Below are 72089 nucleotides of genomic sequence, written 5' to 3'. Positions count from 1 at the left end.
TTTTCTTTCCAGTTTTATATTTCCAGTCTTACATTTCCTGTACTTTAAATTCCTGCACTGCACTTCGTTCATAGGAGTAGTTTGAAGTAGATTGTTGCTGTAAACCTCTACGAGGCTAAGTTTGGATCATTGTAAGTTTTTCATCTTTAATGAAATACTTCAACTGTTCTTCATTTAATTATTGTTTTGCTTAATTCTCCTAAATCAAGCCACCAGTAAAAGTCCTCTTCATTGAGGCTGAAAGAACTAAAACACAATCGTCTGATAATTGGTTGGCAATTAATTTTCTGTAAGGACTGATTGATCCTTGCTGGCACGCTCGCAATTACAATAATAACCTTCAAAAGCCAAAAAAGCCAACATATATATATATATTTGTTATCTAAATTTTGTTAAATTGTAATGCAATAAAAATAATTTTTTATCTTTTTTGTTTTATCCAAACAACTTTTTTTTTTTTTTTTGTATAATGATATATGACGGGCCCAATTTAAAAAATTCGCCTTAGGCCCCTAATAAGTCAGGGCCGGCCGTGGGCATCATTACCGTTTCATTTGAATGTAGCTTAAAACTTAATTTATTTTCTAAAATGTTTATTTTTCTAAAAAAAATCTTTTCTCATCTAGAAAATTTATTCCTTGCCAAAAAGCCAATGTTAGCAATTCTAAGAGGTCATTAAAAAACTGGGAAAAAAAATAGAACTATGTCAAACAAATTAGGCATAGCTGGTTATTTGCTGCTGAGTTGCGCTTGAGAGATATAGTTATTGAGTTTGATGCAAAGCTCCTTATTGAAGCATTTTTTTTTTTGGTTCTTTGCCCATGAGTTGATTTCAGTTTTAAATTGGAGTTTTTGAATTATGTTATTTGCTGACGTGTATTGTCACAACAAAATCATGACAAAGGGTTGTGCTCAACATAGCAAACTTTACCAGCAAAATGGCTAAATTAAGAAAGTGTTTGGTGTTTGTTGTTACATGCAAGACCAGGAAAATCCATTCACATGGATTATAGAAATCCAACGAAGAGATGAGCTTTGCCCTTTGTAGATCTGCAAAGATGAACATTGTCGGCGCCACCCAATCGGGGTTGCCGGCTAGAGACACTCCGATGATAAGTTAGCCACTAGAATCAGAGAAAGAAGATGAAGAAAATGAAGAGTGTTTGTGTGTTGTCTAGCAGAGAGATAAGACATACCTTCATTCCATGGGATGCCCTCCTTTTATAGATGGGGTGTGATATTTACTTAATTGCCTCCCTTATGTGGGTTGGGCCCATTGTTAATAAGGTAGTATCTTTTGGGCCACCTTTATTTGTCTGCGGTAGAAGGAATGAGATTTTTTATTGTTGAGTTACGTTGTTCAAATAGATATTAGATTACGTGATAAAGAACATTTTCTAAATGAAAAAAAATGAATGAATGAACGACTGTATGAATGTATGTATGCTCGAATGTATGTGTAAAAATATGTTTGTCGAGGGTCGTAGGCCGCAGTATTATAACCCCCGAGCGAGGGCCGTAGGCCGCGATATTATAACCCCCGGGAGAGGGCTACACTAAGGATGCTGCAATTACTATATGTATGTGTGCTCCGAATTTGGAGACCTTTACTAATGGCACTCCGTGCTGAGTGCGAAGATTATGCCGTATTCAAAGACTTTTGTTGATTTTAAGTGGCGACCAGTTGCCAATATTGCAAGGATTGTGAATAATGCATCCCGTGTTATTGATTGCCTGTACCAAATGAGGTAGACTTATTAATCACAAATAAGTGGAAAGTGGAAAAAAGTACACCAATGGTAGAGCATTAAAAGAAAAATAGCATTACTCCGCTATAAGGAATTGTCGAGTAGTTTTTGGAAGCAGATTGAAGCAGATTGCCGATTTAGTTTAAGTTGCTTTTTTGTCCAACTTGACCAATTTCTTTCGAATGACAGTTGTACGCAGTGAACAAAAGTTTCCATAGAGTTTGTATGCAAACACATACGTTATAGCGATTCCGATTTTGACCTGACTTTTGTTGTATTCCGGACTCTGGTCTCATGGTTTAATATTGTCATTCATGTCTTTTTTCTCCTTTCACCCCTTTGAGTTTGAGTATTGGGATGTCTTGGACGTGTTTGGAACAAGTTGGTTGCTAGTTAGTTCAAATTCTTGTTGTCCAGATTTTGGCTTCTTCACTTGGGCGAAGCTTTCTACGCTTGAGCGAGCTTCGTGATTTCCTAGTACTTTCACAAGCCTGCAGAGATATTGGGAGGGTGTTGTTGTTCGCTTGAGCGAGGACTCTTGTGCTCGTGTGACGGTCTTCTGTCTGTAAAACTTCTGGAAGTTTGTATTCTACGCTCAAGCGACTCTTCTTGTGCTCGAGCGAGGAGACTTATTGTGTGTGGTCGCTCGAGCGACAACTCTTGCGCTCGAGCAAGCCTCGCGTATATCAGTTCGCAGCAGCACCTTTTTACATCACTTTTTGATCTTTTTTCAATCAAAAACCCTAGACCAGCTCCCTCTCTCTCTCTCTCTCTCTAAAATCTGACTCACCTAGATCTAAGGATCCCTTTACCCTACTCTCTTTGATAAAACGATAGAGTATTCTGTGGGCTCCCATTTGATTTGAATAAAGTCGAGTTTGGACATCTTTGAGGTTTCTCTACTTCTCCTTTGGGCTTTTACACTTGAGGTAGGGACTCTCTACACCTTAATATGGGTTTTAACTTGATTATAGGTTTTGTGTGAAAGTGGTGAGATTTGGAGGTGTTTTGAGCAAACCTAAGGTTTGGGTTCAAGTTTGAAAAGAGGGGATTTTATGTGAGTGTTATATAAATGATTATGGGATTTGGATATGAGGTTATCTTGTGTTAAAATAGTTGATTTTGGCCTTTGGGTTAATACTTGGAAAATTAGAAGCTTTGCCCTAAAATGTCTTGAATGATTATTTTGTATAAATAATGAAATTAGTATGGAAAATGTGAAATTAGGAGAATATATATAGATGAATGGTGTTGTTGGATTTGTTTAATCACTCACTTATGGAAATTTGATGATTTATCTGTTATAGAGATTGTATATCTGTTTGGAAATATCTATTTTGGGCTATCGGTAGAGCATAGCTATGATTGTTATAGACATTGCATGTGGATTAGGTGAATTGAATCTAATCCCTTAACCATTATCATTGAATATGATTATGAATGATATACATTGTATATGTATGATATTTGGAAGGAGAAAATGGATGTACTTCATGTTTTGAGGAGGAGAAATGGAATGGACTCCGTGGAACTAAGTTGGCATGTGTGTCTAGGGTGAAAGTCCCGAAAACCATTTGTATACATGGGTGTCAATTCTCGCGGATGAAATTTTCATAAAATAGCAAATAAAAGTGAATATATTTGTACGATGATTTTATCTGTTAGAAACTTGTGAGGTGTAACCTCTGTTGATGGGTTAAATACAGTGGATGTATCTATTGAACCAAAATGAATGAATTGAAATGCGAGTTCAGCATGACATGGTTTTGGAAAGAGTTATAAAGATTTCGTCGTAGGACAATGAACATTTGTATCATACTTATATCTTGTTAATTTCCATATATTGTGTTAATATGTTTCTACTGGACTTTAGCTCACCCTACTTGGGAACCATTATCAGGTGTTGGGGGCATGTCACCACCAAGGCAGTAGCGTGGAGGGACTTTTGAGGAGCAAGAGCTTCTTTATTGTGTTTTATTCTTGTTAGGTTTTTATTCTTGGTAATTCCGTTTGACAAAACTTCTTTCAGTTGTACTTGTTTTCGCACTTTTATTTCAGTGAGGCTATGAGTTTGTTAGATGTGAATCCAACCCGAATTGTGCTTTGCAGAGAAGTTTGTGATGTTAATACTTTCAAGATTGCCACTTCGCTGATTATGACGGGGATCGAGCTGATTGGAATTGATAAGAATATCCATTACATGTTAATATATGTGCGCTTTTTGTGGTCACTCATTTTGGAGTGTGTGTTTTTTGATTAGTATATCTCATTCTGTACACACTCTTGGATTAGCAAATATCGGAGTCTTCCGCCTTAGTGATTATTTTTTTCTATAGACTTTTGGCATTGTATCTTTTGCTTTTCTAGAGGAATTGACCTATACTAGTATATCATGGGTGATGTTGAATCTCTTAACCATCTTCCATCTTTTTGCATTTCCATGGCTTTCCTCTCTGTTCTTTGTATTCCAGGCATAAGGAAAAGGCTACCTCAGAGTCACCAACCAGGCTATTCTTATTATATCCATGCTTCTCTGGTTTGGTTTCCATATTCTTGAGCATGTCAGCTGCCAATGAGTGTGCAAAAGAATAAGAAAAAGAAAAAGGAAAAATTGTGCAAAAGAAAGAAAAAGAAAAAAAATGTACAAAAGAAAAAAAAAAGATTCATTGATTGGGGGGGGAGCCTCCGTTTTTACTCACCAAATACCCTTGATTCCTAGTGGTTTGACTTTCCTTTGTTATGCTTAGATTCTCTTGCTGGAGGTCCAGTTATCAAATCACTACTAGGATTTGAATCTTGTGTTTGTCGAACTCCAAGAGTCACACACACACTTTTATCATGGGATCTATGCTTTTCACATATTGCATCACTTTTTTTTTATGAGGAATCTTCTAGAGGCTGTGCACATTGTGTTTTCAAGTAATTATGCTTCTTAGATAATCTTGTGTGTTCTAAGGTACAAATCTGAGATTTCTTGCTTGCTCCACCATATTATTTTTGTCATTTTCTTCTTATTCACTATTTTCAGTGTTTGTGGTTGCTTTTAGTGAGGGGGAGTTCGGTTAATCGTTATCATGTCATTGCTTGTGTGGTTTATGATCCTGCTTTTGTTGTTTGAGCTTCTTTTGTCAATTCATAACAAAAAGGGAGAGAAAGTTATTTTTTCATTGTGTCTTAGGATTTCATGTATTCATGTCATGTGTCGGATGCATATGTCTTAGTTTTCAGGTTTTCATACTACATGCTCTTAAAATCTCCAAGTCGTATCTATTCATGTTTTCCATCTCATACTTCAAGATAATCTTGTCATATGTGTATTGCTTTTTCATATACTCTTGTGGGACTAATAGTTGTTTTGGAGATTGTGGCACTAATAACTGTTTTGCATATCATGACCTTGAGAAAGAAGTTGGCTTTTGTTGGTTGTAATGGATTGGGGTGTTTAGGATTTTATTTGTTAGGTGGGTTTTGTCACGGCGTTGCCAAAGGGGGAGATTGTTTGGTTTTTATTCTTGGCAATTCCGTTTGACAAAACTCCTTTCAGTTGTACTTGTTTTCGCACTTTTATTTCAGTGAGGCTATGAGTTTGTTAGATGCGAATCCAACCCGAATTGTGCTTTGCAGAGAAGTTTGTGATGTTAATACTTTCAAGATTGCCACTTCGCTGATTATGACGGGAATCGAGCTGTCTGGTCAGCTCGCGGGGGTCCAGGGGGCAGTGCCCTTTGGTGGGTCCGGGGCAGCACTACGGCGGGGTTGAGGGGCAGCGCCCCCGAAGCAAAATGAAAAATTACATTCGAAGTTGCATGTCCGCCCTTGCTCGCTCGAGCGAAAGAGTGCTCGCTCGAGCAAAGGCTGCGTTTGTGTAAAAACCTGAAAGAGATGAATGTACGCTCGAGCGAAGGGTGCGTGGCTCGAGCGAAGCCACTTATGGAAAACACGCGTTTTTGATTCCTCGCTCGAGTGAGAGAGTCTTCGCTCGAGCGAACTTCGAAGTCCCAGATTTCTATAAGTATTTGTTTCAGTCCAAAACTAGGATTGCTGCTCCAGATCTTCTTTTTGGATATTAAGGTTTATATCTGGAGATATTTTGCTAGTTTTCTTTGATGTTTAATTGAGTATTCAACTCATGGGTTAAGAAGAATACATCAAAGGTTTGTTTGTTCATTCTATACAAAAGAGAGAGTTGTTCTTCGGTGGATTCTGAAGAATTTGAGACTGAAGTTTTGGTGGATTCTGGATTGGCTCATCGTCAAGACAATTCCGAGGTGAAGACGGGGTTGGAAGAGGCACATAGGGGTTAGTTCAATTCAGGCGTGGATTCGCTAAGTAATTGAGAGTATACCTGTGTAATTCCTTTATGTTTTTTTAGTAGATTGTTTTGTGGCTTTTGCCCGTGGTTTTTTTATCACAATTGGAGATGTCCAATTGTGATTTTTCTACGTAAAATCGTTGTGTGGATTTGTCTTGATTGTTTGATTGGGATTGTTGTTTACTGCTTAAAATTGATACATAATCACAAATCAACATCTAGGGGATTTCTAGATTTTTCACTTTTGTATAGCCACGAGCTTAAATTGTATTGAGCTAGGCTCATATTTCTGTAACCAAGCCACAACTTGGAAAGATGTAAGCCGATAGGGCATATGATTATATGTTTAGTTTCAATCCTCTCAACATTGTAATACATGCTATAGATTCACGATGAACATTTGTGAATGTATATATCGCATGCGTTAACTTTTGTAATTGAACTGCAATGAATGAATGCACCTCATTTCTATTATTTTTCCGCTTATGAATTGGATTTATTGTATTATTTTGGGGGTGTTACATATGTGTATACAATTCAAGAACCCATTTAATCAGAGAAAAAATAGATCACGATCACAATCACAGTGTTATTGAATTTTTACTTATAGTACCATGTTTACTATTTCCTTCGTTGACCTTTTTCAGACGATTTCCACAGACAAGGCCAATTGTGTGACTAGGAAAATCCACTCACATGGATTATAGAGATCCAATGAAGAGATGAGCTTTGCCCCTTGTAAATCGGCAAAGATGAACATAGTCGGTGCCACCCAACCAGGGTTGTCGGCCGGAGACACTCCGATGATAAAGTTAGCCACTGGAATTAGAGAAGGAAGATGAAGAAAATAAAGTGTGTTTGTGTGCTGTCTGGCAGAGAGATGAGACATACATTCATTCCATGGGATGCCCTCTTTTTATAGATGGGGGTGTGATATTTACTTGATGGACTCCCTTGTTTGGGTTGGGCCCATTGTTAATAAGGTAGTATTTTTTGGCCCACCACATTACACATCTTCATTTGTCCAACTAGAAACTCTACAACAAAAAAAGTCTTTGGCAATAAACTCATTTTGTCTCCAAACATCAAATTTTTGTCACCAAAGTGATCTACGGCGAAATAATTTTGTCACCACGTTTGTCGCCTATACGTTGTCGCTAAAAGTACTTAGAGACAAAAAATCGTTTCATCGCCTATTTTTCATTTTTGGCGACGAAATTTTTCATCTCTAAATGTTGCATTTTTCTTCTGTAATATGGTGCCCAAATTCTCCACAAAAAATTCCAAGGGCGGGAATTTGTTTTGCGATGAAAAATAAAATTTAGAGATGAAAAAAAATTTCGTCACCTATTATTTTATTTATTTTAAGCATTTGGTGACGAAATTTTGTTTTCGTCTCTAAAAATAGTACAATTGGAGACAAAATCTTATTTTCATCACTAAAATATATATATTTGGAGACGAAATATTTTTGTTATCATGCGTTTTCGTCACCATAGACCTTTTTTTAAACTGTCGATTTCATAGATTGATCTTGCGAAAATTATAAGTTTGCTAAGTAATTTGCATTACCGCACAGGGTTGGACCATAGTGTAGACTATAGGGGGCTGTGGCCCCTTTGTCTTTGAGACTATCTTGTTACTTGCAATGGTTTAGAATAGAGCACTGATTTTTTTTTTTTTTTTTTGCATGGCCCCTTTCCATTTCGTGTCTTCAAGAGTAAATGTTTAACCAATATGACACGAGTTTGAAGGAAATTGAAATTGAATATAATATATTTAGAGCAATACTATAAATATAATTTACTTTAACAATTGAATCTATTTTGTGCAATATTTGAAGTGTGTTGTTTGATTCTTATTAACTAGTTAAAGGCATCCACAATGGATGTGTTAAAATTGTGTGTTAAAGTGTGTTATATGATAAAAAGTGTTAAAAGTGGGATCCAAAAATATGTGTTAAGAGTTTGTTAATTTAGTGAGGGAATAGTGAATGAATGGTAGTACAATGGATGTGTTAAGGGGTGTGTTAAGGTGTGTGTTAAATATATATATATATATATGTGTATATAATAAATAAAATAAATAAATAATTTAGTTTAATAAAAAATTTCAGGCCCAAAATTAAATTTCATGTCAAAAAAAAATCCCAGCAAGTAAAAATTTTTTTTACCGTTGATCGGTCAACCGGTAAGCCCAAAAAATGCTCCCATTCGCTAGCTAAAACGCTAGTTGCAGATAGCAAACATATTAACACACACCACTAACACACACACACTAACAACCCCATTGCAGCTCCAAACAATACCCTTTGGTAACCAAAACTTGGCACCTGACACTAACACACACGTTAGTGTGTCCATTGTGGATAAGGGACATGGTTTTATGAATAATTTATTTTTTGTTATTGTTGTTTATAACTTTCTTTTTTAGATTGTGAAACTACGAATGAGTTTTTTTGGTTTATAAACAAATTATAATCAACCCAAAAAATAGATTCTAGTTTTCTACAAAAAAAAAAAGTTAAAAAAAAGTAAGTTCAATTGCACAACTCAATCTTTTGTAATTAACACATGCTTAACATAAGCTAAATTTATTGAATTTGAATAGCACTTGACCTAAATACCTTAGGTTGGCAAGTCGAGTTTGGACAAGCATGGGCAATTTCAAGCATTACTGGAGTTGGATCGGGACAAGTTTTGAACCCAATCCAACCCACTTGGCTTGCACCCTACCTATAGCCCCTCTGGTATTAGAATCCTAGTTTCGTCCCTGTTACCGCATGAATCTGCATTATAGCATAGAAAATAAATTGTATTATGAAACATAGAAATAACTGTTGGAAAAAATGATTTTTGGGGACTTTAATTTAATATTAAAGTGTGGTGACTTTAATTAAATATTAAAGTGGGTCCTAACCATTTTTTGTGTTGGGTCCAAGTGAGCCAAAAACCATTGGGCTTTGAATAAGAAATTGCCAAAAAATTGCTTCATGATGTTAGATTCATGAATAGGATTTTAAAGAGTATTTAAATCTTTTTTCTTGGCTAAAGGGTGTGAATCCTTTGGGCATCCATACTTTTCATTTTGTGGAAAGGGGCTATGGATGCTTGGTGTTTTAATGGCTAGCCTTAAAGGCTAGAGGCTTTTCCTCTCTCCCCTATACATGTATAAATTGAGACCCTCCTGTCAAGTTTCAATATAGAAATTTTTGCTTCCATTTTACAAGTCAGTTTGCTTGATAGTTCCTATTGTGAGAGAGTGCTGCCATTGTTTTGTTCGTTAAGCTAGACAGATAGTGCTTCTGCCGTAGCTGGTTTTGACCGTCGTATCCTGGGAGACAGACGCCGGGTTTCCTCAAGCACTCGACCCGTGAGGCGGCGAAATCTGTTTTAAGGAAACTGCTTCCGTGCAGGCTTCGGTTTTGTCTCTTTACCCTTTATTGTTTTTTGTGTATTTCTGTTGAAATTTAGTTGTAATTATCAGCATATGTTCTTGGTATATAATTTGTTTTCTTCATAAATCTATTTATTTAATTTCACAATTTTGAACAACAAGCTTAAAACAGATATTATATATCTTTTCTATGAAATTGATCGAATAGATTTATATAGACTATTAGGTTAGCTTTGTATAATGTTACTAGGAATTGTTGCGGAATTGCTCACTATTTCAATAATTGTAAATTATGCAATGGTAGTCTCTAATTGCTTAGTTTAATTAGAATGTTCTATTATAATTTGCATACTTAATTGTATTAGTATGATCTTGTTTTATGCGTATGGTTCATCATTTCCCTACCATATTTGCATGAATTTTAAGGTTATAAAATATAATTTATGGATGTTGCAATTTTGACATGCTAATTCTATTCTAGTCTCAATTTGTTACATGCTTATTATTTTCTAGGCTAGATTACATAATTTAATGTATTTGGAGTTATAGAGTTTTATGAATTGTGTACATGATTAATCTAAATTATCTAATTGTGTGCATTAATATGAATTATTTAATTGGGTGCATTAATCTAAATTATCTAATTGGGTGCATTAATATGAATTATTTAATTGGGTGCATTAATCTAAATTATCTAATTGGGTGCATTAATCTAAATTATTTAATTAGGTGCATTAATCTGAATTATTTATTTGGGTGCATTAATCTGAATTATTTAATTAGGTGCATTAATCTGAATTATTTAATTAGGTGCATTAATTTGAATTATTTAATTGGGTGCATTAACTTTGAATTTGACTTATCTATTTGGAGTTATTAGTTTAAATGTTTATTATGAATTAATTTCATTCATGACTCATGAGTATTGAACTTTATTTTAAAGTTGTAATTTAATTTGGAAGTTACAAATTATATTTTGTTTTGGTACCTTATATTAGTTGGTTACTTATATAATTAATAGTTGGCTAGATGGTTTCAATTATTTATTATAAATTTTTTTTTTTAGATTATTTGTTTGTATTCTGTTGTGGTTTGCTACTAACTTTCTTTGTAGGGATACCAATGCGAAAAACAAATATAAAACCAAATGAATAGAATTTGGGATGTAAAAACAAAAATGTTTGAAGCATGTTTGTTTGAGATGTAATTGATTTGTTTACCAATTTGTAGTAGCAAGTTTTATTTGCTTATATTGTTGTAGCAATGGTGTTACATTGCTTGTAAAAGTTTTGGACCCTGGTTTGCTTTAACCTAGTTCATCCCTAAGAAAATTTAATTCTTAATTTGTTTATCACGGACTAGGAGTCAACATGCTCTTAAAAGTTTTGTCAAAAAGGTTAACTGGGTTTTAAGTGGGACCGATGTGACCCCTCCAGTCTTCCTGGGAACTTTCTTGACCATGTTCGATTCTAGGTTTTGTGGTGAGACTAATTTTTGAATTAATTTTTCTTCTAAGGGATTTTCTAAGGGTTAAGTTTAATTTCTGGAAACACAGAAGTGATATTCTGGTGTAATTTTCAGAAATGGAAACTATTACTGATGCTGCTGCTACTGCTAATGTTAGTGGGGATTTGAACCCTGGGGCAACTAGATTGCCAACCCCTACTGCTGTGACCTCTGTGGTCAACCCTGGTGTTACACCGGTTGTTCCAGGAGGACCGCTTTGTCACCATGAGCGCCCAGAAAAATTTGCTGGGGAAAATTTTAAGAGATGGCAGCAAAAGATGCTGTTTTACTTGACTACGCTAAACCTTGCCAAGGTTCTGAGTGAGGATCCTCCAGCCGTGGCAGAGAATGAGCCTGACAGGCAGAAAGTCATGGCGCTTGGCACATGGAAGCAAACAGACTATCTTTGCCGGAACTATGTGTTCAATAGCTTGGCAGACTCACTCTATAGTGTGTTTTGTTCCAAGAGCTCAGCAAAAGAATTATGGGAATCTCTGGACAAAAAGTACAGGACTAAGGATGCCGGGGCAAAGAAATTTGTGGTTGGCCGTTTCCTTGATTTTAAAATGGTAGATTCTAAAACTGTGATAAGCTAAGTCCAGGAGTTCCAAGTGATCTTGCATGAAATTCATGCTGAGGGGATGCCTTTGAACGAGTCATTCCAAGTTACTGTGATCATTGAGAAACTTCCCAATGGTTGGAAGAATTTCAAGAATTACTTGAAGCACAAGCGCAAGGAAATGTCTGTTGAAGAGCTGGTTGTCTGACTCCGGATTGAAGAGGATAATAGAAAGAAAGGAGGGAGTACCTCCTCAGTAAAGGCCAATGTCATTGAGCATGGCAAATCTTCTGGGATAAGGAAGAAGCCCCCTGTGAACAAGAGCTCTAAGCTGGGGCCAAGGGGTGGTGTTGCAAAGAAGTCGGCTTACAAGCCACAGGAACCTGGTTATCGGTTCTTTGGGAAGTGTTATAACTGTGGTAACGAGGGGCATCGGGCTAATGACTGCCGCAAGTAGAAGAAGCCATACAAGACCAAACCTCGTGCTCATATGGCAGACTTACAAGAGCACTCCCATGAGGAGGATGATATGCACTTGTCTGCTGTTGTCTCTAGGTGAATCTGGTGGGTTCAAACCCAAGAGAATGGTGGATTGATACTGGGGCTACACGCCACATCTGCTCCGAGCAGAAACTGTTTACAACTTTCGAATCGGTCACAAACGGTGAGAAGTTGTTTATGGGAAACTCTGCTACCTCGATTGTTGAGGGGAAAGGAAAGGTGGTCCTGAAGTTGACGTCAGGAAAGGAGCTGACCTTGAACGAAGTCCTGTATGTTCCTGACATTCGTAAAACTCTTGTCTCAGGGTCTCTTCTTAGTGAACATGGTTTTCACATGGTTTTTGAGTCCGACAAGGTCGTTCTTACCAAAAGCGGAATGTATGTGGGTAAGGGTTATATGTTGGGGGGTATGTTTAAACTCAATGTTATGACTGTTATCCCAAAGATGAATAAAGGTGCATCTTCTTCTGTTTACATGCTTGAGTCTTCCAATTTGTGGCATGGTAGACTAGGACATGCGAACTTTGAATCTTTACGTAGATTAATCAAGTTAGATCACATACCATCTTTTAAGATTAATCCGAAACACAAGTGTGAAACTTGTGTTGAAGCGAAGTTGACAAGATCTTCGTTTCATTCTATTGAAAGAAGTTCAGAACTGTTGGATTTAGTGCATAGTGATGTGTGTGACTTAAAATTTATACAATCACGTAGTGGCAATAAGTACTTCATCACTTTTGTTGATGATTGCACTAAGTATTGTTATGTCTATTTGCTCAAAAGCAAAGATGAGGCGATTGACAAGTTTGTTCTTTATAAGAATGAAGTTGAGAATCAAGTAGGCCGCAAGATTAAGGCTCTAAGAAGTGATCGTGGTGGTGAGTATGAACCTCCGTTTATTGAGACTTGTGCTCAATCTGGGATTATCCACCAAACCACGGCGCCTTATTCTCCTCAGTCTAATGGGATTGCTGAGCGGAAGAATAGGACGCTAAAGGAAATGATGAATGCAATGTTGATAAGTTCTGGATTGCCATAGAACTTATGGGGGGAAGCAATTCTCTCTGCAAATTACATTTTGAATAAAGTACCCCAGAAGAAGGTGGACAAGACGCCGTATGAGTTATGGAAAGGCGTTAAGCCTTCATATAAATTCTTACGAATGTGGGGGTGTCTTGCAAAAGTGGCGATTCCTACACCCAAACGGGTTAGGATAGGCCCGAAATCTGTGGATTGTATATTCATTGGTTATGCACATAATAGTAGTGCATATCGGTTTCTTGTTCATAAGTCTGAAATTCCAAACATACACAGGAATACCATCATGGAGTCAAGGAATGCATGTTTCTTTGAAGACATTTTTCCTTGTCGAACCCATGCAGGGGTTCCAAGGTCTTTGGAGCAATTTGATGAGCTTGCTAGTGAGGATGATCATGTTGATGATCCAGGTGATGATCAAATTGAGGTTTTAGATGAGCCCAGACGGAGTAAAAGGGCTAGGACATCCAAATCTTTTGGTCTAGACTTCTTGACTTATATGATTGAGAATGAACCTCAAACTTTTCACGAAGCTGTGACTTCTCCTGAGAGTCCTTTATAGAAAGAAGCGATTAAAAGTGAGATTGACTCCATCTTACAGAACCACACCTGGGAGTTGGTAGATTTACCTCCAGGTTGTAAGCCTTTAGGCTACAAATGGATTTTTAAACGAAAGATGAAGGTCGATGGGTTTATTGACAAGTATAAGGCGAGGCTCGTTATCAAAGGGTACAGGCAACGAGAAGGCCTGGATTACTTTGATACGTACTCACCTGTAACTAGGATAACATCCATTCGCATAGTGATTGCGATAGCAGCTTTGCGCAATCTTTAGATACACCAGATGGATGTAAAGACAGCTTTCTTAAATGGGGATTTGAATGAAGAAATCTACATGGAGCAACTTGAAGGGTTTTCAGCTCCAGGACAAAGCAAGAAAGTCTGTAAACTTGTCAAATCTTTGTATGGTTTGAAGCAAGCGCCTAAACAATGGCATGAGAAGTTTGACAATGTAATGTTGTCAAATGGGTTTCGAATCAACGAATGTGACAAGTGTATTTATGTCAAAGACACTGACAGAGGTTATGTCATTTTGTGTCTATATGTTGATGATATGCTCATTATAGGTAGTAACGATGTAATGATCAAAACTACTAAGAAGTTGTTAAACTCTAAATTTGACATGACGGATATGGGCATTGCAGATGTTATTCTGGGAATTAAGATTATCAAAATCTCTGGCGGAATTGTACTTTCTCAGTCTCATTATGCTGATAAGATACTTGAGAAGTTTAGTAGATCAGATACGAGTGTGTCATCGACACCTGTAGACTTAAGTCTACACTTTACCAAGAATAATAAAGAGAGTGTCTCTCAGTTAAAATATTCTCGGGTAATTGGAAGTTTAATGTATCTGATGAGTTGTACTAGGCCAGATATAGCTTACTCAGTTAGCAGGCTTAGTAGATACATAAGTAATCCTGATGCTTCTCATTGGAAGGGCATTGTGCGGGTGTTAAGGTATTTACGCTACACTCGGGATTATGGGCTGCATTATACTCGATATCCAGCGTTTTTTGAAGGATATAGTGACGCAAATTGGATATTAGATATAAAGGACTCAAAGTCCACTAGTGGATATGTGTTCACTCTTGGTGGGGGCAGCCGTGTCTTGGAAATCTTCCAAGCAAACGTGTATATCTAGATCAACGATGGAATCAGAGTTTATTGCTTTGGATAAAGCAACGGAAGAAGCAGAATGGCTTCGCCATTTCATTGAAGATATTCCACGTTGGTCTAAACCTGTGCCAGCTATTTGTATTCATTATGATTGTCAATCTGCAATTGGTAGGGCACAGAGTAATATGGAAAGTCTAGACATATCCGTCGTAAACATAATTCCATACGACAACTACTCTCGAATGGAGTTGTCTCTTTAGACTATGTAAAGTCTAAGGACAACATTGCGGATCCGCTAACCAAAGGGTTAAGTCGAGTGTTAGTCGAAACGTCGTCAAAAGGAATGAGGTTAAGGCCTTTGGAAGTTACCAGAATGGAAACCCAACCTAGTTGACTGGAGATCCCAAGATATAGGTTTAATGAGACAACCAAATTGCGTGTAACGGTGGTATGTCACTGAGGAGGTTAAACCTCCAGCCATTCCTTCTATTAGTGATACCTGCAAGTGTAGAGGATAAACTGAGCTTTTAATGTGTCACGACCCAAACCCGGCCCTATGGGTTTAGCACCGTAACCGGCCAGTAATCTGAGATTACCGAAGGCCTGCAGAACAGTAATACAGTAAAACAGAGTACAGGGCCTGGCGGAAGCCAATACAGTAATTAAACAATGTCCAATGAGCTGTGACAGTCTGTATGCCAAAAAGATTTTTCATACATTTATACATAAACAATACAGAACAGTATGCAATATTTACAATCATTCAGATTAGGGACTCAATCCCTAAATAGCGGTACAGTGAACAGTCAGTCTATACAAAACAGTACAGTCTATACAAAACAGTGAAGCAGTACGGAAGGGGGAATTCTTAAAACACCCCTAAGCCTTAACAGATAGGCTCGGAACCTCGCAGTGAGGCACGTAGGCTGGCTTGACAAAACTGGAACACTCCGACGCTTCTAGCTGCGGTCTGGTGCCTGAACACCTACATATATATATGAGCAGTGAGCTAAAGCCCAGTGAATAACATAATGCGTAAAGAGGTTGAGAATGAATGTCCTTACAGTAGGAAAACAGTTCATTAAATCTGTATTCAGTCAATCAGTCAGTACAGTCATATGTGGTACACCCGTTAGCGTAACAGTACACTAAACAGTAGGTCTAAAAAGACCGAGCAGTAATGATGGCCATCAGTCAGTAAACAGTAGTGGTTCCACGAGGGAACCGACAGAGAATTCTGTCACAGTAACAGTAAACAGTAGGTGCTAAGGATGCCACAATACAGTTCAGAATATAGGACATACATTCATTCAGTTAACAGTAAATCAGTTCAGAAAACAGTACAGTTCAGTTGTTCAGAAGATATTCATTTGTGAACATATCTTTACACAATCGTTACTCACAGAGTTTGGGCTACAGTATGCTAGAGCGTGTCTCTCCAGTCGCCAACCCTACACAGTCAACAGATTGAACACACTAAGCTACACAGTTGGGAAAGATAATAACTTAATCCCTAATGCCTCGGTGTGTTCTACCTCTACATCTATATCCTCAACAAGATGTCTTAAACTAGGCCTAAGAATGCCTAGAATGGGATGAGGATGCAAAGATGTACAATTAAAAACATTTTCAGAAAAACAGAGTCCCGCTCGAGCGTAGGTCTCCCCGCTCGAGCGGTCATGCAACAAAGGTACACGCTCGAGCGTAAACTTTCCCGCTCGAGCGTACTGTAAAAGTACTGGATGGGTGAAATCTCCGCTCGACTCCCGCTCGAGCGTGAGACATGATTTCGCTCGAGCGCCCAATCCTCCGCTCGAGCGTACTGTAAAACAGTGCAGAGATACTGGATGCTCGGATTCTCCGCTCGAGCGCCAAGTTCCCCGCTCGAGCGGGAGTGCGAAATCTGGGAATTCCAGATTGCACCTCCAAGCTCAAACTCAAGCTAAAATGCATCAAAACCGATCCTCTTGGGCTCATTTTCTGGAAAACATTTATAAACACATAGTACAACATGTTTTAAAGCTCAATTTGAGAAATCAAAGCCCAAGGGTGTTTAATTCAAACTCAATTTCAAAACATTTTCAAGAACATGAAGAACATGCAAACATGCATGAATTCAAATCAATTCAAAGCTCCAATTTGATGCTCTAAGGAGCCAATTCTTTTCAAAACATGGTGAAATCATGGATTTAACATAAACATGAACATGCATGCACCAATTACCATGAATTCAACTCAAACTTCTATATTACAACATGCATGCATGAATTATGCTCTATATCATCATGTATAAGCTAAAACATGGCTTAATTCTACAAATGAAGCATGAATCATGCAAGAACTAGCTCAAACACATCAATAAAGGTTGAGTTCTCTTACCTAGAGCCTCAATTACAAGTGTAGGACCACAAAGCAACAATCAACCTTCAATTCTCTACGTTGTTTAAGCCAAATCTCAAGAACTACACAAACTCTCACTCTCTCTTCCTCAAGGTCGGCTAGAACAAGAGATATGGCTGAGAAAATGTGTTTTGATTCAAGTATAAGGCTCAAGTGTGTGTGAGTGGCCCACTTAGTGGCAAGTTGGTAATTATGGCAAACTCTGCAATTAACTCATTTTAATCTAATTTAATCATATCTAATCAATTTTCAGATAATTATACCATAAAATCACATTAATTCTGACGATCATAGAACACTAATCGGTTTCGGATTCGGCCGCCGATAAGGCCTTCAATTAGCAGTTTAAACATATGAACATGAACAGATAATCATACTGACAACAGATAAAATGCAATTCACTAACATGTACTCAGTCAATTCGATTTTCAATTTCGGTCAGTCAGTTCAGTATTTCATTCAGTTCGATTATCAGTCATAATCAGTTCAGTTATCGGTAATCAATGTTTAACGGTAATCAGTGGTGAGGGTCATTACATAATGACTCTTATGTGTTAAGCTGTTGAGCTAAGTATTGCAGGATACTTTAGTAGAGTCACCTATGTGAGTTTGAAGTGGGGCCGCTTCTAGAAGAATTGGGCAGGCCAAGATTCTTTGAAACCACTCGCTGAACCAGGCTAGTGTCCAGGGCCACACAGGGCACACCAGTGAGATCATAATGGTGGTAGGAGTAATTCCCGTGTGAGATCTATTGTCTCAGTTTACATAAACGGTAGAGCAGTTCAAGATGTCTTATTCACTAATCTGCCAGTAAACTCGATAGGTTTTCACTGGGAGAGGTTCAAAGCCAAAAGCTAATTTCTCTGATGTCGGGGTTAGTCCGTTGTACTCTCTCTCAGAGTCTTTATTGTTGAACGATGTCCGTTTGTTGAGTCATTCGGTCAATTTTTATTCATGTGGGGGATTGTTGAAAAAAATGATTTTTGGGGACTTTAATTAAATATTAAAGTAGGTCCTAACCATTTTTTGTGTTGGGTCCAAGTGAGCCAAAAACCATTGGGTTTTGAATAAGAAATTGCCAAAAAATTGCTTCATGATGTTAGATTCATGAATAGGATTTTAAAGAGTATTTAAATTTTTTTTCTTGGCTAAAGGGTGTGAATCCTTTGGGCATCCATACTTTTCATTTTGTGGAAAGGGCTATGGATGCTTGGTGTTTTAATGACTAGCTTTAAAGGCTGGAGGCTTTTCCTCTCTCCCCTATACATGTATAAATTGAGACCCTCCTGTCAAGTTTCAATATAGAAATTTTTGCTTCCATTTTACAAGTCAGTTTGCTTGATAGTTCCTATTGTGAGAGAGTGCTGCCATTGTTTTGTTCGCTAAGCTAGACAGATAGTGTTTCCACCGTAGCTGGTTTTGACCATCGTATCCTGGGAGACAGACGCCGGGTTTCCTCAAGCACTCGACCCGTGAGGCGGCGAAATCTGTTTTAAGGAAAATGCTTCCGTGCAGGCTTCGGTTTTGTCTCTTTACCCTTTATTGTTTTTTGTGTATTTCTGTTGAAATTTAGTTGTAATTATCAACATATGTTCTTGGTATATAATTTGTTTTCTTCATAAATCTATTTATTTAATTTCACAATTTTGAACAATAATAACCGCATAAGACTTGACAACAAATGGTAAAAGCTTACAATTGTAATTGTAGAAACAACAATGAGCGATTAAGGCTTGTGTTTAATATTATGTCATTACGAATTTCTTAGATGTGTTTGTCTTTCAAGAAACAATGGTCAACAATTACACAAACGAAACGCTTTAATCATTGTTCTTGGAGAACTAAAAATCAATGTTCGAAGTTTCTTTCTATACTGATTCTATGAACGTTGCAAAACTGAAGAACATGAATGACGAATGAGGGGACGTTATTATATGAACGATTTCATGATTGATCGATTGCAACCTTTCATGATAAACCGACATGAGACGCAGTAGGACGAAGAGCTAGTTCTAAAAAATGATGAAATAACGATAACCAAACAAGTCTTTTCAAAAAATATTATTTAAACAAAAATTATATAAATTGTCTAAAAATTATATATATAGGCTAGCCAACTTTGCGTTGGTCCTCCTCCATTCACAAAATTTAAGTCCTTGTTGGATCCAAACCCTAAGTTCAAGAAAGAACCCCATAAAATTACCAATATGGAAAATTTGTTGCATTTGGATTCAAGTTTAAATTGGAGCATTTGAATTATGTCTTTCATGACGTGTCTTACTGTTATAAAATTCACAATAAAAATATGACAAAGGATACATGCTTTGCTCATTTCATAGGATCCAAAATCCGACGTTCTCAACAAAGCAACATCGTTAGGCAAAAATGTCTGAATTAACAAAGTGTTTGGCATTTGTGATTTGTTGTTATACGTAGTCCAACTACAAAATGTCATACTTTAAATATTGATGTTGGCCCCCCAAAAAATAAAAATAAAAATTTGACCCTAATTTGGATGTCACTCATCTTCCAAATTTATTAAGTGTATATGTAAATTTTATATAAAAATTTAAAGTTTTTGACGAATTAAACCCATTGAGCTTAGAAGTAAAATACTAATGTTTGAAATTTTACAAATTGACGTTAGTGGAGTTAAAAACCAAAATCAAATTTTATACAAAATTTTCAATCTTCGGGAACTAAACCTAAGAATTGTTTGTGTTAGAGATTAATCCCATGTTATTTTTTAAATTACTCATGTTTGGTTCATATGATCCAGAGTCTATTTCACCTAAACCCAATTAGTTTTGGGTTGGATATTTTTAATTATTCTAGCTTTATGTTAGACTAGCTCAAAGAGTTTCTAGGTTGAAGTCTCATAATTATCTTTGTTGTTGTGCTTTGATCTCTCTTGAGTCTTGACGATTTGGTTTTTCAACGATCACTATTACGTTTGTTCTTATAAAGAGCAAATATTTGCTTTTTTTTTTTTATTAAAATATTAATTTCTTAACATGTAATTTTTTTTTTTATTTCTGTTAATATGAATCAATTTTATCAATGTAATTGATGCAAGAAAGCATATCGAAAAGATGAGCAAATAACAATATCAAATTATGAACAAATCCGAACTAGAGTTACTTTCTTTAAAAATGAACAATATTAAGAAAATTCTTGATTTTTATTAATCAAATATAAACTGAATAGTCCTAAAACTTACAACTTTATTTATTCTAAACTAATACATGTAGAGCTAGCTAGGTAATTACTAAATAAACAAATTCTTTCAATTAAGAAAACAGATAAATGAAATTGAAATTATTGTAGTGCGGGTGTTCATTTCCAACTGCACAACTAAGGAGGGAACTCAGCTGGAGAGCACCGACAGAATAGATTAAGCCCAACAACCTGTAACAAGAAAATGAGAATTCCCGCAATGGTTCGTACACTCGGGACGGTCTGACGGTCAAGTCAGTAAATCTTATATATCTCTCACAGATATCAAAATAGTACTTAATACACAAGTCAAAGCATCATAAATAATGATCAGTGTCCAACTTCTCTTAGAAATTTTACTTTATGGGACTCTATCCTTTACAATGATAACATCTGTCACAACTCACACTATTCAAATTCAGATGAACTCCCTCAAGAGTCTCATGTCTATCCAAATAGGTAGTTTGATGTCATCTAGGACTCTAGTCCTCTATTCAAATATCTCGAATTCTAATATCGCCGCGGAATACCTCGACAATGTCCTAAACATCTCGACAAACATGATCTACCCACGTGGCACCTTGGCTGACACCCCACCGTCACCTTAGCCATATGGTGTTATCTCAAAATACTTCCCCACATGTACAAAACAAAAAAACACAAAATAGGAAATACAATTTGAGAAATCTAAGAAAGAATATACTAAATAAAATCTTCTTAATTAATTAATAATTTTAAAATAATAAATTTTGATATATTCAAATCTCGTCTGGATTAGTAATTAGAAATGTACATAATTTACATGATATTATATGAATGTTAATATTAATATGTTATAAAGAACTAAAAATATAAAATAATAATATTGATAACTTATTGAATGATTCCGTGGATTGAAATTCCTGACTACATTGCTGTTACCGACTCTATTTTAAGGGTTGACTTAAAGACTCCAAAAGATGGTCCCAAATACATATAGATGGAAGTCACCTTAATTTTGGCTTTACATAAACGGAGGTTTGGCCACAAATCCCTCACATCTTTCATTTTTTGTCAAAAAGATAAAAAAAAAATTCATACTTGCAGAATTTCTTCACAGTTCCCCTTTTTTTTTGTTAAAAGCACGAAATTTTACTTTGATTAATAGTTAAATTTTACTTTAAATCAATATAAAATTTTATTTTAAATCAGAGTAAAATTTATGATTTTGCTTGTGAACAAAAATAAAAAAAAAGAAATGAACAAAAAATAGGGATTTACAAGAAAATGAATGAACGAAAGAGAGAAATATATATATATATATATATAGAGTGAGAGAGAGAGAGAGATCGAAGAAGAGACAGAAACAAAGTAAAAAAAAAGAGAGAGAATGAACGATCGATTCTCAAATTTAAGGTAACAAAACTTAGATCTGAGGTCATCAATGTCATATGATATAGTGAAGACAAATAGTGACCAAGAAAATGATAAGAAGGATGTCTTAAAATACTAAGGGCGTTTGGAAGTACTCGTGGGTGATTTATGGCCAAATTTCCCTATAAAAAAAAAGAGGATCCTCTCCAATTTGAAGGGTGCTGTTTCGGCTTGTGGGGCCCATCACGGGCCTCATTTCGATAAGGATAATGCAAGGAATATCAAATTTTCTACCAAATAAATGATCAAATGTCTCACATGGATATGGGGTCAGCAATTTTGTAGATCCCACACCCATGTGAGACATTTGATTATTTGTTTGGTAGAAGATTTAGGACCTATAACATTTTCCTTTTGATAATCTAAATCGTTTATTTTATTGGATACTTGGTATATTTCATCTAAAAAAAAATTAAGTCGGTCCGATAACTATAACTAATTCAATTTACAACATTTTTCACAATAAAAAAAAATGGACGATAAAAAAACTAAACCATACATTTTTTTTATGACAACTGTAATAAATTGAACTAATTACAAATATCGAGTCAATTTAAATTTTTTTTAGATGAATTATAAAAAATATCTAACAAAATGAACAGCTTGAATTATTAAAAGGAGACTTGCAATAAATTCATGGATTGAAACAACATATTCCGATTTAGATTTCGAACAGGAGTAATCTTTCTCCCAAAAAAAAAAAATACACAAATTTTCTCACATTTTTAGTGACCAACAATGATACATTCTTTTAATTTTAGAACTTTAATTAAGTTCTAATGATATGAAAATTTAAAAAAAATTAAAATTAAAATCAAAACTTCACATTAATAAATAGAATCCGCACCTTAAAACTCCTTTAAAATTCATATTTTAAACCTTTCAAACATTTTTCTTCTAGTGACATGTTAATTAATGACCGTACGGTATGTGCAACAGATCCCGATGACTTCATCAATTTCTTCACCGAATCTCTCTTTTCTCCAATCTCAAAAGAAAAAAAATAAAATAAAAAACCTCTCCGCTCTGTCCAAATTTGGGCAATGCTGTTTGGTTTCCTTTGCCGCACTTCTAAGTAGAAAATTATGAGTTTTTTGTGGCAATGATTTTTCAAAGTGTAAATTTTAAAAGGCAAAAAAAAAATAAAAATAAAAAATAAAAAATAAAAAACAAAAATATCGATTATTGAATCAGTCACAATTTTTTCATATGAGATGGATTTACAAAGTTAAAATACTTTCTAAGCGGTATTTTGAGAAATTAATAAAAAGCTGATTTTATTGAGTTTTTATTAAAAAATTTGACTTTTTTGCAACCTTTTTTTGTGCCTTTTTGGTATAAAAAAACTAAAAAGTCAAAAAGTTGACTTTTTACCAAGTTTTTAAATTGTCCCTAAGGCCAAGTTTGGAAAGTTCAAAATAATTCATCTTTTTATCTTTTTATCTTTTTTTCATTACATCACCTCTCTATTTTTTTGCACATCTTTTCGTAAAAAGATAAAAAGTGCACTTATTTAGGTCATCCCAAACGACCCCTAAGTTTCATATGTGAATTCTTGATATTGAGGGATTGTTTGGGATGTCTTAAATAAGTGCACTTTTTGAATTTTTGGACTAAAAAGTTGAGAAAAAAAAGATAGTTATTTAGATTAACTTTTTGACTTTTTATAAAAAAAATGTGTATTAAAAAATTGTATAAATTAGGATATAGGAGAAGTTAGGAAGAGTAGACAGTACGACTGTACCGTCTGTGTAGAGTGATTTGATATAAGAAATGGTTGCCTACTTTTCGGACATTGCATTGGACGATGCTGTTTGGCCTGTGGGCAGGGACGGATGTAGGATTCTAATGTCGAGGGGGCGAGTGTATATGCAATCAAAAAATTTGTAATGAGCCTGTGATATACAATATCAAATTTTACTCAAATATAACAAAAATATATAATTAGATGTTTCCATTTATTTTATATAATTGTAAAATATTATCAAAATATAATTTGATATGTTCTAGTAAATTCATATTAATTTTTCAAAAAAACAATTATTTGCTCTACATATCTACTTAGGCATCTAAAGTTGTGCTCGATAGTTGACAATAGAAATGTAATACAAAAGTATGAATGGTTGATTGAGAATTACACAAATGGTTCCATTACCAGTATTACCAAGTTCACAGTCCAATCTTTTTCCCCGAAATAATAAACCCTAACTCTGAGAGATAGAGAGAGGGAGAGAGAGAGAGAGTACCAGAGTGCTGTCGGAGGAATCATGATCTTGAACACCGGAAGACGCACGACACACAAGAGAGAGATTGTGTTTTGGGTCACTAGTTTTGATGATTTGGGTTCACTAGTTGTGAAATAAGAGAAAGAAGAGAAACTTCTTTGTTTTGAATATATGATGACTGATCTAGGTAGGCTACTACTGCTCTTGAGTAATCATTTTTTTTTAAATTTAGTTATAAGCGAACAACTAAAAAATTTGGGCCCTAATCAGACAAAAAAGATTTTAACATATTAACAAATAAATTCTTAATTATTTTAGGAAAATGTTTGGTAACTCAAAATTTTGTGGCTCAAATGGCTCAAATCTGTCAAAACGACGTCGTTTTACACTCATTTACACTCAAAACGACGTCGTTTTGAGTGATTTGAGCCATTTGAGCTAAATTTTTTTTTGCTACATAGCATTGTTGATTATTTTAACATTACTAAATTTAAAATAAAAAAATAATCATACTTAAAAAATAAATTATTATTATTATTTTTAGTGTTTATCAAAAAAAAAATTAAATTTTAAAGTGCAAAATTTAGGGGGTGGCGGTTCTTAAATTTTGTGCAAAAATTTTGGTGTGGTGAACCTATATAATTTTAAAATATTTGTAATTTTATTACTATATCTAGGGGTTTTTTCAAAACTTGGGGGGGGGCGGTCGCCCCTGCCAACGCCCCTCAGTCCATCCCTGCTCGTGGGGGCCATCACGGGTTCCGTTTTGATAATCTGAACCTTCAATGTGTAGAACTCGTCGAGTACTATATGCTTGTAAAATATCATGTTGATCGGATATTGATAGCTATCTGATCGAATTAGTTTTTTTTTTTAACCGTTAACTATAACACCATTCATTTTTTTATACAAAACTGTTTTGATTATGTAGTTAGCTATATCCGATCAATGTGATTTTTTATAAACATATAGTATTCAACGAGTTCTACATATTGAAATGTTCAGATTATCAAAACGGGACCCGTGATGAGCCCCCATGGGCTGAACAACATCGTGTTGTTTGTGCACCCTGCCTGTGCATTTTTTCCAAAAAACTCAGCAAAAGTCTATGGGATGTCAGACTGAGTTGTAATAATTTGTGTGTAAAATTATTTTTTTTGGTGAATAGTGATAACTTTTTAATTTTTTAGTAATTTTTTGACTTTTTAGATTATTTGGAGTATGTCAAACCAGGCCTAAATTTAAAGAGAAAATTACTTTTAAAAAATGGAAAAACTATGCGCATGTGAGAGAAGGAAAAAAAAAATACTAACATATGAGGAGTGTAGGCCGGCCTTGGGCGTGGGCCAATCAAGCCATGGCCTAAGGCCTCCCAAAATAGATCCAAAAAAAAGCCTTTCTTGTTATGGTTTAGTATAATATATTAGTATGTTTTAAGTTCAAAAAAAATTAAAGAAGACCCTAACTAACTTAAAATAAATTAACCTATTGAAAACATTAACATTGTTATCCATTGAAAATAGACCGAAAAAAATGGTTCCTTTCTATTATAGTTTATTGTAATATATTAGATATGTTTTAAATCCAAAAAAATTAAGGAAAACCCAAACTAATTTAAAATAAATTGACCCATTAAAAAATTAAAAGACCCATTTAAAATAATTAGCATTGTTATCAATTGAAAATGATTTTGCAAAAAAATTAGATTATGCAAGTATGATTGATTTATTTACTTCTAAAAATGCAAGAAGAACGAGGATCAAGCGACACTTATTAGTTGTTGTAATGTAATACTAAGTATTTTTTGTGATTTTGACACAAATCTTTTGCCTTTTACTTTCATTTTTTTTTCATTTTTTTTCATGCAATGAAAAAAAAAATGTAAAGGGCCTTAAAAATTTATTAGTTGATTATCGACTTTGAGCCCCGAAAATCTCAAGGCCAGGCCTAGAGAAGTGCAAGTGTAACTGTGGTGGGGTGCAAATAAAAGACTATGAGGGTGCACGTGTTGCAACCCTTATGTGTTGGTAATTTTTTTTCCCTTCTCCCACTTGCGTGTAATTTTTCTTAAAAAATCAAGGTTTGATTCTAATAACAAAATAAAATTTTAATTTTATCAATTTAAATATTAATTTTTTATTTATTTATTTTCAATATAAAGCACCAACATATTTTCATTAAGTAAAACATGCGGAAAATGATATTTTAGTTATTAAACTCAACGAAAAATAATATTTTAGACATTTTATATACACTTTCATTGAGTTTAGCCTCCGTTTGGGAAGTGAGTTGGTTTTTTGGCTATTTTAGCCTGGGGCTAAAAAGCCTGGTTTGGGAAGGGTTTTTTGACTTTTTGACTTTTTTGACTTTTTTTGTGAGAGGGGAGTGTAATGATTATGGGTTGGATTTGATGTTTTGTTTTTTGTGACTAAAATAGCCTATTTTGTTTTTTTTTGTGGCTAAAATAGCCTATTTTGTTTTTTGTGACTAATGACTTACATATAATTTTTTTTCATCAGTTCTAGTTAACAAAAATAGGTTGATAGTTTAAATTGAAAATAAATAAAAAATTTAAGATTTAAATTACAAAATTTAAAACTTTAGATTTATTTTGTTACAATTCTTATTTCTTTTCCTTTTTTTGTATTTTTTTAAAAAATTCAATTATTTTAATGATACAACTTTAAACTTCATTTTAACTCTAACAGTTGTGATCTATCTGCTAGCCTGTTAACGCTCTTTCAAATCTTTTTTATTGGAATTTGGTTTGGTCAAATAAAATTGGGTCAAAATTTTGACATTTCGATTAAGAAAATTGTATTTAATTTTAAAATTGATTTAAAATAACTGTTTCTTAAAGTGCCATGATAGAATAGCTTGGAAGATATTTCAGGTAATAATAATAATAGTAATTGATAGTATTGAAAATAATTATAAAATATGTAGTGGAGATATTATTGTGGATCTTTAAGGCAAGTGTTAGTTCAATGGTTTGAATCCAAAGCAATTGACTGGAGCCTTTTAAATTGTGATCATTTTGAGTAAAATATGGACCCGACCCCTCCAGTGACTACACTTTGAAGAAATCCAAAATTGCACTTTACCCCTAGTAAAAGCAACAACCCACACACAAAAAAAAAAAAAATAAAAAAAAAAATTAATAACCATATATAAATAGATACAAAAAGATATGGTCATTTATCCTCCTTTCATAATTTTTAATTAAGATGCCCTCCATTACAATTTACACATATCATTTTCAATATAAACAGAAAATATATACAAAAAGAAATATATACTAAATGATATGTTAAATCGTGAATTTTGTTATTTAAAACCTTACAACCCCATCAAGATGCACTTTATGTACAAAAATACCAATATCATGTTATTCTAGTGAGTAAATTTGTAATTTAAAAATAGTATCCTGAAAGAATAGTACATTTGAAAAAAATAAATGATATGATATGCTATGCTATGCTAATAATATTGTTGCTTGACCGCTATGCTACTGATATTGTTGCCGGATCAAATCAGGGATTATTGGGGTGCTTGGAGTAGTTTGCTCCATTTTATTTTTGTTTTTTCGGGTGTTGGGAGTTATTTGGTTGGTCTCTCACCGACTCTTGATGTCGTGCTTGCATATAACTAGGCTTGCGCATTGGTATCAACTTAATTGAGATCGCTCCGCATTGCCATGATACAATTTTGCATTTACTTTTGTTTTTTTTTATTGTTGTAAGATACAATTTTGCACTTACTTTTGCTTTTCTTTATTGTTGTAATATTTGACGGTTTACATCAATAGATTTTTTTTTAGCTAATAACAAAAAATCATTATGTATTTACTTCCAAAAGAGATATTAAGTAGAATGAAAATGACTCTACTTAAAATTATGTCTTAAATTATGAGCCTATCATTTTCAATTTTAAAATACATCAAGATTCATTTTAATTAAAAAAATGTCACCGTCAAATCATTTAAGTGACAAATTCTGTATAATAATTTTTTACAAAAAGCATTTCCCTTTAAAGAAAAAAAATATATTAACCGATCGACAATAACTAAATTATCAATTACATACATCCAAAAAAGATATTTCCTAAGTACAATGGAATGGAAAATGAATCTAATCAATTTCACAAATGCATACAGCAAGCAATACAGAGAATTCTTATCCATCTTTCCATTGTCCCTACAACTATATAAACCACACACAGTCTCCCTACAAAAACTTGAGAAAGAAGAGAGAGAAAGAGAAAAGAGGAGAGAGAAACATAGAGTAGTGTGTGGCTGTCTTGATAATATCTCCAATGATGTATCTTCATATTCTTCTTCTGACTTTCATCCTAGCTGCAGTTGCTTCAGCTCGACTCGACCCCGGTCAACTCAGTCCCAAAGCCTTATCAGAACAAGAGGCCGACCGAGTCACCAAACTTCCTGGCCAGCCTCCGGTGACTTTCCGGCAATATGCAGGCTATGTTACAGTCAATGAAACCCATGGAAGAGCACTGTTTTATTGGTTTTTTGAAGCCACGAAAAAACCCGAAAACAAGCCTCTCCTTCTATGGCTCAATGGAGGTAATTAAATTATATTAAATTTAATTTAATTTCTTTCCATTTATTCTGATTTATTAGTTTTCTTTATGTTTTTGTTTTTTCTGTTTCTGAATTATTGGTTTTGTTTTGTCTTCTGGTCTTCATGGGTTGTTCAGAGTATAAGAGACTTATTTGTTATTGGTTCCTTCCCACATGCCCATAAATGTTTGATGTGTCCTATACCAACCATTCTGCTGCGGTTTGGCAAATTGGTTTGGAGTGGGTTAGTACTAAAAAAACGTAAAAAAGAAAAATTAACTTAAAGATGTTAATAAAATAAAATAAAATAAAATGTTATATTTAAATTATAATAATTATTTTATTTCTTACAAAAAATAAAAATGTCAAAAAATTATTTCTAAATGGAGTTAATTGCCAAAAAATCAAATCAAAAAAGTTCTTTCCAAACAAACCTTCAATTCTACATAATAAATTTAGGCCAATGATGTTCTGGCTTCAAATATTTTTAGGATAAACTACTAATAGGTCATAATAGTTAGACTTAATTCCCATTAAGTTCTATTGAAATAAGTCTTGGTAAAATTATCGTTAAAAATAATTTTTTTTGTGATAATTTTTTATATATGTCTCTAAAAATTGACAATTAGTGACTTTTTTTGTCATGATTTTTATAAATTGTCGTTAAAACTTACAATTAGTGACTTTTTTATGACAATTTTTTCATAGGACCTATTAGATAATAAGTCAACTTATTAGGATCTACACGTAAATACCTCAAATTTTTATTCTTCTGTTTCAAAAACACTTACAGTTAATTATCTGAAAATTTTAATATATAATTCATTTGTTATAAGTATTTTAAGATATGAAGATAATAAAATTTAAAGGTCCAGGATTCTGTGTTCTAAAATTTTAATATGATTGGTAGATATTAGCAATGATTATGTTTTAAATTTGGGTAAAAAATTGCATATTGTCAAATCTTTTTGATCCTTCATTTCAAAATATTTATAATTATTGTATTATGTGAGAATCTTAATACACCATATTAATTAGACATGATGTAATGATTGCAAACATTTTGATAGAGAGAATAAAAATATTTAAGAACAGAAAATTACGTGTCCTAATATTCCCTAATGAATAATGATGACTATTAAGATACATATAAGTATATATATTGGGATAAAGGTTGGAGTTAAAATAGTCATATAAGACAAAATAAGTTATGTTAGTTAAATAAGATAAAATATCACATCTAATTCATAATCATTTCATTTTTTTCTTTCGTAAAAGTCAAAAAATTAAAAAGTCTGTCCTAAACGAGATTTTTTAGACTAAACTAAAAAATCCAAAAAATTAAAAAATTAAAAAATCAACTCACATTCCAAATGAATCCTTATTAGTTTACTAAATAAATAATTAGATTATTGGGAGAATTAGGTGAAATTCCTTTTTCTTCTACCATCCACCATTACTGTAACCACCAACGCATATGAGTAGAATAGTCATCATATGTTGTTGTCAATGTGATTAATCATTGAACCATTGTTTTTGAGTTCAGGGTAGTTTTTTTATTTTGTTTTGTTTAAAAAATTTATTATATAAGATTTGGATCACCCAACAAAACATTCAAATTGGGGTGATTTAATGTATGGTTTTAGTGAAATGATTAAGATTTTTTGACGACTTTTATAATCCAACAAATTATAAAGATTTTAATTTCACATATTTTAAAAATGTGTGAACAAAATTGGTTTAAAATAGTAGGCGCACTGTTAAAAAAAAAAATCACTATAACATATTATAATTTTAAGGATCAAACTTTTTTTATTTCCAAAAGTGAATTATGTTGCAAAAAAATATTTGGAGATTAGTTCCTGTCGTCACAAGGGTTGCCATAAAAGGTCATTCTGAAAGGTAAAAAATATTTGTTGAAGTATATATTGTCCTTACCCAAAATTGTGACCCCATTTTTTTAATGCGACATGATTCATTCACACAAATTTTCTGCCTGAATCTGCCCAAATTTATTTCTTACTAGCAAGAGTAGTCTCATTCAGGGGATTTGGACGAAAAATTGGTGTAGATAAATCATTAATGTTTTTAATGTTATCATACCTAAATTTGTATGACCATGAGCCAGCGTTTTGACCAACTATTAATATGGGAGTTATTGTGAAATGAATGTCAAAAATTGAATCTTGTGGCTTTAACTTTTTGACTAATTAAATTTTATGAACCTTCTATAAAAAATCACAACACCAAATTTGAATTCATAAAGTGCATTAGTAAATTAAATTGTATTGTTAATAGGATTTTATTAACTAGTGCACTAAAGAGAGTTGAAAAGAAGCTTAGAATTGTTATTATACATTTCTAATAAAAAATGCATATTAATATTTTTAGAACACTTGTTAACTATATTATTGAATTGAAACCACATTCTAAATTTACTTCTCATACGTTAATTTGTGGGAAAAGAAAAAGAAAAAAAAAAGGACGAATATGAAGTGTAATAAAATCTCTGGAGTGTGAATATGAATTCTCAAATAATTTTATGACTTACTCACCAAAAAAAAAAAATTCTCAAATAATCAGTCCTGCTATATCCTCTAATTGAGGTCCCCCAATTCCACTCCCAATGGCATGGCTAAAATCCAAGTGAAGCAGTTTTTACTCTCTCTCTCTAGGCCCCTAATTCCACATCATTGAAAGTGGAATTAGAGGAACTAAATTATGGTATAAATCATTTTTCATATACATATACTCAAATAAGGGTAAATTGTAATGAAAAGGAAATATATTCAATTAGATTTAATTCACACATCCATTTTCTGGTTACTTTCTGGGTCGCTGTTCGGAATTGTAGGCTTTTGGCTTCTTAATTACATGTTTTGATCAAAAAGGTTAATGCTTGATTTTGGATTTCTTTTAAATACATAATAATGATCACAAATTAATTAAGCCTTGTTTATGATAACCTTCAAATTTAGAAAATTTTTAATATTGGGCCCCAGGTCAATAGTATTTCTAAGTCAACTTTGGCTTATTTTGGCAACACGGTAAGGGATTGTTTGGAAAGTGATTTTTTTAACTTTTTAACTAAAATATGTGATAAACAAAATCAATATATGTTTGGGAATGACATTTGGATTTTTTACAAAAAGATGTGCAAAAAGTAGAGTGAATAGAAGGAAATCTTTGATTTGTTTGAGTTGAAAACTTTTTGACTTTTTAACTTTTTTTAGTAATTTTTTAAATTTTAAGTTAAAATATCAACATGTCAAACAAGGCCTAAAAATAACTAAAATAAAAAACTCGCTACCTAAAAATAAATAAATAAATAATTGGGGAAATATCACATCGTCCATGTTTGGTAGGGCTTATTTCCAGCTTATTTCAGCTTTTAGCTTAATTTAAGCTATTTTGATGTGTTTGGTTCAGCTTAACAATACAGCTTATAGCTTTTTGTAAGTCAAAAATCAACTTATTCTTTAAGTAAAGGAGGAGAAGTTTAATTTATAAGTCAAAAATCAGCTTCTGTTCACAGTCATAAGCTATAAGCTGTCAAACTATAACCTATAATCATTTTCCCACAACTCTACCAAACGGGACCATCAGTGGATTTTTGAAAAAATAATTACAAATCAATGAGAAATTTTATAAATATTAATAATTAAATTTATAAATTTTTCCATGAATTTGTATTTTTTTTTTTTTTGCCACCACTGGCATGTAATAACCCAAAAAAAAAAAAAATCTCTATTTTTTTTTCACCCTTTTAGTAAAATGACACAACTAATTAAAATAAACAATTCTCAAAATAACCCTGATTAATTTATTTGATTAAAAAAAAACCTTAACTAATGGTGTTTGATTATAATTTTATATTATAATTTATTTAACATTTTTAATTTATTTAGTCCAAAAAAGTGAGACTTTCTTAATTTACAATTTGAAACTTTTTTAACTTAATTTACAGCATAAGAAAGGTGTATGAAAACCCCCGGGGGTGGTGGCCCCGGGGGTGAGTCAGGTTCGCATTTGGGGGTACACTCTCTTTACGGAAACTCTGTGGTGTCTGTGTTGTATTTATGTTGAAGCTTGGCCTCTTTTATGACGCGTGATGAGGTTAGGCGTCTCGGTGGTGTGTCCTTTTTTATTAGGTTGGGTTAGAGTATTCGCATCAGACTTTTCAAATTTTTAGTCAAATTTAATCCAAAATTCACTTTTTTTATTTTAATAAGTTACTTTTTTAGTATTTACTGCATCAAACTTTCTATTCTAACTCATTTTTATTAAAATATTAATTTCTTATTGTATTTGTTATTTTTTATTTTTTTATTAAATTGATGAGGTGCTACCCAAACAATTCTTAAAAAATACAAAAAAAAAAAATTTGCCTTTGACCGGTGGACCGACCGGTGGACCGGCCGGTCGATCGACTGGTCAACCGGTTAGGCTAATTTTGGACATTTTTCTTCTTCTACTACAAGCACTCATGGGACATCCGATAAGATATCCGGTAGTACATCCGGGTGGACGACCGGTTTAAAGATTCTCTCCCAATTTTACTCCAAAAAATATAATAAAACATAATGTAACTAATGAACAGTGCCTCTTTATTTTTGTTGAGGTACTGTAGCAAATTTAACAAAAAAATTAATTTACAAAAAATTTGGAGAGGCTGATGGAGGAAGGATTTAATGCTGATGCTCTCTACAATAGCTTCAAAACTATTGTAGAGAGTCTGATGCGGATGCTCTTAAATCTGGTTGGCAACCGATTACCCAGAGGTCAAGGCCCACAGATGTTATAATACCCCCATGGAGCGTCTTTTTGTTTTTGTTAAAAAAACAAAAAATGAAAGGTTTATGAAAAAGTTGAAACAATGCAGGTCCAGGATGTTCATCAATTGGATATGGGGCAGCAGAGGAGTTAGGGCCTTTCTTCCCTCAAAAAGACACACCAGAGCTTAAGTTCAACAATCGCACTTGGAATAAAGGTTTGAACCTACACATTAAATTTGAAATATGTCATGGGGTTTTCATTTACAATTACATTACCTGAAGTTTTTTGTTTTAAAATCTTAATATTTAGTTTGAAAGAATTAATTACAGTCCATGACAATGATATCAGTAGCATGATTTATATTATTGACTGAATTTTTTAACAATGGATGCTATTGACGGGCTAAAATGAGATGAAATTGAATGGAATAGTCATTCTTTAGACTCTCATAATAATTATTCCCTTATAATGATGAATGATAATTTTATTTATAATGTATTTTTTATTAATTTTTTAATCACCCAAATATGAGAATGCATTTGGATAGAATGATCATTTCATTCAATTGAAGCAAACACTACTTGATTTTTTAGGATTATTGATGGCATCATAGTATTAAAGCAAACAATATTATTGTGCATATTTGGCCTCCTTATGAAAGGTCAGGTGGTGTTGGTTTTTTTTGATAACTCAGTATTTAGTCGAAAGGACAGACTGATTAAGGGGGATCAATCCCATCATTTATTAGTGGGGATCCAATTAAAGTCGGGAATAAAGTCCCGCATAAACTAACCTCAAAAATTATTTGCATTTAAGACCATAGACAGAGCACATATCAAGACTCTACACACTGACCACCATATCAAACCCTTAGAGTTAAATGATAGTGAAAAATCTAGAAATTCGCTAGATATTGATTTGTGATTATGTATCAATTTTAAGCAATAAAACAATCCCAATCAAACAATCAAGACAAATCGACACAACGATTTTAACGTGGAAAAATCACAATTGGAGCACCTCCGATTGTGATAAAAAAATCACGGGCAACAGCCACAAAACAATCCACTAAGAAGATATAAAGGAATTATACAGGTATACTCTCAATTACCTAGCGAATTCACGCCCGAATTGAACCAACCCCTATGTGCCTCTTTCAACCCCGTCTTCACCTCGGAATTGTCTTGACGATGAGCCACTTTAGAATCCACCAAAGCTTCAGGCTCGAATTCCCCAGAATCTACTGAAGAACAACTCTCTCTTTTGTGTAGAATAAACAAACAAACCTTTGATGTATGCTTCTTAAACCATGAGTTGAATACTCAATGAAAACATCAAAGAAAACTAGCAAAATAGCCCTAGATATAAACCCTAGAACCCAAGAAGAAGATCTGGAGGCGTTGTCCTAGATTTGGACTTAAACACGTATTTATAGAAAACTGTCCCGCGATCTCCGCAGGAGCGTCAGATTGGCCGCTCGAGCGGACCTACGCTCGAGCGCTGAAAGTTCCGCTCGAGCGGGAAAAAACAACATCCAGTATTCTTGTAGGCGAATAAACTTATGGAACTCAGCATTCTCCGCTCGAGCGGGGGAATGTCCGCTCGAGCGGACAGGCAACTTGGAATGTATTTTTGCATTTTGCTTCGGGGGCGCTGCCCCTCGACCCTGCCATGGCGCTGCCCCGGAGCTGCCAAGGGGCGCTGCACCCTCGACCCCCGTGAGCTGACCAGGCAGCTCGATCCCGTCATAATCAGCGAAGTGGCAATCTTGAAAGAATTAACATCACAAAACTTCTCTGCAAGGCACAATTCGGGTTGGATTCGCATCTAAAAACTCATAGCCTTACTGAAATAAAAAGTGCGAAAATAAATACAACTTAAAGGAATTTTGTCAAACGGGGCTGCCAAGAATAAAAACGTAACAATCTCCCCATTTGGCAATGCCGTGACAAAACACACCTAACAAATAAAATCCTAATCACCCTAACCCATTACAGCCAACAAACGCAAATTTCTTTCTCAAGGTCATGATCTGCAAAACAGCTATTAGTGCCACAGTCTCCAAAACAACTATTAGTGCCACAGTCTCCAAAACAACTATTAGTGCCACAAGACTATAGGAAAAAATAATAAACATATGACTAGACCTTGAAGCATGAAATGAAAAACATGAAAACCTAAGACACATGCACCTGACAACATAACTCTCTTTTTTTGTCACGAATTGACAAAGGAAGCTTAAACAACTATAGCATGCAAGAAGGGAACAAGAAAGAAGCAGTGCTTAACAACATGCAACACAACTAAGGCCAATCTCCCTTACCAAAACAATTCAAAGAGTTCATGTTAACAAGCTCTTCCAATGATAAACCAAACTCCCTCTTACGAAAAACAACCACAAACATTGAAAACAATGAACAGGAAGAAAACAAAAAAAATAATATGGTGGAGTAAGCAAGGAATTTCAGATTAGTACCTTAAAACACACAAGACTATCCAAGAAGCACAATTACTTGAAACCACAATGTGCACAGCCTCTAGAAGATTCCTCATAAAAGAAAGTGATGCATTATGTGAAAAGCATAGATCCTATGAGAAAAGTGAGTGTGTGACTCTTGAAGTTCGACAAACACTAGATTCAATCCTAGTAGTGATCTGAAAGTTGGACCTCTGACAAGAGAATCTAAGCACAACAAAGGAAAGTCAAACCACTAGGAATTAAGGGGTATTTGGTAAGTAAAAGCGGAGGCTCCTCCTCAATCAATGAATCCCTTTTTTTTATTTTCACATTTTTTCTTTTCTTTCTTTTGCACATTTTTTCTTCTTTTTCTTTTTCTTTTTCTTTTGCACACTCATTGGCGGCTGACAAGCTCAAGAGTATGGAAACCGAACTAGAGAAACATGGATATAATAAGGATAGCCTGGTTGGTGACTCTGAGGTAGCCTTTTCCTCATGGCTAGACTACAAAGAATAAAGAGGAAAGCCGTGGAGATGCAAAAAGATGGAAGGTGGTTAAGAGACTCAACATCACCCAAGATATGCTAGTATCGGTCAATTCCTCTAGAAAAACAAAAGATACCATGCCAGTAGTCCATAGAGAAAAAAGATCACTAAGGTGGAAGACTCCAATATTTGCTAATCCAAGAGTGTGTACAGAATGAGACATACTAATCAAAGAACACATACTCCAAAAGAGTACTGACCACAGAAAGCACACACATATTAACATGTAATAGATATTCTCATCAATTCCAATATGCACCAAGGACCACTCAAAAATTTCAAGCTTGCAAAGCCATACTAAGAAAATCTTTTTAGATTTTTTTTTCTTTTTTTTTAAACAATAAAGCAAGACAAAAAATGAACAAGCACACAATTTTTTTCTAAACAAAGCAAGACAGAAAACAAACATGCACACATTAAACGACTCAAAAAGAAAAAAAACATACAGAAACCCAAAAACTAAAACAAATAAACAAATTAATACAAGTCAAGTTTTCTCACCCAAACCGCTTTAGTATGAAAAAAATTGTGAGAATTGCAGTTCTTGGGTGGTATCTTGATGTTGTGGTTCCCTTCCCCTTCAATGGGAACCTATCTTGACTTGGTTTCCAACTCCCTATTCTTAGGTCTAGGAAAACACAAACTCGCTCCATGTTTGGTCTCAAGCTGATCAAAATAACGAGGTCTAATATGACCTTTAACCTCATTACTACCAATAAAGTGTCTCCTACGCCAGGAGATGTGGAAATTTCTTCCATCTCTATGAGACACTCTCCCATGTAACTTATAATAATAAGGGCAAATATGACCATGCATACCACAATGATGACAAATAAAAACATGGTGTACAGGGTGTACCTTTTTTCCTTTTACCTTACCAACTCTAGGAAGTTTGAGAAGTCCATCCTTATGTTGAATTTTTTGTTCTCCCTTTCCTTGAGTTCTTGTATCATGAGATGTGGATGCACTCTGTTTTTGCTCTATCTTACCACCAAAGCCAAAGCCAAAGCCAATGCCACTCTTGTCAGAACAAATTTGTTGAGACCCAATGATATTGTCTAAAGTCTTTGATCCTTTGTTCCAAAGATCAATGGTAGTCATAGCACACTTGAGCTCTTCCTCTTTCTTGATCATTAGTTCTTCCAAAGCAACTTAAGACATCTCGAGAGATTCAATCTTTTCTTCATACGTTGCATAGATTTGCTGTAGCTCATTCCTCTCTGTCTCACAAGTCAAGAGTTTTGCACAAAGAGCTTGTCGATCATTAGCTATCTTGATGGCATCAATCCTAACCTCAGAAATCTCCTCCTTAAGTTTAACATTCTCACTTTCACATGCTTTGAGTTTCGTTGTGAGTTTGTCATTCAATGTGAATAAGTTAAGAGACTCCTTATGCAACTTTTCATAAGCTTGCTCAACCTCTTCATCATCACTCTTTGGGGATTCATCATCAATGGCATTCTCAACCGATCTCTTCGGATATTCTGTTTGTCCGTCAGTTTCGGAAGCCACCATGAAAGCGAGGAATTGTTTATGTCCCTCTTCGCCTTGATCTTCGTTGTTACTTTCATCTTCATCAGATTCTGATTCATCATCCCAAGTGATAGCGAGGGCTTTCTTCTTCTTCAAACGAGTTGGGCATTCTGAAGCAAAGTGGCCAAATCCTTGGCATTCATAGCGTTGAACTCTTCCAGAGTTCCCTTGTATCTTTCCTTTCTCCTTTTTGGCTATAGAATTAATTTTGAGTTTATCTTTACCTTTAGATTTATGAGTATGAGTAGATTCCAAAAAATTAGGATTCATTTTCAGAAAAGATTTTTTAAATTGTTTAACAAAGGCAGCCGTAATCTTGGAATCTATCTCACAATCCTCATCAGAATCTTCTCCAACTCTATGGGCATTACTAAAAGCAATAGCATCTTTTTGTTTCTTTTTGAAATTCCTATGTGCCTTATAAGTTTGGAGATTTCCAACCAAGTGATCCAGCTTGAGGTTATCAACATTTTGAGCCTCCTCAATAGCCGTAACTTTTGGTTGGAATCGATCGGGCAAGGATCTCAAAATTTTTCCCATAACTTTGGATTCTGGTATTTTTTCACCTAAATTAAAACTAAAATTTACAATGTCACTCAACTTCGCATAAAATTCATCAAAGGTCTCACTATCTTTCATTGAAAGATTTTCGAAACTAGATGTGAGCCTTTGAAGTTTTGAGCGTTTCACATAAAGAGTGCCCTCATGAATAGTTTGTAAGATATCCTAAGCCTCTTTTGCAACTTCACAATTACAAATACGACTAAACTCTTCAGGTGTAACAGCGCAAAAGAGAGAATTGATAGCTTTACTATTCGAGCTACTATTTTGGTAATCAATTGTGTCCCACTTATCAATTGGTTTGGGGAAAGTTACTCCATCAACGATAATCGTTGGTTCGGTCCACCCATACATGACAGATTGCCAAACTTTTTCATCAATGGATTTAAAAAATGATCTCATCCGAGCTTTCCAAAAAGAATAATTGAATCCGTCAAGTAGGGGTGGTCGAACCATAAAATTTCCCTCACGTATTGAATCCATTATCACAAATCAAACAAGATCTCGCTCAAAAGTTTTTTTTAAAAACAAAATAGAGCGACCTGCTCTGATACCAATTGAAAAATCTAGAAATCCGCTAGATATTGATTTGTGATTATGTATCAATTTTAAGTAATAAAACAATCTCAACCAAACAATCAAGACAAATCGACACAACAATTTTAACGTGAAAAAACCACAATTGGAGCATCTCCGATTGTGATAAAAAAACCACGGGCAACAACCACAAAACAATCCACTAAGAAGATATAAAGGAATTACACAGGTATACTCTCAATTACCTAGCGAATCCACGCTCGAATTGAACCAACCCCTATGTGCCTCTTCTAACCCCGTCTTCACCTCGGAATTGTCTTGACGATGAGCCACTCTAGAATCCACCAAAGCTTCAGGCTCAAATTCACTAGAATCTACTGAAGAACAACTCTCTCTTTTGTGTAGAATAAACAAACAAACCTTTGATGTATGCTTCTTAAACCATGAGTTAAATACTCAATGAAAACATCAAAGAAAATTAGTAAAATAGCCCCAAATATAAACTCTAGAACCCAAGAAGAAGATCTAGAGGCGTTGCCCTAGATTTGGACTTAAACACGTATTTATAGAAAACTGTCCCGCGATCTCCGCTCGAGCGTCAGATTGGCCGCTCGAACGGACCTACGGTCGAGCGCGGAAAGTTACGCTCGAGCGGGAAAAAACAACATCCAGTATTTTTGCAGGCGAATAAACTTCTGGAACTCAGCATTCTCTGCTCGAGCGGGGGAATGCCCGCTCGAGCGGACAGGCAACTTGGAATGTATTTTTGCATTTTGCTTCGGGGGTGCTGCCCCTCGACCCCCGTGAGCTGACCGGGCAGCTCAATCCCCATCATGATCAGCGAAGTGACAATCTTGAAAGAATTAACATCACAAAACTTCTCTGCAAGGCACAATTCGGGTTGAATTTGCATCTAAAAACTCATAGCCTTACTGAAATAAAAAGTGCGAAAACAAATACAACTTAAAGAAGTTTTGTCAAACGAGATTGTCAAAAATAAAAACCTAACAGATAGGAATGTGTTGTATTAAGAACATAAATAATAAATTTTTGTCTCTTTAATGACAAGTTATTACGCACCCTCCTCGGTTAAGTTTTGCAAAATGTTAAAAACTAATTTTTTAAAATAAAAACAAAAAACAAAAGCACCCATCATTTTCTTCATGATTTTCTCTTTCTTTTTTTTTCTTTTTTTTTTTGAGAGAAAATATTTTTTGGTGTTTTTTTAAATCTAGTTTCTATTTTTTTATTATAAAATAATAAAATTTAAATCTTAACTAAACATGATGATTACTTTATAACAAGCTAAATGTAAAATATTAAGTACATAGAATTAGAATACAGAAAACACATTGTGTGGCTAGACAATATCACACTCAAATTAGATTATAACCACACAATGTGTTATATGTGCAATTTCTATATTCTAATTCTGTACATTTAACATTATTGTTTCACTTGTCAAAGGTATTGATAGTGTGCATCTATGTCCTTTATTCTTTCAATGCACCATAGTTTTGGGTTCTACTTGACTTCAAGCCAAGCCTAAAACCATATGATAGGAGGACGACTCTCTCAACTCTCATAACTAATTAGTTATGGTAACTTTCTGTAGCTGCTAACTTGCTGTTTGTGGAATCCCCTGTTGGTGTCGGTTTTTCATACACAAATACGAGTAGTGACATGCACCAGCTTGGCGACACCATTACAGGTATTTAGTTTTTTGTCATACATAGTCCTTAACATTGTATGTTCTTAAATTGTCATATATATAATATTTTTTTTTTTTTTGGTTACCGAATCTTTTTATCCTTCTATTCTAATACATTCTCGTTGATCGTTGAATCGTGTAGAAATCTCAAATATTTATAAATTTCAAAACATGATGAAGAATGTAATTGGAATAAAGGAACAAGAGATTTCAAAGTAGAACAATTCTTAATTATATTTACTTGCTTTACTTATTACCAGTTTTTTATTATCATTAGCCAAGGATTCGTACAATTTTCTTGTCAACTGGTTCCGAAGATTCCCACAATTCAAGTCACATGAGTTCTACATTGCCGGAGAAAGCTACGCAGGTATGTTCACTACCACTTCTTATATTTAGAGATGACACTTGATTATATCCTGCTTTACCCTAACCCGAATCACTCGTAGACACAAAATTTTCCTGTCTTAATAAGAAAAGTGAAGGAAACATGATTTGCTTTTCCTATCCCAATCTAAACTGATCCGATCATTTTAATTAAATAATTTGTCTATATATAATTTAATTTGTTAAATATAATAACAATAAAACATCAAAATGTCATTTTTACCTCTCTACCTCTCGTCTTTAATTTTTTTTTTTTTTTTTTTAACTCTGGTTACTAATCAATTTTTATCCTTTATCTACTGTATCTCTCTCATTAGTACTTTCCCCTTGTAAAATGACAAATTACCCCCAACACAAGGTTTTGAAAAGCGGTTGCGGTCGCTGTAACGGTGGCGGTGCCGCGGTTGCGGTTGCGGGGTGTAAAGGCCGTAGCGTAACAGTTGCGGTAAGCGTAACAGTTGCGGTAACCGGAACCGTGAATTTTTTTATTTTTCGCATAATTTGAAAAAAACTTACCGATACGCATATTTTTTTTCCATAATCATATTTATTGGGTTTTAAAATAAATATTGATCAATTTTTATAAATTTTTAAGTATGATTTAATATATTTCATATTTTTAAATCATTATAAACTGAGTTTTTTACATTTTATTTTACTAATTAATGACTTATATGTCATAAATCCATATTACACTTGTGGTAAAAAAAAAATTATTGGAGTTAGATGTATAAATTTATTTTTTAATTATTATACTTGTAGAAGCATATGCAAATTTTAACTTGAATAGTTTTTTAAAAAAAAATTAGACATGCTAATATAATCATATAAAAATTAAAAAATAAATTATAAAGAATTTTTTTTGGAGGGGTTTGGATCAGTTGAATATTCATTCTCTTTTTAGATAACCTGTAAATAAAAATAAAATAAACTAATAAAAATTGACATGTGTAAAATATCTATTAATATATAATTATAGGTGTTATGTTTTCTAGATATTTTATAAAAAAATCAATCACTAATTATTATATATAAGATAAACCAAGACAAAAGTAAGAGAATAAATAAGAGTCTAAATATATATATATATATATATATATATTTTAATCAAGCCAAATCGATAATGACCACATTATTATTATGATTTTCAAATAATATATAGATAGATACATACAAACAAACAAAATGGTTGACTGATAGTAGCTGAATAGAATATCATAGGTCTTACAGTTTCAACAAATCAATAACATATTATTCATCTTCCTTCTTCTCTCTCTATCCCCTTTTCCCTATTTTCAGTTTTTTTTTTTTTATGTTTTTTTTTAAAGAAGCAGTTCGGAACCGTTACGTAACGGTACGTAACAGGCCGTTACGGCCGTTATGGCACCGTTACGACCGCTATAGCGGCCGCTACGGCCAACACACCTGTGAATCTCAATCACACTGCAAAAGCGGCCGTAACGAGTGGCGGTAACCACCAAAACCGTTACGTAATGACGTTACGTAACGATTGCGGCCACTTTTTAAAACCTTGCCCCAACACTTTTTTGCTCTTGTCCCACTCCCACTGCCTCTTGGATTTTTCCCACTCTGTTTCTGAGACAGGACATCACAAAGCCCATTCTGCTCAATTGTTTGCATTCTAAATTTTGTCTCAGTATTCATAATTTTGGGTATTAAAGACAAACTTTTACGTGTTACTATAAACAAATGGAATGGAATGAAAATTACATTTTTCATAGGAAAATGCTACTATTTGCACCTTTTTTTTGGGTTTATATAGAATGCACCTTATGTATAATACATAGCTTTTGTTACAAAAAGTATAAATTTTTTCTTCATAAAAAATAAACATTTTGCTTCTTGCAGAGTATATAACTTTTATAACAAACAGTACAGCTTTAGTTATATATAACTTTTAGGTGTACATCATAATTTCATTATTCGTAACTGTCATCACAAAAATCGTAATTTTTCTTATAAATGCAATTACATGACATTTCCCATTTTGTTAATGTATATACATTATGTTTATTAATTGTTTATTGTATTTGTTAGGGCACTATGTTCCAGAGCTTGCAGAACAAATTTTTGACAATAATAAGAATGGTCCAAAGGATGACTATATAAACCTCAAAGGTTTTATGGTGAGTGCTGTCTATACTTGCAATTTTTATTTTGGGTAATTAGCTTCTCATTTTTTAATGAATAAAATTTTATTGCTAAGAGCATCTCTGATAGAAAAAAAAGTAAAGATGTGTGTTACATTTCACTTTTTTTTTTTCTTCCCCCATTTACTTTCTAAATCTCTACATAAATTCATGAACAAAACTCAGTCTTAATATACATCATCAATAGAATTAGAAAAGTAATTTCTTTCATTTTCAATGACTATAGGGTTGTTTGGGATGACCTAAATAAGTGTACTTTTTGTCTTTTTACGAAAAGATGTACAGAAAAATAGAGAGGTGATGTGATGGAAAAAAAATAAAAAGATGGATTAAAATGTTATTAGTTGTATTGTGAAAAGCATAGTAGGTTATCGTGGTAGAAGAGAGTAAGGATGAGATACATACTAAAAACACATTGTAAGTACACTAGTATTGAAATATGTATTTATTCTCTAAATTAATAAACACTTAACATATAAATTTACTTTTATTTTTTTTAGTTAACAAACTTATTATATTAAGAACACTGACTAGATCACAGAATGATTCACAGAAAATATAACGAAAGATTGGGATCAAATTCAATTCAGAATATGAATCTCAACTTACATACCATTGCAATTTTAGTGATCAATTTTGTGTTTTAATTGTGTATTCTCAGTATTATTGTTAACAAACACTTTAACACACAAATTTAATTAGTAGATATTCTAACATGTTTTGCGTGCACATGAACTACAATACAGGTAGGGAATGCATTATTGGATGATGAAACAGATCAGAGGGGGATGATTGATTATGCGTGGGACCATGCTGTAATATCAGATCGTCTGTATGCGGATGTAAAAAGCAAATGCAACTTTAGTGATCCAAATTTGCCCAATGATTGCCATAATTCCCTCAATAAGTACTTTGATGTTTACAACATCATTGACATGTACAGCTTGTATTCTCCAACTTGTGTCAATAGTACTTCTAGCACCACTAGAAAGCTTCCCATGATCCAAGGCATTGCTCCTCAATTATTTTCCAAAATTGTGAGTCCCTCTCCATTTTCTATATCAACATTGATACGCACACATAATGAACATTTTGCAAAGTATCGGTGCAATTTGTGTGCGTAACATTCTTACTTTTACATTTTTGATGGCTTATTTAGAATCCTTGCATGGGAGACCAACGACAACATGTAATTCATAATATAGGATAGTTTTGTCAGTTCATAACTAACTAGATTTGAACTATATTTAAGTGAAAAGAAAAAGAAAAAGATGAAGTGTCATAGTTTTAGTGCCTATTTATTTCTTATTATTTCAATTCATTTTGTAATATCCTCAATAGACGTCATGTATAAAAAAAAAATTTAAATTGATATGATAATTACAATATTTTTATTTGAATTTTGCTGCTGCTAGGGTGTCTTTTTGTTGTGAATGGGCTATTGCTTTCTTTGCTCTTTCCCTTTTCTCTGTGTTGATTTCTCACCAACTTGGGTACGTGCTATTATATGAATGGGTATGTTATTCGATGCCGATCTAGTTGGGATCGTTGGGCTTGCTATGATGATTTTTGGACCTTTTCCTCCCCCTCTATTGATGTAATACCTTTGTAATTTTGGCTATTCATTAATAAAGGTTCTTTTTTGTTGATTAAACAAAATAATAACAAATTTTCTTTTAATTCCATTTTTTTATTTTTTTTTTGAAAACTGATTTTTTTTTTTTTTTTTTTTTTTACTTTTCTTCTTTCTAACCACTAGACACAAAATATGGAACGCTGGCTTTATTAGTCAAGCCAGGAGCATCTTAGATTATTTTGCATATGCAATACTATGAATGAAAGAATTGAAAGTTTTCATCCATTAATCAATAACTCAAATTATTTTCGTTTTTATTTATTTATTTATTTTGTTTTTAATTGCAGGAGGGGTGGCACCAGAAACCAGCTGGGTATGACCCTTGCCTGTCAGACTACACTGAGGCATACTTGAATAGGGCAGATGTTCAACAAGCTCTCCATGCCAATGTCACCAAAATTCCCTATCCATGGACCCACTGCAAGTACATCTCTACATATTATTATATAATGTTTTTAACTTACAAGTCTAGAACATATAATCAATCACAAAAAATTTAAGTATAATGATAAAATAATTCTTCAATTATTTTGGCCTTATTGAAAAGATGGTTAAAAGTCATCTTTTAACTTTTAATCTATTTTGGGTCACATATTCTCTCTATTTTTTACACATTTAAAAAAAAAAAAAATTAAAAAGCCAACTTTTAACCAACTTCTCAAAACAATCCTTTATAAGAGTGTGTTTGATTGGACGGACTGGATAAAGGGATTAGAATCCATCAGACTTGAGTCTGGGACTATGAATCCCCCGGACTATTTGGTTGGATTGGATATGTATCGTGTGTTTGTTTTTTCATGGGATTAGATGTCTGGAAATGATTATTTTTAATGAATTCAACGTTTGGCTGGATGGACTGGATATGATAAATGAACAAAAGACTATTTTACCATTTTTCAATTATTTACTAAGTAATACCAATATTAAACATATCTTTAATATTTTAATTATTTTTAGCTAGATTAAATAAAAATTTATTTTATTTTATTTTTTACACAATTAAATAAATTTATTTTTTTAAATAAAATAAGTAAAATATCAATAAAAATATATGTTATTTTTTTAATTAAAATTTTAAATAAATTTGTTTTTAAAAATAATAATAATTAAAAAATGAAATTAAATAAAACATCTATTAACATTTAAATAATGAAATTAAATATAATATAAACAAAATTTTAAAATAAAATATCAATAAAAAATTATTTAAAAAAATTAAATACATAAAACATCAATAACAAGTTAAATAAAATTATTTTATTTTTAAATTGAGACATTTAAATTTTATTGAATTTTACTAAATATAAAACATAATTAAATAGTAGATGGTCAAAATAATCATTTTATCACTTAATCCCAATAGTAAATAATTCCCCCAAAACTGTCCCTCCCCCCCTCCTCTGGGATAGTATAATCCTCTATATGGGGGATAAGGAGTCCGGCCGGACTCCATGTTCGGCGGATTAAAAAAAAAAAACAAACGATGAACTACTTACTCCTTTAAATAAGTAATTCAAATGGTGAATAGTCTCCCCCAATCCCCCCAATCAAACACACCCTTGTGTAAAATCAAAATCAATAGTGGCTTAAAATTTTTTAGATCCAATTGTCAATTGAGAGCTTTGGTCTATGGACTTTAGACAACTAAGCCTTCGCAAGAAAGTTTTTAGATGACTCTTATGCGTAGCAGTAACTTGGCTATAGTTTGAGCTGCTTCTTATTAGAATTATTTTATGTGAATGATTTTGTATGTCTAAACTTATTGTTTTATTTACACTCCATTTGTTTTGGTGGACGGGAAGCTTTTTTTCAAAAGAAGATTTTCTTTAGAAAATTTTTTTGCTCATATTTAGTCGTAACTTTGAAACTAATATACTAGTAATTATGTTAATAGTGATAACTTAAGTCTTGTAAAAACAAATTTATTTAGGTAGCGTTTGATAACGTTTCCGTTTTTAGTTTATGTTTATAAAAATTTTATAAATTGATTTTTTTTTTTTTTTAGAAAAACATAAACTACAAATACGTTTGGTTTGAACAAAATGTTTGAAAAATTTTAAAAACATAAACTAAAAAATATGTTTGTTCAGACCTAAAATATTTATATTTATTTTTTATTATTTATGACAATGGGATCATACACATTATAATTGAAAAAAAAATTAATTGGAAAAAAAAAATTTGAAAACAACATTATTTGAAAAAAAAAATTATTTGAAATAAAAATTAATTGAAAAAGATTGTATTTGAAAAAAATTAATTGAAAAAAAAAGTATTTGAAAAAAAATTATTTGAAAAAAAAAATTGATTGAAAAATAAAAATTGTTAGTTAAATTTTTAAATTTCTATTTAAAAGCTAACGTAAACTCAAAAAAAATAAGTTTACGTTTTTTCTTCAAATTTACAAATTGAGACAACTATTTATAAACTAAAAAAATTATTAAACAAGTTTTTATGATAATTTTTAAAATTTTTATAAATATAAACTAAAAATAAAATGATTACCAAATAGGCTCTTTTTTTTCGTGACATCAGATGTCAAAAAATATAAAAGAAAGGATTTTTAGAAACTAAAAGAGTTGAGAACAAGTGCATGTACTTCATGGTTAAATACTTATAAGGATTGAGCTAATTAGGGCTTGTTTGTTTGATTCCAGTGATAATATAACATTTTGGAGTGATGCACCATTCTCCATACTTCCCATCATCAAAAAGCTAATTGCTGGAGGCGTCCGCGTATGGGTTTACAGGTAATTTAATTTTCTTTTTGTAATTAAAAAGTTCAATCTTCATATATATATATATATATATATATATAATATGAGAATTTTTGCATCTTTAACATATTTTTATCCTATTTAAGACATTTGAACGGTTCAAATTTGTTCACACTATAAAACAATATCTGAGATGTATTTTTCAAAAAATGTCATATGTGTACGTCTTTTACTTTCTCGCTTCTCTCTTTCATTCTTTTTTTATTTTCTCACTCACCCTTCTATAATCTCATGAATAATCCTATGACCTCACCTTCTTCCCTCTTTTCTTTTTATTTTTTTTTCTTTCCTTTTTTATTTTTCTCCGTATTAGTTTATTTTTTTATTTTTGTTCACTTATTTTTATTTATACCGTGTCTTCAGAGTATACACTAATATATATATATATATATATATATATTCTGAAATTGATTATTCATTGTAATAAAATTTCTAAATCATTTAATTTTAATTTTCTTGAAATTTAATTATAGTGGAGACACCGATGGAAGAATTCCGGTGACGGCGACGAGATATACGTTGAGAAAGCTTGGTTTGAACACCATTGAAGAATGGACTCCTTGGTACACTAACAATCGCCAGGTATTTCTTTCTTTCTTGTTACGAATAAGGACTCTTCTCCAGTTTAAATTTATGTTTAACAGGATTCTTTCTGGTCCAAATTTATACTGAATGGTGTTTTCGAATTCGTGAAGCTCACCATTGAGCGCCACTTTGATGATTGAATTGATTAAATTTATTAGTAAAAATTTCAAATTCTTGCGATAATCTTAACAATATTATTTAATTATATTTGTTTTTATAAAATAAAATAAAATAGACTGATATAATTTTGAAACTAAATCGTTTATTTTTTTAAAAGACGTGATAAAAATAAATGTTATAATTATCGGATTATTATAATTTTTTTTATTGACTCTAATTATCGGATCAATTTGATTTTCGTTACAATTTACAAACATAAATCCAAAAAAAATAAAATAAAATCAGATCATTAAAATGAGACTCATGGTGGATCTCACAAATCCAAACAACTCTATCCAATTCACAATATGGACAACAAATATCGTTCCATTCGTTATATTTGTTTTTTTTTTCTGTCTTTTTTTTTTTTGGAAAATTTACCTGTAAATTCCATCTCTTGAAATGGTGATCCGTTTAGTCTTAAGAATTCTTTTATAGACCAATTAGTCACATTAATTTTGAAAAGTTAGATTTAATATATTACTTGAAAATTGAATTTACGATTATATCCTTATTTCTATTATGTTTATTTATTTTTTTTTTTGATTCTTTCTTTTGTGCTAGAAAGGGTAAGATACACAACTTATGCGAATCAAATTTGGGATAAATTTTAATATGAGAATTTTTTTTATTTGGAATGACTTAAAATGTGAGATTCTTCAAACATTCCAACAATGTTTTAAAAATTAGACCTGTGAGCGAACCGAAAAATAGATCGGGTGGATAGGTCATTGGTTCAACCGTCAGGTTGAACTAGAATCGAATCGTGATATCATATTTTATGAATATATTTATAATTTAAAAATAAATAAAATACATTCATTTAAAATATTTTTATAATTTAATATATATATTCATCAAACATATATGTTTATATATATTTTTATATTAATAGTAGTTGTAAAAATATTAATTATACATTTGGTTGAGAGAAATTAGTTTGAATACAATAAATATTATATATTTCCTATATATTAACAAGTAACCATAGTAGCATAATGGAAATTCATATTTGTTGGAGCTTGAAGTGTTGGGTTCATGTCCCTTAGCGTCAACTTTTTCAATATTGGACCAAACATACCAAATCGGTCCGGTTTGCTTCAACCTGGGTCGGTTCATCTAGTTTAGCGGTTTAACCGTAATTCGCACTGGTTTAGCCCTAGTTTTCAAGAGAGAACGAGCTACAGAGTATATTCGGACCGAACCATAGACTGCGGTTTAACCGTAGTTCGCACTGGTTTAGCCCTAGTTTTCAAGAGAGAACAAGCTAGAGAGTATAATCGGACCGGACCATAGACCGGTCGAATCGGCCGATCTGGTTCGATTTTCAAAACATTGCATTCAAAAATAAGTACAAAAATGACTTAAAATATGAGATTCTTTAAACATTCCAAAAGGATGTGGGTTTCTTCAAATATTTCAAAAAGAGTACAAAAATTGTTTACAAAGTTTTGGATAAATGTATAATTTCAAACTACAATACTCAAACGTAACACTCAATGTAACACTTCAAAAAAATTCCTCCTTAGTGTACTATTTCCAAAAAAAAATTCTTAGTGTACTTTTCTTGAACGTAACATTCTTTTCCAAATGTAACATTCTAAAAAAAGATGTGGGATTCTTCAAACTATTTCAAAAGGAGTATAAAAATTCATTAGTAAGCTTTGAACAAATGTATAATTTCAAACTATGAGTGTTATGTTTAGGAAAAATATACTAAGAAATTTTTTAATATTTTTTGTATGATACATTGGAGTGTTACGCTTGAGTTTACATTGATTGAAGTGTTATATTTCAGAAAAGTATACTAATTTTTTTTTTCTTTTTGTTTGTTACACAAAATAAATAAATCATATCATCAAAGTGGGACATCCCACAAACCCAAGCAACTTTATCCAATTCATAATATGAACAACAGATATCATTCCATTCGTTATATTTATTTATTTTTTCTTTGACTTATTTTTGTAGAAAATTTACCTATAAAGCTCATCTCTTAGAATGGTGATCCGTTTAGTCCTAAAAATTCTTTTATAGACTAATTAGTCCAATTGATTTTGGAAAGTTAGATTTAATATATTATTGAAAATTGGGTTTACGGTTATAGCCTTATTTCTATTATGTTTCCTCCTTTTTTTCTCTTCTTTCTTTTGTGTTTGAAAGGTAAGATATACAACTTATGGAAATTAAATTTGGGATGAATTTTTATATGAATTTTTTTTTTTGTTTGGAATAATTTAAAATGTGAGATTCTTTAAACATTCCAACAATATTTTAAAAACTAGACCGGTGAGTAACCGGAAAATAGATCAGGTGGGCGGGTCACTAGTTCAACTGTCAAGTTGAACTGAAATCAAACCGTGATGTCATAATTATTTTATAATTGAATATATATTCATCAAACATATTTGTTTATATGTATTTTTATATTAATATTGTTTATAAAAATATTAATTATACATGTGTTAGAGGAAAATTAGTTTGAATACAATAAATATTATATATTTCCTAGACATTAACGAGTAACCATGGTGGTAGAATGGAAATTCATACTCTTAGAGCTTGAAGTGTTAGGTTTAAGTCCCTTTAGCGTCAACTTTTTTAATATTGGACCAAACATACCAAACCGGTCCAGTTTGCACCAAACCGATCAGATTTGCTTCAACCCGGGCCGGTTCATCCAGTTTAGCGATTTAACCGCAATTCATACCGGTTTAGCTTAACATGATTGATTTTCAAGAGAGAACGGATAAGAGGGTATATCTGGACCAGACCATAGACCGGTCGACGGTTCAATAGGTCGAATCAATTGGTCCAATCCAATTTTCAAAATATTGCCATTCCAAAACGAGTACAAAAATGACTTGAAATATACGATTCTTCAAACATTCTAAAAGGATGTGAGATTCTTCAAATATTTCAAAAAGAGTATAAATTTTTTTTAGCAAGTTTTGGATAAATGTATAATTTCAAACTGTAACACTCCAATGTAACACTTTAAAAAAAATTCCTTAGTGTACTATTCCAACAAAAAAAAAATTTAGTGTACTTTTCTCAAATATAACATTCTTTTTCCAAACATAATATTCCCAAAAAAAAAATGTGGGATTCTTCAAACTATTTCGAAAGGAGTACAAAAATTCATTAGTAAGCTTTGGACAAATGTATAATTTCAATTTATGAGTGTTACGTTTAGAAAAAGTACACTAAGAAATTTCTTAGGATTTTTTGTGTGTTATATTGAAGTGTTTCGTTTGATATTACATTAATTGAAGTGTTATGTTTGAAAAAAGTATACTAAAGAATTTTTTTGTGTATTATATTGAAGTGTTACGTTTGAAAAAAGTATACTAAGGAGTTTGTTTGGAAGTGTTACGTTGTTACGTTTAAAAAAATATATATACTAAGGAGTTTTTTTATGTGTTGCATTAGAGTATTGTGTTATTAGAGTATAACATTAAAGTGTTACATTCTTATTCTTAATGTGAGATTTGTTCCAAAATTAGGAAAAATCCAAACCCTTTATAGTGCGGATTGCCCAAATTTGTAATTTTACATTTGGAGAAATCTATTTTTATCCCTAAAAAATTAAACTCAAATGTGTAAGTGACTACCTTTTATATAATTTCCACTTTAATGAGATGTTTGGATTCATAAGAAAAAATAAAAGATTAAACAACTCATAATATCACATTTTGAAATTATTTTTTTAGAATACCAATTTAAATTGTACTTAAAATTTTCACAAATTTTTTTTATTAAAAAAGAAAAGGAAAAAAGAAATAAAGGATTGGATTTTTTGTTCGCAGGTTGGTGGGTGGACAATTGAGTACGAAGGGCTCATGTTTGTGACGATCAGAGGAGCTGGACATGAAGTTCCTTCTTTTAAACCCGTACAAGCCCTTCAACTAATTAGACATTTCTTGGCCAATAAAAAGTTGCCATCTGTCCCATTTTAAATATATTTGATTCGTCAATTGATTGTCTCTTAGTTTAGTTTACTCTCTCAATTGATTGTCTTCCTCTCTTTTGTACTCGTGAAAAAAAGAAAGCAATACATTACATGAATTTGAAGTCTAATCCAAGTAGTTTTTCCACCTTTCTTATTTGTAAACGTGAAAAAAACAAAGCAATACATTACATGAATTTGAAGTCTAATCCAAGTAGTTTTTCCACCTTTCTTATTTGTAATCCAAGTAGTTTTCCCTTCTTTTCATCTTTCTTATTTGTATTATGTTGCCTTTGGTTGAACAATGAGAGGAATTGTAGAGAGGAAAAGGAAAGGAAAAAAATAAATGAATTCTTTTTTTTTTAACAATTTTTTAAAAATTTTTGATCTAAACACAAGTGTAAAATTTGCCCTTTAAATTTGGTTCAATTTCAAGCAAAGCTAAAAGTGAATAATCAAAAACTAAAAGTTAAGATCATGCATCCCTCTATTACCTAATAATCAAATTTTTTCAATTTATGTAAATTATTTATTCCTTATGAGTGGTAAGAAAAAGCTACACAACTGCTATAGCACAAAATAAAAAATATAAAAAACTATAAGAATCTTTATAAGCTGCCCTATTTTTAAAAAAAATTTACTGATAGCAATGGGCTGGGCTGATTTTTTTTAGTAGGGGTAAGCCGTTAGTTTTATACTAAAAAAGAAAGAAAAAGAAAAAAAATATAGAGAACTATTACAATGATCCTTAAGACACAGTTTGAGAATTGACACAATTATATGGAAGCAACAACCAAGCTAAGGCCTCTGACAAAACTAAACACCTAGCCTAAAAAAGATAACAACCCCACTACGTAGCTCGAAAAAGAAGAGCTCGAAAGGCCCGAATGAGCTGACAAGGCATCCTCCTGTATTTCGCCCAATTGTCCACAGTTGCGTCAAACCCATGCCTTCGATTTCCAAAAAAAAGAAAAGAAGAGAGAGTAGAGAGAGAGGACGACGAAACTGTTGTGGGCGACCTAGCGAAACTGGTCCAGCTATGTGCTGCCGCTGAGCACTGACCTAGGGGCTGCCGTTGACCACCAACATGGGTGCTGTTGTTGACCATCGACCTAGTTGGCCACTGACGACCACCGAAAATCTCCCTTTGTCATTCCTTATTCGTGAATCGCCGATCGCCATTCGTGAACTCTTTGCATGATCAGTGGCAGAGCCAGAAAATTAGTTTAGAGGAGGCACTTATTAATTATAATTTTTTATTTAAAAAAAATTCTTGAGCAACATTAAGATAATAATCATTTTATGAGATAAATTTAAACATAAAAAATTACATATTCATTATTAATAAGAACAAATCAAAATTCTATAATAGTGTGAAATAGCTCGGTGTGAGATGATGATGTAAGTTTGCAATTTTAGCACAAAAAATTATGAATCAAAATTCCTAATTTTAAAAAATAAAAACACATCATTTACGGCACAAATTATTATAAAATCTATTTAATTTTTATTTGATAGGAAAATATTAAAAAGATGACATTGCTTAAAAATGATGTGTTTTGAATGAAAATTATTAAAAAGTCTTAGAGTACCATATGGCGTTACGTATGTGATGCTCAAAGCATACAAAATTGCAAACCACGCTAAGTGGTATCTCAACTACTTGAAAATAATGAGTTCATTATATCAAATCTATAATATTTTTCGCTACACTATTGATTTAAACTACTAAATAAATAATATCACATAATGTTTCCAAAGTATCAAATAATTACTTGTTGTGAACAATATAACAAATCATTAACCATAGAACATGTTAAGGAAAAAAAAAAATACATTTTATACATGACAATAACAAAAAAATTACAAAATTGCAAAATTGAGGGGGGGCACGTGACCCCCCTCGGCCTATGCTACCTCCGCCCCTGGCCACATCTGCTCCAGGGGGATCACGTGCCCCCCTGGTTTTGGAATCTTTATTTTATTTTATTTTTTTTTTTGCAAATATAAAGAAAAAGACTTAAATAAAAAAATTATAAAATATTATTTAGATTGAAATATCAATGACATTTTTAAAATTATGAGAATAATAGTGGTTGTTTTTTTTTATTGAAAATAAAGATATTACGATAAGTTATATTATTATTTATGAAAATTTCAATACAATGGCGATGTCCATCATTATTAACATGCAATTATAATTAAACTCAATGAATATGAAATTTATTGAATTGTTAGTTACATTTGACATTTGGGATTCATCCTCTATGTGTTTCTTTACTATTAGTTGGTGATATCATATGTCAATGATGACATAGTATGACTATTATATTGAATTTTTACTGAAATTTTGTATAAAAAAAATACTTTATCATTATATAATTTATTTTAAAACTTATATCAATAACTTTTTTTTTTATATTGTCTATGATATACTAGTTACAAATAATATACATATATATATATATATATATATTTTCTTGAAGTTAATCATAAAAATTTATGGGAAATATTTTTGTAAAATTTTTTAATGTTGTGATTAATAAGTGCCCCCTCTGATTTAATTTCTTGGCTTCGCCCACTGTGCATGATGGGTTTGTTTTTCTCTTCAACTCCTTTACCCTCTTCTGTAATATGTATATGTATATGTATGTGTATATATATATATATATATATATGCCTATGAAATGTTAGAATATAAATCCCTCGATTTTATGTTCTGGAGGTGTTCGATGATTTGCTTGTGCTGAAATAGTGCAGTAATAATTTGGGTTTAGTTAATGTTTACAAAGATCCTAAATTTTAAACTTACTGTAAAGAATTTCCATGACAAAAACAATAATGAAAGAATTTGAATCAATCTTTATGTTAAAGGAATTTGAATCAATCTTTATTAGTGAAGGCTGGTGTTCTACAAAAAGAATTTTTTTTTTCTCTCTTTCTCAGGGAAATGAAGTTTTGGGTTTTGTTTTGATCTTCATAATCTCTAAATTAAGAATTGGGTTTTTAGTTTTATGTGAAAAAGTGAGGTCAATGAGGTTTGTTCACTTGAAATCTTGTTTCAGAAATGGACAAAAGAAAGAAAGAAAATAGTTTCTTATTTGAATAAAGGTGTAGAGGTTTTGATCCAATTATTGGTGGAAAAGCCTCTTCTACTTTTCAGACTTCCTCTGATATTAGTTGTTTGGGTTATTGAGAAATGACTGTGGATATATTTGATATAGTGATTGTGGATATATTTTTCTCAATGCCTCACTCTTTCAAGGATTTTAGAATGACTTCATGTAGAGCAGCTTGTGATTGATGACCAACACAAGTGAAATTAAGAATCCACTTTTGCATCTCCCAATTACCATCAAGGAAATAAGCTGTTAGGCACAAATAATTGGAACCACTCTTGAAATTATAATCTCTTAATGAATATTAGGCCATTATGACATTCAGTTATAATCTCTTCAATCAATCTTTATGTTAAAGGAATTTGAATCCTTTTATTAATGAAGGCTGGTGTTCTCCAGCACCTTTCAATCCTTGTATTGTTGATACGCTCTAAGAGTGGATATTGTATATTCTTTCTCAATTACTATTCTATTTCAGCTTGAAGCTATAATGGATATTGATTCAAACAATAATTCATTCAATGGGAGTGAAGAAGTTGAAAAACAAGAGAACAATCCTTCATTAAATGAGAGTGGTGAAGTTGAAGAACCTAAGAAGGGGATGTATTTTACGTCAAAGCAAGAAGTGTATGCATTTTATGCAAAATATGCGAAACACCTTGGATTTTCCATAGCTTATAGAATACAAAATATTAGAGATGATGGGAAAGTAAAATACTTTGAAATTGAATGTACTCGGGCGCGGAAGAGAACAAAAGATCAGAAGTAAATCCCCTGAAACCATCTTTGTTATAAAAAATTGATTGTAAAGCAAAGGTAAGAGTCAATCTACAAAAGGATAGAAGATATAAGTTAACTACAGTTGTACTTGAGCATACTAATGATTTGATTCCTAGTGACTCACGACATTTTGCAATGAATAAGAGGATTTTTACTCTTGTGAAGAGAAGACTAGAAGTAAACGATGCAGTAGGGATTGGGGTGGCTAGGAATTTTAATTCTATAGTCGTTGAAGTAAGGGGATATGAGGCACTAACATTTGATGAACAAGATGCAAGGAATCATATTGAGAATGCTAAAAGATTGAGACTTGGGGTAGGAGATGCCGAATCAGTTACACTTTACTTTCATAAAATGCAACAACAAAATTTGAACTTCTTTTCGACAATTGACATTGATAAAGATGGTCGCATGCAAAACTTGTTTTGGGCGAATGCAAGGAGTATGATGTCTTATAAAGCATTTGGGGATGTTGTCTCATTTGACACAACCTATTTGACAAATAAATATGATATATCGTTTGCTCCGTTTGTAGGAGTTAATCACCATGGACAGTCAATTTTGTTTAGTTGTGGGTTGTTATGTAATGAGAACACTGAGACATTTGTTTGGTTATTCAGGGAATGGTTAAGTTACATGTTAGATACTCTCCCAAAATCTATAAAAACTGACCAATGTAGAGCTATGCAAAATGCCATAGAAATTGTCTTCTCACAGGCCTGACATCATTGGTGCTTATTGTCATGACCCAAACCCGTTCCTATAGGTTTAGCGTCGTAACCGATCAGTAATCCTAGGATTACCTAAGGCCTCTGAACAGATTAAGCAAAAGTAAATGGGCCAGCGGAAGCAAATAACAAAATACGATGTCCATAAAGCTGCGTAGACATACATGGGACAAAAAACTTCAAACTTTTATACAAATACGTGACGTCATAATTACATTGGTCTTACGTCACCACATTACAAATAGACCAAAAGTCAAGTTCAAACTTAAACAAAAAAGAAATCAAAAGTCATAAAAAAGTCCATAAAACTTGACCACATCTTAGTTCAGGAACCTCCTAGGGAGGCACTATGGTTGGCTGACCAAAACAACTCTCCAGGCAGCAGCTTAGGCCTGGTCACGCGTCTGCTCACCTATATACATAAATAATACAGTGAGCTAGAGCCCAATGAATAATAACAAAGTAAAGACTTTAAATGAATGATGTCCAAAACAAATTCAGAAATCAGAATTCAGATTCAGAAACAGAGTCATATTCATATTCATACTCATGTTCAGAGTTCACTTATCCCATATAATCATACGTGGTACATCCATTAGCGCTAACAAATCCGATGACCCATATTTGGGATGGCTATAAAGGTATTTCGATGACTCATGTGCACAGAGATGTTTCATATGACTCATAAAGGCATTCTGATGACCTATAAAAGGATGCATATCATATGATGCTAAAGATGCCACGAATACATTTCAGAAACTTAGATAATCATCCATTTATACAAAACATAGCATTTCAGGAAACTGGTCATTTCATATCATAATGTTCAGAAAATATTTAGCATTGAACATAGCTTTACAAAATTATTACTCACAAATGGCTCCAATAGCAGAACAGATAAAGCAAACGGATCAGATAGTCTATAGCTCGTGACCTACACAAACGCATAACAGGTACACATTGACATGCACGCTCAGAAAATACCTAACTTCTTTCTTTCTACCTTGGTGTGTTTCTAATCCTTATCCTCATTATTGTGTCTTAATTAAGGCTTAGGAATGTCTAGGATGCAACGAAGATGCCAAAATGTAACTTAAAACACTTAATCAAATTTTAAAAAACAAGGCAGTCCGCTCGAGGAGCGGTCTCCAAATTCTACAAAAGTACTTGTTGCATGATTTTTATGCTCGACAGAAGCTTAACGGTCGCTCGAGCCAAAAACTGAGTAAACAAGGTCTCTACTCGAGCGTAACTTAGGTTGCTCGAGCGGTCTATAAAATTCTGTAAAACTTCTGAAAGCACTCGTTTTACGCTCGAGTGCAACTTCCTACGCTCAAGCGGAGGATCAAAAATAAGGGTGTTCGTTCGAGCGCAGGCTCTGCCGCTCGAGCCAACCCCCAAACTCTACAAAAGTACTAGGAGCTCGTATTCTTCGCTCGAGTACAGAATCCACCACTCGAGTGAATGATGCAAATTCTAGAATTTCCTAATTGCCGATTCAGGTTCAAAATCCATTTTCAAAGCATCAAAACATATCCTTTTGCAAAATTTAGTAAAACATTGAAAAACTCATAGTACATGATGAATTACAAACCATTTCGCAAAATCAAGCCCAAAAGCTTTGCCAATTATACCAAAACCAAACTTAAAACTTGAAAACATAACATGCATGCAGTAAATTGAATTCAAAGCCTCCAAATTATAATCAAATGAGATGTTTAGTTCAAAAATATGTTAAATTCTCAAACCCAAGGCCAAAAACAAACATGCATGTGGAAATTCTTAGACAAACAACTTCAAAACTTCATGATATGCATATGCATGCATGAATGTTCTTCTTTCCTACCCTTTTAAGCTCAATTCATGTATTATTCAACTTAATTCCCTTGAATTCACATGCTAACTAACTCAATGCCATAAATCAAAAGTTAAATTCTTGCCTAAAGTTCTCAATTCTTTGAATTCTAGGAATTTCTAGCACAATTCTTCCAATTTCCTTCAATTGTCTAGCAATCCTTCTATTTTCTTTTCCTTTAGCCTCAAGCTCTTCCTTTCCCTCTCTTCTCATGTTTTGATGTCAAAAGATGATGAAGTGTGTGTATGAGACAATATCAAGCTTATATAAGTGCCATTAGTGGAATTAATTAATTCTTGCTTAGATTAAACAATTATATTTATTTTATTCTAATTGTTTGGTTCCGAATCGAATTTCAATTAAACCCACCATAATGTTCTAAAAATTCTAAATAACACTAAACCAAGTCAATTTCGTGATCAGATGCCAACAAGGCCTTCAATTTGCATACCGAAACAAAAAAACAGACATATATTCCTATGTTAGACAGGTTCAAACACAAATAACACAATTCACATGTAATTAACTTAGAATTTCCTCTTAATTACTTAGTAGGCATTCTTAATAAAAAGAATTATAAGTTAATCACAGGTCGGAGTTGTTACACTTATGGCATATAATGAAGAAAATTCTGGAGAAATTGAGAAGATATTTGCAATATGAATCCATAAAGTTTGCTTTGCAAAATGCAGTTTATGATTCTTTTGTTGGAAAAAAATGATTTTTTGGTGACTTTAATGTGAAATTAAAATAGGTCTCAACTATTGGTTGAGGTGGAATTAAATGTGTTTAGATTCTTTATAACAAGATCTTTACACCACAAAAAGAATGACCAAAAACCATTAAGATTTGAATGAGAAATTGACTCATTAAGTTGGCCTTATGAAACAGGTGTTGGGAAAGGTGGCTACAAGACTGCAGGATTATATACAATATATATGTGTATAAAACCTGGTAACTCCTTTGTATTCATGATGGATTAAAGCCATTAATTTTGCAATTTATGTCTTGGGAGTTTTGCGAAATTAAAACCTACATTTGTTGTAGGAGCCTTTTCCTCTCTCCCTCCATGTGTATAAAAGGAGACCCTCTCCTTCATTCTTCTATACCAGAAAGTTTGCTCTCCCTTTGTATTCAAAATTTCCTCTAGAAATTTTTATTCTTCCTGTGTGAGAGAGTGTTGCCATTGTCAGTTTGCCAAAGCTTACAGAAGGTGCTTCTGCTTTAGCCGGTCTAAACCGTCGTATCTTGGGAGACAGAAGTCGGCGTATCTCCAGCACCCACGATGAGGCAGCTAATCTATTTTAAAGAGCCTGTGGTACCACACAGGCTTTGGTTTGTTTTTTTTACCATTTTATCGTATCGTGTATTTCTGTGAAATATGGTTGTAATATTTAGCATGTTTTTCTTATCTTGTAACGTAATTGATGAATCATGAATCTATTTATCTTGTTTAATTTACACAATTTGTCCAACATCTTTCACAAAAGATGAATTTGATGAAGAATGACAAACGATGATTGCAAAGTTCAGTTTGAATGATAACGAGTGGTTAGGGGTATTATATGGTGAGCGACATAGGTGGATTCTTTCCTATGTTAAAAGACATTTTTTTAGCTGGCATATCAACTACACAACGAAGTGAGAGTATGAATACATTTTTTGATGGATATGTGAACTCAAATACTACTTTAAAACAATTTGTTGAGTAGTATGACAATGCCTTGAGAAGTAAGGTGGAGAAGAAGACTAAAGCAGACTTCAAATCTTGTAACAAATTGTATAATTGCTTAACGGTGTATCATTTTGAGAAGCAATTTCGTGTAGCCTACACAAATGCAAAATTTAAAGAACTTCAAGCAGAAATGAAGCATCTAGTGTACTGTCGTACGACTCCTGTCAAAGAGGAGGGATCAATTTGTACCTATCATGTCAAGGAGGCTGTTCTAGTTGGTGAGAGGATGAAGAAAGTGGAATTTGTTGTATACTATAATTCAACTGAATGTGAGATTCAATGTATGCGTCAGTGGTTTGAGTTTAGGGACATTATGTGTGCCCATTTACTTAGTATGCTCATTGAGAGATGCATATATATGAGGTTCCAAATAAATACATTGTGTCGAGATGGAGAAAAGATTTGGAAAGAGGGTACACATGCATTCCAACCACATATACTAACTTTGGGGCTGCTCTCAATGCAAAGGTGCATGATAAGTATCACAAGACGTTGGATGAAATTCTACAACTTGCTACCAATGATGATGGTAAACACAAAGTGATTCAACTTGGGTTGATGTAAATCAAGGATAGAGTGAGAAAAGATGAATTGGGTTGTGTGTGTGTAATGTGCCATGTACTAGTAGTGTACCACCTTCTATTACTAGTGTACTGCCTTCTCATACTTTTCCGAAAAGTCCGCCTGGTCGCAGTACTGCAAAAACAAGCATCAATTGCAAGGTACTTAGTCCTTTCGTTGCTCGTCGAAGAGGCCATCCATGTATGAAATGGAAGGTTAACAAAGTTGATGAAATAGTGAATCGGTTGAAGAGAAAAAAATAAGAAGGCTACGAAAGTACAAGTAAATTTTTAATTTCATTTGATATGTAAATTTTAAAACTTTTTAAACTTGAAATCTTATTCACCAATGTGTGTTACTACTATAGGGTCATAAGGTGCCTCAAGATGAAACTCATAAGTTAAACTTTCCTTGTACGAAAGGTTGTGCAAGACACTATGTATGAACAGGTATATGTTCAAATGACTTAATGTTTTTTGTATGTTTTTTTGTGGGTTTTTATTTTAATGCTTCAAATTACTAATCAAATTGTGTTACTATTTGATCATAAGGTGCCGCAAGGTCAACCGTACTATTTTTCTTGTATGGATGGCAAGCAAGACAGTATGTATGTACCGGTATGTGTTCAAGATATGACTACAAATATTTTGGGGATCAATTAAATTTTAGATTAGTCAATATGTTTGTGGACAATATTCGTAATATTAATTTTGTTTTTATAGGCACGGGTTAGTCCAATGCAAATGGTAGATAATATTGGAAGCACATCTTATTCTCAATCAAGAAAGGTGAACAATATAAGCAGTCAAAGTTCAACAATAGCTTCAAAATTTGTTGACTTGAATATAGATGTGGGTCCAAATGCCCCATTTTTTTTTTTAGCGAATTACATTAATGGTCCCTATAGTTTGGGCCTTGTGTCACTTTGGTTCCTGATTTTTCAATTGTGACACATTTAACCCTAAATTTTAAATCTTCTTTTAATAAAGACAATTGAAGATACCATTACTCAATTTCAAGGGCAAAGTCATCAGTTTGATAAAATATAAACTAATTTGACAAAAAGAAATCTCAAAAAAATATTTTTGAATTTTTAAAAATTATTTATATCCACTAAGATAAAATTATGTAAAATTAATAAATTTTTTAGACATTTATTTATTTATTTATTTTACCAAATTAATTTTTATTATGGATCTGGATGATGATCATGTAATTGATGGTTGTTTTTATTTTTATTAAATTAGTTTTTATTTTTTCAAAAGTCAAATATGGAGACAACTTTGATATCATTATTAAAACAGTCCATTAAATCCAAAACATCCAAAACTAAAAATATTTCATATATTAAATATATCAATTACACATTAAAAGCTTGACAATTACTTATTACATAATCGTCATCCAAATTTAGTAAAATAAATAAATAAATGTCTAAAAGATTTATCAATTTTACATAATTTTATCTTTGATGGGTAGAAATTATTTTTAAAAATTCAAAAATATTTTTTTGACATTTATTTTTGTCAAGTTAGTTTATATTTTATTAAATTGACAGTTTTACCCTTGAAATTGAGTAATGATATTTTCAATTGTTCTTATTTAAATAAAATTCAAAATTCAAGGTCAAATGTGTCATAATTGAAAGGTCATGGACCAAAGTGACACGAGTCCCAAACTATAAAGACTATTAGTGTAATTCGCTCTTTTTTTTTTTAGTTTCGCACAAGTAATTTTAAGAATTTCGTTTGTAATCTTCAGATAGTTTGGTTTTATTTCGTTTGGATACATTTTGTGGCTTTTGTTTGGCTTCATTTGAGAACGTTGGTTTGACTTCAACATGTATGGGTTTATTTAACATTTTCAATTAGGTTTTTTTGGGGTACAGTTGAATTGAATTGTAGTTATGGCTCAATGTCTAAATCAAGCAAGTGTTGTATTACAATATGTAAATGAAGCAGGTTTTGTATTACTCAAAAAAGATGTGTGCCCAATGTGTAAATGAAGCATTGGACAAGAACCATTTTGTTGAATTACCCAATGCCAAAATATGAGTAGCCTATGAAACCTACTTGCTGTGACATGAACACCAACCATTTTGTTTAATTACCCAACAAAACCTGCTTGTTGTGTGTATATGGGTTTGCCTCACCAACCATTCATCTCCCGATTCAATTTAAAATACATTTATGGGAGTAGAAAAACAACAATTGAAAACATATCAAAACAACATCCACATAACAGAATCCACATCAAATACAGATCCATGCCTCTCACAATCTACATCATCCACATAGACAACACACAAAATACATAACAAGTTTTTGATAACATTCATGAAATTCCCGAAAACCTAACAAGTCAGTCATTTACATGATAAAGTATAAGAAGACACAAAATACAAAACAAGTATTTGATTACATTCATGAAATTCGCTAAAACCTAACAAGTCAGTCATTTATATGATAAAGTACAAAAAGACACAAAATACAATGACATAAATCATTGTCTTGAAACTCTTCTCCATCCTTTTAAGCATTCTGCCATACTTATGAATTTCATTGTCCATCTCACAAAACCTTGTCCTTAAATTGTTAAATTCTTCTGTTCTTATAACTTTCTGAGGTCCAGCATTGGAATGAATTGTGGAGGTAACATCGTCATCATCATCGTCTGCGAACTTGAAGTAATTACAGTGTTCCTTATTACTCTACAATGCACAACAATTAGTTAATCAAATCACACAAGTAAATTTCTAAACACTAAAAGATTAATTTCTATAATAGATATTTACATATTTTGATGGGCAAACAAAAAACAAACGCCCTTGATTTCTATTCTCATTGGTTTGTACAATATACATGGCAGTTGTTCTCCCACAAATACACAATCTTGGTTTTAATCTTATGTTGCTATTGTTAATAGTAGAAGAAGCCATTTTTTAATCTACATACAAAATATGAAAGCCATTTTAATTTCTTCTTGATTATTTGTATGTTCAACAGTGAGACAAATCCAACTAGAAAGATTGGGTAATTTTAGTTTAGTCTAAATTGTTAAGCTTTCTAACTAAATTTCACTTCCATAGGGATAAAGCTTAACACTACATTGGAAGAAAAATAAAACAAATTAGATAAGTAGGAACATAAAATATATACGTGAAAAATTTGGGCTGGCCAAGTTTCTCATCATCATGTTTTCTTCCATATCACAAATTCATTGTTGTATTTTTGACAATGAACACTACAAATTCTGCTTCCCTTTTAACATATACATTGATTTCTTTCAAACTTATTATTTGGTTTAAATGCTTCCCACAAAGTCCCTAAAAAGAGTAAGTTATGTCTCTTTTTGAATCTGAAGCTTTTGGGTTATTCTATCCCATAGAGCAGAATTTCAAAAGCCTCATACTGATGTATAATGTGATGATGAATCTAAGCTAATATAGATCACTTAGTTGGAATATTATAAACTACCTGTAAATTCAGCAAGATTTTATTTTAATCAATAATTGTTAAGGAAACTTAAGAAAAATAAAATGAATCAGATAAGTAGGAGCAGAAAACAACCCCAAATGTAAAAAGATTAAGTAATTTGAGTTTATTCTAAATTGTTAAGCTTTGTAACTAAATTTTTAGTTTGTCGTCAATAACAATATTGTTTTATAATCAAAATAACAATCATAAATTTAAAGCAAAACCTAAAACAACTACTTTGAACTTATTAACAGATTTATGAACTTATGAATTGAAAGCAAAGCCCAAATTTCAGATTTAAAGCAAAATAACAACCATAAATTTAAAGCAAAACCTAAAATAGATTTATGAGCTTATTAACAAATTTATGAACTTATGAATTTAAAGCAAAACCCAGATTTCAAAGAACAGATTCAACTAAGTTAGAATAATTGATAAAGAACATATTTCATCAACAGATTTCCAGATTTCAAATGCACAAATTTCAGAAGTTAGAATATTTGTTTAAAATCAAAATCAAAATAACAATCATAAATTGAAGGCAAAACCCATAATGCCCAAACCTTAACAATCATAACCCTAACAATCATAGATTCATAAGCCCCAAAAACATGTTCTAAAACCTAAAGGCAACCCTAACACAAATTGAAGGCGAAATCCAAACCCAAACAGTCACAATCGATGAATTTGTACAGAAATTGAAACCAAAACATAAACCCTAGTTTTGCGATTTTGGATTTACCTCAAATTCGTTTTCTTTTGGTAGGGGTAACAACCCCGACCTCTGATTAACGTTAATCCATGATTGATTATGCCTAATTAGTAATTACGGTGAAATTCTAAATTAAACTGCATGTTATGTTCATGGATTGATCTTGTGTTTCAAGTTGAATTTTGCACACTGGGCATGTTTTTGGGCCATGATTTGTTGCTATGATCCTTTAAACAAGTTATATTATGGGTTTCTAAGTGTTTTTTGGAAAATTTGGCCCAGAAAAATCAAGTTTGAAGCTTTAAAGGTTGAGTTTTGTGCTTGAAGATCAATCTGGAAATTCCAGAAATTTGATCCACGCTCGAGCGGAGAACTTCACGCTCGAGCGTGAACTCTGAGTACATGCGCTTCCGCTCTAGCGACTAGTTTCACGCTCGAGCATGAAATGCATATACCCAGAAGTTCTTATGTTTTGCAGTCCGCTCGAGCGGGGGAATTCATGCTTGAGCGTAAGTTTGAGTCTCACGCTCGAGTGGGGATCGAATGTCCGTCGAGCGTGAAATTCATGCATCCAGTGCTTTTGTCATGTTTACAGTCCGCTTGAGAGAGTAAATTCCCGCTCGAGCGAGGAAAGCCACGCTCAAGCGGGGACCTCATTTTCAGCAAAATTTGAGAAATGTTTTCGAGTGCATTACTGCATCCTCTTTCCATTCTAGGCATTCCTAGGCCATGATTAAAACTCCATAACGAGGTTAATGGCTAAACACGCACTAAGAACAAATGAAGTAAGTTATGTATAATTCGAGTGTGTGTTTCAAGTGGGTAATTGTATGTGTGTTCGTGTAGGTCACGCGCCTCAGGACAAGTGAAGTGCCATTTTGCCATCTAGTTGGGGCAACCAATTGTTTGTGAGTAATAACTCTGTAAAGTTATGTTTAACTTTAATTATTTTCTGATGATATGAAATGACAAGTTCCCTGAAATGCGATGTTCTGTATGAATAAATGATTGTCCAGACTTTCTTTGAACATAATTGTGGTATCCTTGGCAGAGGCCCTCGCCCAGGGGACATAATACTGTGACTTATGGTCATGAGGCCCTAGCTCGGGGGTTAATACCGTAGCACAGGCCCTCGCCCGGGGGAAACAATATCGTGGCCTATGTATGAGATATATTACCCGGTACCGGAGGTTCCTTCATGGAACTGGATAAGCTTGACCCAAGAGACATGCTTGTGCTAAGGGATGTAATTATGATTCTGTTCTGTTACGAGATTTGAAATATGTTATGGGCATCATTCATTAAAGTCTTTACTTTATTGTTATTCACTGGGCTCTAGCTCACTGTATTATTTATATGTATGTAGGTGGGCAAGTGTGTGACCCGGCCTGAGGTGTCGCCTAGCGAGTTTTGGTGTCAGCCAGCTATCACGCCTCCCGTGGAGGTTCCCTTTTGAGTTCTACCCGGGTTAATTGTCTTTGGGACTTTTGCATTCTGAATGTCTATGTCTAGCTTGAACACGTAGTAATCTTGTATATATGTGGCTTGGTTGATATGAGGCTACTGTAGTTTAATGCCTTGTCTGTATGTTTGCAATTATGTAAAGGAAAAGTTTCAAATATTCTGTCCCATATATGTCTGCATAGCTCTATGGACTATGTAAATTTGTATAATTGCTTCCGCAGCCCCTGTTATATATATTATTCTATTCAGAGGCCTTCGGTAATCCAAGGATTACTGGCCGGTTACGATGCTAAACCCTTAGGGGCGGGTTTGGGTCGTGACAGAGTGGTATCAGAGCACGTGTTCTACCGCACACACAAGTCCATATGAGCTTAGGATGTCCTAGTAAGAATTTGGGACATTCCATCTGCATGTGTGAGTGTGTGGTAATCTAAATGAATGAGTGATCTGAATGTGAATCTGAGTAAATGAATTGAAAGAAGCAAATTAGAATATTCCTATGTTTATTATTATCTGGTGTCTTTATAGCAACATGGAGAATGCGAGGGGAAATGATATAAGTGAATCTTCAGAGGCTCGCATGAGCCGAACGAAACAAATGCTTGCAGCAGTAACAGAAGCTATGACACAACAACAAAGACAACAACCTTTACCTCCTCCGCCTCCACCGGTGCTAGCCGAACAGGACAACAATGACATCATTAACTTGACCCAGAAATTTATGAAAATGAAGTTGCCGACCTTCTTGGGTGGTATCGAACCATTGAAGGCAGAAACTTGGTTATTAGAAATGGAAAAGCTATTCGAAGTGTTTCCTTGCTCTGTAACTCAGAAAGTCCTTTTGGCCACTTATACCTTAAAGGATGAAGCCCAGAGATGGTGGCTGTTGATTCGAAATAACAATGGGGACATGACGTGGGCACAATTCAACGAGATGTTCTACAACAAGTACTTTCCCCAATGTTTCAGGGACCGAAAAGTTTTAGAATTCCAAGAACTCAAACAAGGCAGAACGTCTGTGGCCGAATATGAAGCTAAGTTTACTGAACTAGCTCGTTTTGCTCCACACATGGTAGACACTAATTACAAGAAAGCACGAAAGTTTGAGGGAGGACTGGACTTGGAGATATTTGATCGAGTGGGTGTCTTGAAACTGCCTACCTATGTGGAGGTGCTTGACAGAGCATTAATGGCAGAAGCTACAATAGCAGCAAAGAAACAAACTACAAATCCACTAACTGAATAGAAAGGCAAGAGGACCGGGTTTAATTTTAGACGGGCCCGATCATTTTCGAAGAAGCGAAACACGGGATCCTTTGGTAGTTCCAGCCAGAGTAGTGGGTCTATACCGATTTGTGCAGATTGTGGCAGGAGACATATGGGAGTATGCCATCGTGCGTCAGGTGCCTGTTACTAGTGTGGCAAAGTGGGCCATATGATGAAAGACTGTCCAGTAGGATCCGGCAATGTCAGTCGCCCTGCAGCAAGTTCAGCTGGGTCTGTTTCAGTGGCCAAATCAAACGTCAGAACTAACGCCAGGGGTAACAATGGGAATGAAACACTGAGACAAGGGAGAGTATTCGCCTTAGTGCCTGGCGATGTACAAAACACTAAATCAGTAGTGTCAGGTATCATTTCTATTTGTACTCACAACGCATATGTACTGATTGATTCCAGTTCTACACATCTATTCGTATCGCATGCTTTTTCTCGAAAATTAACAAGACCATTAGAACCTATGAACTGTGTGTTATCTGCGACTACACCATCTGGGGGTTCCATGATATGTGCCTATGTATATCCAGCATGTGATCTTATGTTTGGCGAAACGACATTGTATGTTGATTTAGTACCCTTGAACATCAATTATTTTGATTGTATTCTGGGTATGGATTGGTTAACTAAATGCTATGCCGCCATTGATTGTGTGAATAAATCTGTCATATTTCATCCACCCGGTATGCCTGAGTTTACTTTCACAGGAAATGGGGTAGTCCCTCCGCCATACTTGATTTCCTTTATGAAAGCCAAAAGGCTGTTAAGAAAAGGGTGTCGGGGCTATTTGTGTAGCGTGTTGACTATGCCTTCGGATAGTGCCAGTAATGAAACTATTCCTGTAGTTTGTGACTTTCCTGATGTGTTTCCCAATGATCTACCCGGGGATTTAGTTGATAGGGAAATTGAGTTTACCATTGATGTAATACCTGAAACACAACCCATCTCCAAGACTCCGTATAGGATGTCGACTTCGGAATTGAAGGAACTAAAAGTCCAACTTCAAGAACTCCTAGACAAGAAATTCATTCGCTCAAGTACTTCACCTTGGGGTGCTCTGGTGTTATTTGTCAAAAAGAAAGACGGGTCTTTGAGGCTATGGATTGACTACCGAGAATTGAACAAAGTTACCGTTAAGAACAAATACCCATTACCTCGAATAGATGATTTGTTTGATCAACTCCAAGGAGCCAAAGTGTTCTCTAAAATTGATCTTAGGTCCAGTTATCATCAGTTAAAGGTTAAAGCAGAAGACGTAGAGAAAATTACATTCAGAACTAGATATGGACATTATGAATTTTTGGTAATGCCTTTTGGAGTAACAAATGCACCTGCAGCTTTTATGGACCTAATGAATAGGGTTTTCAAACACTATCTCGATGAATTCATTGTTGTGTTTATTGATGACATATTGATCTATTCCAAAAACAGGAAAGAACATGAGAACCATCTGAGAACTACCTTGCAGATTTTGAGAGAAAATAGATTGTATGTTAAATTGTCCAAATGTGAATTCTGGCTTGACAGTGTAGCATTCTTGGGGCATGTAATCAATATAGACGGTGTCTCTGTTGACCCTCAGAAGATTAAAGCTATCGTGAACTGGCCTAAACCGACAAACGTGACAGAAGTTAGAAGTTTTCTGGGACTTACAGGTTACTACAGGAGATTTGTGAGGGACTTTTCTAAACTTGCCATGCCATTGACCCAGTTAACCCAGAAAAATGTGTCATTTGATTGGAACGAACAAAGAGAGGCAACCTTTCAAGAGTTGAAAACCAGGTTAGTGACTACACCTATTTTAACATTGCCCAATGGTACTGATGGGTTTCAAATTTACAGTGATGCTTCCTACAAAGGTTTGGGCTGTGTGTTAATGCAAAATGGGAAGGTGATTGCCTATGCTTCTCGACAACTCTGACCTCATGAAAAGAATTACCCGACACATGATCTTGAATTGGCAGCAGTGGTGTTTGCTTTGAAAATCTAGCGTCACTACTTGTATGGGGTAACTTGTGAAGTGTATACAGATCATAAGAGCCTCAAATATTTCTTTGCCTAAAAGGAACTGAACATGAGACAAAGAAGGCAGCTAGAATTGATTAAAGACTACGATCTACAGATTCTGTACCATCCGAGGAAGGCAAATACTGTGGCAGATGCCTTGAGCCGAAAATCCATAACAAATTTGTCATGTTTGCTGTCCAATTGAAAAGAGTTGTTAGATGATCTGGAACAAAATGGGATTGAAATTGTTTTGCGAGAGCAAGGTAGGATTTTAGCTGCTATTTCTGCTCAACCTACAATTATTGAAGAAATCAAACTGAAGCAATGTGAAGATGAGTACTTGAAAAAGATCATAAAGGAATTTGATTCAAAGCCGAGGCCGGGATTTGTGTTTGAGAATGATGTGCTGAAATTCCAAAATCGTCTTTGTGTACTTGATTGTTATGAATTGAGAAAACGTGTTATGTCTGAAGCCTACAATACTAAATTTGCTATGCATCCAGGGAATACGAAGATGTATCATGATTTGAAACAGAATTTTTGGTGGCCTGGAATGAAAAAGAGTATTGCAGATTTTGTGACTAGATGTCTACATTGCCAATAGATTAAAGCTGAACATCAACGACCCGCTGGTTTGCTACAACCACTCCCAATACCGGAATGGAAATGAGAGCACATAACCATGGATTTCATAGTGGGATTGCCTCACTCTTCCTGAGGTATGGACTCTATTTGGGTCATTGTAGACCGTTTAACTAAGTATACCCATTTTCTGCCTGTCAAGACTATTTACAATGCAGACAAGCCAGCTAACATGTATGTGAATGAAATTGTGAGATTACATGGGGTACCAGTATCTATTGTATCTGATAGGGATTCAAAGTTTGTGTCGAGATTTTGGCAGAGTTTACAACAATCTTTGGGGACGGAACTAAGGTTGAGTAGTGCCTATCACCCACAGATAGATGGACAAACTGAACGAACCAATCAAACTCTGGAAGATATGCTTAGAATGTGGGTATTAGAATTCCAAGGAAGTTGGGAGACCTATTTGCCATTAGCTGAATTTGTGTACAACAACAGTTACCATTCAAGCATTGGAATGGCTCCTTACGAAGCTTTGTATGGAAGAAAATGTCGTTCTCTAATATGCTGGGCTGAGATGGGTGATAGACCTTTGTTGGGACCGGAACTTGTGCAAGAAACAATCGAGAAGGTGAAACTGATCCAACAGCGTCTGAAAACTGCACAGAGTCGGCAGAAGAGCTATGCTGATGTCCGAAGAAGAGATAAGGAATATAAAGTTGGGGACCATGTGTTCATAAAGGTGACCCCAATGAAGGGTCAAACTCAGTTTGGTGTTAAGGGCAAATTGGCGCCAAGATATGTTGGACCATATGAAATCCTTGAAAAGATCAATTCAGTAACCTATCGGGTAGCCTTACCTCGAGCATATGCATAACATCTTTCATGTATCGATGCTTCGAGAGTATTTGAGAGATCCGCTCCATGTCATTGAACCAACACATGTGCTCTTGAAGGATGACTACACTTATGAGGAAAGACCTATCCAAATTGTGAACCGTAGGATCAAAAGATTAAGAAACAAAGAAATACCGTTGGTAAAAGTTGATTGGCAAAACCACGAAGGAACCTATGCAACCTGGGAAACAGAAGAAGACATGATGATGAGATATCGGGATTTGTTCCCATTGGACCCAATGTTGTTCCAGAATGAAGGTAATTCGAGTTTGGAGGACCAAACTCTTTTAAGGTGGGAAGACTGTAACAACCCCAACCTCTGATTAACGTTAATCCATGATTGATTATGCCTAATTAGTAATTAAGGTGAAATTCTGAATTAAACTGCATGTTATGTTCATGTATTAATCTTGTGTTTTAAGTTGAATTTTGCACAATTGGCATGCTTTTGGGCCATGATTTCTTGTTATGATCCTTTAAACAAGTTATTTTATGGGTTCCTAAGCGTTTTTCGGAAAATTTGGCCCAAAAAAATCA

General features: G+C 33.3%; 4 protein-coding genes across 4 annotated transcripts in view; all 4 read left to right on the top strand.

Annotated features, from left to right (window-relative positions):
• Positions 1 to 28056: 28056 nt before the first annotated feature.
• On the top strand, positions 28057 to 52567 carry LOC114260776 (serine carboxypeptidase-like 34). Its single transcript, XM_028200965.2, has 10 exons — positions 28057 to 28575; positions 33455 to 33562; positions 40599 to 40694; positions 40972 to 41064; positions 43140 to 43228; positions 43999 to 44289; positions 45176 to 45312; positions 47546 to 47638; positions 48139 to 48247; positions 52219 to 52567. Exons 1-10 carry the CDS (start codon positions 28308 to 28310, stop codon positions 52366 to 52368), a joined length of 1434 nt encoding a protein of 477 aa, XP_028056766.2. The 5' UTR covers positions 28057 to 28307; the 3' UTR covers positions 52369 to 52567.
• Positions 52568 to 55967: 3400 nt separating this feature from the next.
• Positions 55968 to 56980, top strand: LOC145802144 (protein FAR1-RELATED SEQUENCE 5-like). Its single transcript, XM_082894810.1, has 2 exons — positions 55968 to 56186; positions 56294 to 56980. Exons 1-2 carry the CDS (start codon positions 55968 to 55970, stop codon positions 56978 to 56980), a joined length of 906 nt encoding a protein of 301 aa, XP_082750936.1.
• Positions 56981 to 67320: 10340 nt separating this feature from the next.
• LOC114257449 (uncharacterized) lies at positions 67321 to 68034 on the top strand. The gene has a single exon (XM_028197210.2). It carries the CDS (start codon positions 67321 to 67323, stop codon positions 68032 to 68034), a length of 714 nt encoding a protein of 237 aa, XP_028053011.2.
• A 642-nt stretch (positions 68035 to 68676) lies between these two features.
• The window catches only part of LOC145802143 (uncharacterized), a 10107-nt gene continuing 6694 nt past the window's right edge, over positions 68677 to 72089 (top strand). The window contains exons 1-4 of the mRNA XM_082894809.1: positions 68677 to 69020; positions 69495 to 69845; positions 71244 to 71493; positions 71612 to 71810. Coding sequence (XP_082750935.1) covers positions 68677 to 69020; positions 69495 to 69845; positions 71244 to 71493; positions 71612 to 71810 — 1144 coding nt within the window. The remainder of the gene's footprint in view (positions 69021 to 69494; positions 69846 to 71243; positions 71494 to 71611; positions 71811 to 72089) is intronic.

The sequence above is a fragment of the Camellia sinensis genome, chromosome 11 (assembly GCF_055761805.1).
Source record: "Camellia sinensis isolate YWXY chromosome 11, ASM5576180v1, whole genome shotgun sequence".
Classification (NCBI taxonomy): Eukaryota; Viridiplantae; Streptophyta; class Magnoliopsida; order Ericales; family Theaceae; genus Camellia; species Camellia sinensis.
This window is presented reverse-complemented; position numbering and strand designations above follow the sequence as displayed.

What these genes read in the sequence shown, in the direction of transcription:
- LOC114260776 (XM_028200965.2), top strand. Translation starts at nt 28,308, where the DNA reads ATGATGTATCTTCATATTCTTCTTCTGACTTTCATCCTAGCTGCAGTT. An exon ending in CTCAATTATTTTCCAAAATT is followed by an intron (nt 44,290 to 45,175) that starts GTGAGTCCCTCT and finishes TTTTAATTGCAG; the next exon opens with GAGGGGTGGCACCAGAAACC. An exon ending in TATCCATGGACCCACTGCAA is followed by an intron (nt 45,313 to 47,545) that starts GTACATCTCTAC and finishes GTTTGATTCCAG; the next exon opens with TGATAATATAACATTTTGGA.
- LOC114257449 (XM_028197210.2), top strand. Translation starts at nt 67,321, where the DNA reads ATGGAGAATGCGAGGGGAAATGATATAAGTGAATCTTCAGAGGCTCGC.
- LOC145802144 (XM_082894810.1), top strand. Translation starts at nt 55,968, where the DNA reads ATGGATATTGATTCAAACAATAATTCATTCAATGGGAGTGAAGAAGTT. An exon ending in ATATTAGAGATGATGGGAAA is followed by an intron (nt 56,187 to 56,293) that starts GTAAAATACTTT and finishes TGTAAAGCAAAG; the next exon opens with GTAAGAGTCAATCTACAAAA.